Source organism: Ursus arctos, unplaced genomic scaffold, assembly GCF_023065955.2.
Source record: "Ursus arctos isolate Adak ecotype North America unplaced genomic scaffold, UrsArc2.0 scaffold_4, whole genome shotgun sequence".
Taxonomy (NCBI): domain Eukaryota; kingdom Metazoa; phylum Chordata; class Mammalia; order Carnivora; family Ursidae; genus Ursus; species Ursus arctos.
In genome coordinates, this window is record NW_026623056.1 from 863,805 (window position 1) to 935,893 (window position 72,089).

At 36.5% G+C, this 72,089-nt stretch overlaps 1 protein-coding gene and 2 pseudogenes across 1 annotated transcript; 2 read left to right on the plus strand and 1 right to left on the minus strand.

The window, feature by feature from the left end:
- Nucleotides 1-23,402: 23,402 nt before the first annotated feature.
- On the minus strand, nucleotides 23,403-24,342 carry LOC113249030 (olfactory receptor 4K13-like; annotated as a pseudogene).
- Nucleotides 24,343-42,545: 18,203 nt separating this feature from the next.
- On the plus strand, nucleotides 42,546-43,708 carry LOC113249585 (olfactory receptor 4K13-like; annotated as a pseudogene).
- A 13,747-nt stretch (nucleotides 43,709-57,455) lies between these two features.
- On the plus strand, nucleotides 57,456-58,394 carry LOC113249584 (olfactory receptor 4L1-like). Its single transcript, XM_026491051.3, has one exon. The coding sequence runs from the start codon at nucleotides 57,456-57,458 to the stop codon at nucleotides 58,392-58,394; it is 939 nt and encodes a 312-aa protein (XP_026346836.2).
- Nucleotides 58,395-72,089: the final 13,695 nt, after the last annotated feature.

A 72,089-nucleotide genomic window follows, 5' to 3' on the forward strand; every position in this document is an offset into this window, starting at 1 on the left:
GAAGATATTGTATAAACGTTTTTATAAAGATATTGAACAGAATTCTTCATGAGTGATTTCACAAAAGATGCAGAACTGTCCTTTGCATGAACTTGTATTATGTTGGCCCTTTACAAAATTGAAGACTATAACATGAAATAATCGTTTGGCAAGGCTTCTCACAGGGAGCTAAAGTTACACATTCCAGATCTGAAATATTCTAATGATGTGAACATGATAGAGTGATAGAATTAAAAAATCTAGAGGAATTCATGGTTATTGTATCTGTTTTAGTCCACTCAAATAGCACCAGTCTCCACCAGGTTTTTGTAAGGATAACAGGAACTCAGATTCTTTTGTTCATCTTGAAGTTTTCTAACTGGATTATATTAAAAGATTTAATTGCAGGACTTTTTAGGAAGAGGTGCTACCCCTCTTTAGAATGGGATTATGTATCTTACTGTTAAACACTGCTGTGGACAAGACGGAAATCTTCACAATTCAGGATCTCTTAAACCAGTTTAGTTAGATGACCCTGACACAAACTAGCATACATATTACAGACCACAACGGCCATTCTTTTATTGATATATTTATGTTCTATGGCCATGAGAATTTTCACATGTAAACCTAAAACATAACTGGCTTTCATTTAGTGTTTTCTAGAGATTTCCCAAATGGAAAACTTGGGAAACAAAAATAAAGAAATGTTTTAAATTAAAGATGCTCTGAAATCAGATACTGGTGATGGTTGACCAACTCTGTAAATATACTAAAAGCCATTGGATTGTACCCTGGAATTGAGTGGACTTTAAAGTATGTAAATGATATATCAATAAAACACTTTTGAAAATGGATGCTGAAATAAGTGGAATAAATGAACTTACATAGGGCTCTGATTTCAGAGAACACTATCATTTACTAAGGCATTTTAAAGATTGTTAAATGTTAAGTTTATAATCAGAAACAAGGAGGTTGATTTTGTATACCTACAAATGCTACTTAGGAAACAGATACAACAATGACAAAATTTGATTTTAACTGACAAGCTAATATTATTTCCTCCAACAATTTTAAAGTAAAAAATAATGGGATGAATTAGTCTCTGGTTGACCTCTATGTTTGGACATACATTCACCAGATGTCTATCAAAGGCTATTTACTAACCTGGCGTTAGATGGTCACTGCTGGTGCTGCTGACCCCTCAACTTGTATTTCAAATCTACTATCCTTCAATGGAACTTTCGAAGACATACAAATTTTTTATTCTATAGAGGATTTAATAATCTTTTTCTCTTCCTCCTCATCCTGGAAAATAATTACAGAAAAGCATCACTTTAAGAAGCTAGAGAAGTTCAGATTTGAGTCTTCTTTGGACCTTAGATATAAATATCTATATCCTCTCTCCCATCAAATAAAGAATTCCTTAAAGATGGGACATTGATAGCCAATTACCATAATGGAGCTTGGGAATATATTCAAGTGGAAATTTTTGCTAATAAGTCAGGTTAATTTCCCCGAGTGACAAAAGAAGAAAGATTTTAAAGACATCAGGTTCTATAAACACAGGTACAGTTATTTTAATAGTTTAAGCAGAATAATGTGTACCCTTATCCAGTTAATAGACTGTAAAATGTGCCTCTCCTTTAGATAATAAAATTAACAAGTTACATTTTAAAAATATACTGAAAATCTGCCAACCTTGCACATTATTTTATGTAACTTTGATCAAGCATAGTACTTTGGAACATCAGATTTATATGTGCCAAAATATTTGCTTTCTCCAGATTTATATGTTCATGAATAATGAAATCTCCTAGTATCTGGGTTACTTTGCACACCACTTATAATTGTCATCTCACCTACCTCCCCAAATCATTTGAGGTTAATTCAGGTTTCTTTTGCTGATGGTTGTATGCTGATTACAAAAATCTTAGAATTTTCCGATGAATGATAATCACATTTACAACAATTCACATGGCATTCAATTCCATATTAGGTGTATAAGTACAACCCAATTTATAAGGGATTTCACTGACAAGACAGCATCTAAGTATAGTAAAAAGTCTCATGTTTTATATTGGCTTAAATAATTGTATTTCTCTTAAAAGGAATCACAAAACTTTTCTAAGTTTTTTTCTCTTTTGAAAACACACAAAGAATAATTGCTGAATAAAAATTGTAGAAGTAACCTATATGCATCAATGTCATTTGTTTTTGATATACAGTCATTATGTGGATACCAACATACTAGGTAAAGCCAAGAATTGCTGAGAAGCTTCTGATAACCAACAGAGTCAATGTTTGATTTGGAGTTAGGAAAAGATTTCCTAAACATGATGATTAATATTATGTGTCAATCTGGGGGAATGTTGTTGAATGAAATTACCATTGAAATTGACGAACTCCGAGTAAAACAGGTTTCCCTCCAGGAGGTGGGTGGGCCTTACCCAATCAGTTGAAGGCCTGAATAGAAGAAAAAGACCAGCCTTCCCAAGCAAGACAGAACTCTAGGAGATTGTCTTTGAATTTCATCTGCACCATCAACCCTTCTGAAACTCTAGCTTTCCAGTCCACATCATAGATTTAGATTCTGAACTTGCTAGGCTCTTTAAAACATATAAGCCATTCCTTGTAATAAATCTCTCCCTCTTTCTCTCTCTCTCCATCTTTTTGTCTGTCACTCTGTCTCTGTCTCTGTCTCTCTCTCTTTATGTCTGTCTCTGTCTCTCTCTCCTTCCCTTTCTTTTACCCGAAATCCCTGACAGATACCGTAAATATAAAGTCAGTAATAGAAGAATTCAGAAAGCAAAATATACAAAAATATGTAAAATTTAAAAAAATCTTTGTATTTTAGGAAGCATCACAATAGAATTTAAATCGAAGTACAAACTTGTTAACTGTATTTCCAATCTTGTGACCCCAAAGTCACTACATAGAGTTGTGTAGACTTTAAGTATTGGCCAAAGGGTCTATGGAGGCTGACATCCAGCCTGTGCCCCACCCATCCAACAAACAATATGTCCTAACCAGGCCTGGGTTTGCCCCTTGGAAGCACTTTTTCCTAATCCACACAAAGTTCCAGTGTGGTTATTTTAGCCCTGATGACATAGCCCTAATATCCTTAACACAGAAGAAGTATTTATAAATCAGTAAGTGAGAGAAACTTGAAGAGAAAGAAGAGGAAAGAACTTAAGAAAATTAATTTTTAAAAGGAAGAGGTCTAATAGGCCAATAAACATTAAAAAGTTGACCTCACTAAACAAAACTTAACAAGGCATACTTTATTCACATTTCAGATTTGGAATCAATACATCAGACTCGTGGTCAGGTCTTATGAAAATGGATAATTTCATAATAAAAATAGCAATTTAAATTTAAATAACACTTGACATCTCTCTCTATGCCAGGACTATGTCAGGTTGAGTCTTTCTTTCTTTCTTTCTTTCTTTCTTTCTTTCTTTCTTTCTTTCTTTCTTTCAGATTTTATTTAATTATTTGACAGAGAGAGAGACAGCCAGCAAGAGAGGGAATACAAGCAGGGGGAGTGGGAGAGGAAGAAGCAGGCTCCCAGCGGTGGGGCCCAATGTGGGGTTCGATCTCAGGACCCCGGGATCATGCCCTGAGCCAAAGGCAGACGCTTAATGACTGAGCCACCCAGGCACCCCAGATTGATTCTTTCAATTAATCCTCACAACAGTCTAATAAGAGAAACACCATCATTACCAGTTTATAAATAAGGAGACTGAGGCTATGTGTTTGGACACACACACTGTCAGTGGCAGAGTCGATGTTCTAACCCAGGTGCATGGGCTCCAGAATCTATATTCTTAAGCTGTGGAATGCTGCTTCCCTCACTGTTAATAAGAATATGTATCAGGGGGCACCTGGGTGGCTCAGTTGGTTAAGTGTCAGACTCCTGGTTTTGGCTCAAGTCATGATCTCAGGGTCATGAGACCATGCCCCAAGTTGGGCTCTGCACTCAGCCAGGAGTCTGCTTGGGATTCTCTTTGCCGCTCTCCCCCTCACCCCTGCTCATGCTCTCTCTCCCTCTCAAACAAATAAAATAAATAAAATCTTTAAAAAAAAAGAATGTAAATCAGCATAAATTTTTGATAGACACTTTGCAAATATAAATCAGGCTCCTTGAAAACTGCCAATAGATCTTGACTTAGTATTTCTATGATAAAAGATGTCTATTAAGAGGTTTGGATTAATAAATAAAAAATTATAACAATTTAATTCTGCCACAATACTAAAAATGTGATAGAAAATAATGACAAGAAAAATAATATTTTCAACGCACATTTCAATATATTAAGAAAGGTCCATGGTGTTTTCTTTAAACAAAAAGGGGGGGGACACCAAGCTATACGTGTAGTGCCCATTCTCCGATGCACTGGTGAATGAAATCGACCATAATTGTCTTCCTCAGGGTACTTACATTTTCACAGAAAATGCAGACAACTGAACACAAACAAAATGGTAATTTATAATAAGTCTAAGGAAAAAAATCAAGCAGGGTAAGAGATAGTGGGAATGCCAGAGTTTTCATGTGAAATAGGATGTTAAGAATAGGTCTCGTTGAGAGGGTGACTTCTGACCAAAGACTTAGAGGAGGACATGGGAGCGTCCATGTGTACATCTGGGGAAAGCCAAACACGGAGAGAACAGCCAGTGCAGAGGCACTTAGGTGGCTGCTGCCTGACAATGTTCACGCAACTCCTGTGACTAAAGTGGAATAAGGTGGAAAGTGGTTGGGATGATAAGCGATTGTGGGTGGTGCATAAATCCTGTAGGGCCCTGTAGACACTACCAGCACATGGCCTTCCCTTCTGAGTGAGGTGCTGAGTGTGAGCTTGGAGTAGAGGTTAGGCGTTAGGACGGCCCTAACTGCTCCCGTTGGAAAAGGCAAGGATGGAGGCTAGGAGGCCAGGTAAGCAGCAAGTTCACTAATTCAGGCCAGCTGTGACGATGGCTCATTCCACAAATGTACCCTGGAAGACAGAAGTAGTCGGACTCCAGATATATTCTGAAACTGCAGCCAATAGGATTTCCTGAAGATTTTTTTTTCAAGTTTTTATTTAAATTCCAGTTACTTGGAGAGAGTCGCAGATGACAGAGGAGTAGGAGACCTTAATTTCGTCTGGTCCCAGGAAGAAGCTAGATAGCTATCAAACCATCTGAACATCTGCGAACTCAACTGGAGATCAGAGAAAATAGCTGCAACTCTAGGAATAGAAAAGCGACCACTTTCTGCAAGGTATTAGGTGTGGAGAAGTGAATCTGAGGAGATTCATGGGAAGACAGACCACAGCGGGAGGAAACTCCATCAGCCAGCTACCAGCAAGTGATGTAGCAGTGGAGCAAAAATCGGAACTTTTAGAAGTCTGCTCTGGTGAGGGACATTGCTCGGGCTGCTATGCGGGGGCAGAATCCTAGCTGCAACAGTGTAGTCTCAGGATCCTCGGGGACAGGAAGACTGGGGGTGCCTGAATGCAGCAGAGCTCTCAGGCATCAGAGCGGGAAAGCTGGCTGCGAAGAGTGAGCCTAGGAGTGGGCTCTTAGCTCAGTGTTGCCATAAACCAGGAACCACAGCACAGTCGGGCTCTCCGAGCAGGAGCCCCACAAACGGCAGAACTAGCAAGAACCCCCTTCTTTCCCTGTGAGGAGTAACTCAGGAGCACACCACAGGAGTCTGTTGGGTTTGGAGACTCGAAACGGGGTTGTGTGCCTGAGATAGAAATGCTCGGTCACAGACCAGGTGACCATGGAGCGTGGACAAAGACCAGGGAAACAGGAGTGATTAACTTCTTTTCCCTGAGGGTACACGAAGGAGTGCCCCCCACCCCAAGCTCTCAGCTCTGGGGACAGAGACCGGGAGGCCACCATTTTCATTCCCATCCTCTAAAGCGGCGTGAAAAGCCTTCAGGGAACAAAAGCCACATAGAACAAACTGGAACAGATTACTTAGCTTGGCCCCTGGTAAGGGCGGTGCCGCTCCGCTGGGGCCAAAGACACTGTAGAATCAATGCAACAGGCCCCTCCCCCAGAAGATGAGCCGGAGCATCCAGCCAAGGCCAAGTTTACCAATCAATGAGAACTGCAGAACTCTGGGGCTAGGGGAATACAGCACATGGAATTCATGGCTTTTTTCCCACGATTCTTTAGTCTTTCAACCTTAACTTTTTAAAAAAAAATTTTCTTTCCTTTTTCAACCAGTTTATTATTTTATCAACTCCTTTTAAAAATCTTTTTTATTTTTCATTTTTACAGTCACACTCTCTTCCTTCATTGTATTTAATCTTATTTTGTATATATATGAGTTTTTCTTTCTTTACAATTTTGGGATGCAGTTTCTACTTACAGACCAAAATACACCCAGAATCTAGTGCATAGCTCTGTTCTATTCACCTGTCTGATCATATTCTCTTTTTCATTTTTTTCTTTTTCTCTTCTTTTTTTAAATTTTATTTTTTAGTTTTTTGTATTATGATATGTTAGTCACCATCATTAGCTTTTGATGTAGTGATCAATGATTCATTGTTTGTGTATAACACCCAGTGCTCGATGCAATATGTGCCCTCCTTAACACCCTTCACTGGCCTAGCCCATCCTCCCACTGCCCTCCCATTGAAAAACCCTCACTTTTTTTCCCGGAGTCCATAGTCTCTTTTGGTTAATCTCTTCCTCTCTTCCCCCCCCTCCATTTTCCCTCCCTTCTCCTAATGATCTCCCTGCTATTCCTTATGTTCCACAAATAAGTGAAACCATATGAAAATTGTCTTTCTCTGCTTGACTTATTTCACTTAGCATAATCTCCTCCAGTTCCATCCATGCTGATGCAAATGTTGGGTAATCATTCTTTCTGATGGCTGAGTAATATTCCATTGTATATATGGGCCACATCTTCTTTATCCGTTCGTGTGTTGAAGGGCATCTCAGCTCCTTCCGCAGTTTGGCTATTGTGGACATTGCTGCTATGAACATTGGGGTGCATATTGCCCTCCTTTTCACTACATCTGTATCTTTGGGGTAAATACCTAGTAGTGAATTTGCTGGGTCATAGGGTAGCTTTATTTTTAACATTTGAGGAACCTCCACACTGTTTTCCAGAGTGGCTGTACCAACTTGCATTCCCACCAACAGTGTAAGAGGGTTCCCCTTTCTCCACATCGTCTCCAACATTTGTTGTTTCTTGCCTTGTCAATTTTTGCCATTCTAACTGGTATAAGGTGGTACCTCAATGTCTTTTTGATTCGAATTTCCCTGAACATTTTTTTCATGTGTCTGTTAGCCATTCGTACGTCTTCATTGGAAAAGTGTCTGTTCATATCTTCTGCCTATTTTTTATTTTATTATTTATCTCTTGGGTGTTGAGTTTGAGAAGTTCTTTGTAGATCTTGGGTACCAGGCTTTCATCTGTAGTGTCATTTGCAAATATCTTCTCCCATTCTGTGGGTTGCCTCTTTGTTTTGTTGACTGTTTCCTTGGCTGTGCAGAAGATTTTTATCTTGATGAAGTCCCAAAAGTTCATTTTTGTTTTTGTTTCCCTTGCCTTTGGAGACGTGTCTAGCGAGAAGTTGCTGTGGCCGATGTCGAAGAGGTTACTGCCTGTGTTCTCCTCTATGATTTTGATGGATTTCTGTCTCACATCGAGGTCTTTCATCCATTTAGAGTTTATCTTTGTGTATGGTGTGAGAGAATGGTAGAGTTTCATTCTTCTGTATATAGCTGTCCAATTTTCCCAGCACCATTTATTGAAGAGACTGTCTTTTTTCCATTGGATGTTTTTTTCCTACTCTGTCAAAGATCAGTTGACCATAAAGTTGAAAGTCCATTTCTGGAGTCTCTATTCTGTCCCACTGATATGTGTATTTTTGTGCCAGTACCATGCTGTCTTGGTGATCACAGCTTTGTAGTATAGCTTGAAATCAGGCAATGTGATGCCCCCAGCTTTGTTCCTTCTTTTTCAACATTTCCTTGGAAATTCAGGGTCTTTTCTGGTTCCACACAAATTTTAGGATTGTTTGTTCCAGCACTTTGAAAAATGGCAATTGGTACTTTGATTGGGATGGCATTGAAAGTATAGGTTATTCTGGGTAGCATAGACATTTTAACTATGTTTATTCTTCTGATCCATGAGTGTGGAATGTTTTTCCGTCTTTTTTTTTTTTTTTTTGTCTTCTTCACTGTCTTTCATCAGTGTTCTGTAGTTTCTAGAGTATAGATCTTTTACCTCTTTGGTTAGGTTTATTCTGAGATATCTTATGGTTTCTGGTGCTATTGTAAATGGAATCTATTCCCTAATTTCTCTTTCTTCAGTCTCATTGTTAGTCTATAGAAAAGCAACTGATTTCTGTGCATTGATTTTTATCCTGCCACATTACTGAATTGCTGTATGAGTTCTAGTAATTTGGGGGTGGAGTCTAGAAGCTGGTTCTTTGAAAGAATTAATAAGATTGATAGACCTCTGGCCAGACTTATCCAAAAGAAAAGAGAAAGGACCCAAATTAATAAAATTATGAATGGAAGGAGAGAGAATACCAAGGAAATAGAAACAATCATTAGAAACTATTATCAACAACTATATGCCAATAAATTAAGCAACCTGGAAGAAATGGATGCCTTCCTGGAAACGTATAAACTACCAAGACTGAAACAGGAAGAGATGGACAATTTAAATAGGCCAATATCCAGTAATGAGATTGAAGCAGTGATCAAAAACCTCCCAAAAAATCAAGAGTCCAGGGCCTGATGGAGTCCCTGGGGAATTTTGTCTGTTTGTTTGGGTTTTGTTTGTTTGTTTGTTTAAAGTCTTTTTTAGTTTTTTCTTTGTAGTTACATTCTATCCTTTCAATGTATTTAATTCCATTTTTGTATATATAAATTTTTCTTTCTTTACAATTTTGAGATCTGGTTTCTTCTGACAAAAATACACTCAAGAGATAGTGTATTGCTCTGTTTTGTTCACCTGTCTGTTTATGTCCCTTCCTTTTTTTTCTCTCTCTCTCTCTTCTGTTTTTTCTTATCTTTTATTTTGCATTTTTACAGTTACATTCTATCCTTTCATTGTATTTAACTTTATTTTTATACATATATAAGTTTTTCTTTCTTTACAATTTTGGGATCTAGTTTTCTAAAAAACAGACCAAAATACACACCGAATCCAGTGTATTATTCTATTCTGCTCACCTGTCTGATTATTTCCTTCTCTCTCTCTCTCTCTTTTTTTTTTCTTTTCCCCGGTTTTGGGTCTCATCTGATTTGTTTAGTGTATATTTCTCTGGGGTCGTTGTTGCCATTTTAGTATTTTGTTCTCTCATTTATCTATTTTTCCCTGTACAGAATGATAAGATGGAAAACCACCCCTCAAAAAAGAGAAGAAGAGGCAGTACTGACTGCCAGGGACTTAATCAGTATGGACATAAATAAGATGTTGGAACTAGAGTTCAGAATAATGATTATAAAATACTAGCTGGGCTTGAAAAAAGAAAACATAGAAGACACTAGAGAATCCATTTCTGGAGAAATAAAAGAACTAAAATCTACTGAGTTGAAATCAAAAAGCCTATTAATGAGATACAATAAAAAATGGAGGCTCTAACTGCTAGAAGAGAGAATTAGTAATATAGAAGACCAAATAATGGAGCATAAAGAAGCTGAGAAAAAGAGAGATAAACAATGACTGGATCACAAGGGAAGAATTCAAGAGATAAGTGATACCATAGGTGAAACAATATTAGAATAATTGGGGTCCCAGAAGAAGAGGAAAGAGAGAGAAAGGCAATAGGTATATTGGACCAAATTACAGCAAAGAACTTCCCTAACTTGGGGAGGTAAACAGGCATCAAAATCCAGGAAGAACAGAGAACCCCCTCTCAATATCAATAAATATAGGTCAACACCCTGACATATAATAGTGAAACTTAAAAACCTCAGAGACGAAGAGAAAATCCTGAAAGCAACTCGGGACAAGAGGTCAGTAACCTACAAGGGTAGAAACTTTAGATTGGCAGCAGACCTATCCACAGAGACCTGGAAGGTCTTGCATGACATAATGGAACAATTATAAATATTTATGTTCTGAACTTGGGAGCAGCCAATTATATAAACCAACTAATAAAATTAAGGAAACATTTTGATAATAACACAATAATAGTAGGGGACTTTAAGATAGCACTCAACAGCAATAGACAGATCATCCAAGCAGAAGAACAACAAGGAAACAGGGCCTTGAGTGACACAGTGGCCAGATGGACTTCACAGATATATAAAGAGCACTCCATCCTAAATCAGCAGAATACACATTCTTCTCAAGTGCACATGGAGCATTCTCCAGAATACTTCACATACTGGGTCACAAATCAGGTCTCAACCACTACCAAAATATTGGGATTATTCCATGCATATTTTCAGACCACAATGCCTTGAAACTGGAACTCAATCACATCAAGAAATTTGGAAGGAACTCAAATACTTGGAGGTTAAAAGCATCCTACTAAAGAATGAATAGGTCAACCAGGAAATCAAAGAAGAATTTAAAAAAATTAATGGAAACAAATGAATATGAAAACATAACTTTTCAAAATCTTTGGGATGCAGCAAAGGTGGTCCTAAGAGGGAAGTACATAGCAATAAAAGGCTTTCTCAAGAAACCAGAAAAGTCTCAAATACACAACCTAACCTTACAACCCAAAGAAGTATTAGAAAGGATAGTAAATAGAGCCTAAGCCAAGCAGGAGAAGAGAAATAATAAAGATTAGAGGAGAAATCAATGAAATAGAAACCAAAAGAACAGTAGAACAGATCAACAAAACTAGAAGCTGGTTCTTTAAAAGAATTAATAAAATCAATAAACCCCATGCTAGACTTCTCAAAAAGAAAAGAGAAAGGACCCAAATTAACAAAATCATGAATGAAAGAGAAGAGCTCATGACCAACACCAAAGAAAGACAACACCAAAGAAATACAATTATAAGAACATATTATGAACAACTATATGCCAACAAATTAGGCAATCTAGAAGAAATGGATGCATTCCTTGAAAGGTATAAACTACCAGAACTGAAACAGGAAGAAATGGAAAACCTGAAGAGGCCCATAACCAGCAAGGAAATTGAAGCAGTAATCAAAAATCTCTGAACAAACAAGAGTCCAGGGCCTGATGGCTTCCTAGGGGAATTCTACCAAATGTTTTAAGAACTAATACATATTCTTCTGAAGCTGTTTCAAAAAAATGGAAATAGAAGGGAAATTTCCAAACTTGCTCTATGAGGCCAGCACTACCTTGATCCCAAAGCCAGACAATGATCCCACCAAAAAGGAGAATCACAGACTGATATCCCTGATGATCATGGATGCCGACATTCTCATCAAGATACTAGCCAGTAGGATCCAACACTAAATTAAAAGGATTATTCACCATGACCAAGTGGGATTTATTCCTGGGCTGCAAGGGTGGTTCAACATTTGCAAATCAATCAATGTGGTACATTACATTAATAGCAGAAAGGACAAGAAATATAAAATCTTCTCAATTGATGCAGAAAAAGCATTTGACAAAGTACAGCATCCTTTCTTAATTAAAACTCTCCAAAGTGTAGGGGTAGAAGGAACATACCTCAATATCATAAAAGCCATCTATGAGAAGCCCACAGCAAAAATTATTCTCAATGGCGAAAAACTGAGAGCTTTTCCCATAAGATCAGGAACACAACAGGGATGCCCACTCTCACTAGTGGTTTTCAACATAATACTAGCAGTCCTAGCCTCAGCAATCAGACAAAAAAAGAAATAAAAGGTATTCAAATTGGCAAAAAAGAAATCAAACTCTCACTCTTCACAGATGACATGATACTGTATGTGGAAAACCCAAAGACTCCACCCCAAAATTGCTAGAACTCATACAGCAATTCAGCGAAGTGGCAGGATATAAAATCAATGCACAGAAATCAGTTGCATTTCTATACAATAACAATGAGACAGAAGAAAAAGAAATTAAGGAATCAATTCCATTTATAATTGCACCAAAAACCATAAGATACCTAGGAGTAAACCTAACCAAAAAGGTAAAGGATCTATACTCTAAAAACTATAGAACATTTATGAAAGAAATTGAGGAAGACATAAAGAAATGGAAAAACACTTCATACTCATGGACTGGAAGAATAAATATCTTTAAAATGTCTATGCTACCCAGAGAAATCTACACATTCAATGCAATCCCTATCAAAATATCATGGAGATTTTTTGCAGAGCTGGAACAAATAATCCTAAAATTTGTATAGAAGGAGAAAAGATCCCGAATAGTCAAAGGAAAGTTGAAAAAAAAAAAAAGTTGGTAACATCATAATGCCGGACTTCAAGCTCTATTACAAAGCTTTAGTCATCAAGACAGTATGGTACTGGCACAAAAACAGACACACAGATAAGTGAAACAGAATAGAGAAACCAGAAATGGACCCTCAACTCTGTGGTCAAGTAGTCTTCGACAGAGCAGGAAAGAATATCCAATGGAAAAAAGAAAGTCTCTTCAATAAATGGTGCTGGGAAAATTGGACAGCCACGTGTAGAAGAATAAAACTGGGCCATTTTCTTACACCATACACAAAAAAGAAAACTCAAAATGAATGAAAGGCCCAAATGTGAGACAGGAATCCATCAAAATCCTAGAGGAGAACAAAGACAGCAATGTCTATGACCTTGGCCTCAGCAACTTCTTGCTAGACACGTCTCCAAAGGCAAGGGAAACAAGCAAAAATGAACTCTTGGGACTTCATCAAGATAAAAACTTCTGCACAGCAAAGAAAACAGTCAACAAAAGTAAAAGGCAACTTACAGAATGGGAGAAGATATTTGCAAATGACAGATGAGATAAAGGGCTAGTATCCAAGATCTATAAAGATCTTATCAAACTCAACACCCAAAACACAAATAATCCAGTCAAGAAATGGGCAGAAGACAGGAGTACACATTTTTCCAATGAAGATATACAAATGGCCACCAGATATATGAAAAAGTACTCAACATCACTTGGCATCAGGGAAATACAAATCAAATCACAAGATATCATCTTACAGGAGTCAGAATGGCTAAAATTAACAAGTCAGGAAACAATAAATGTTGGTGAGGATGTGGAGAAAGGGGAACACTTTTACACTATTGGTGTGAATGCAAGCTGGTACGGCCACTCTGGAAAACAGAATGGAGGTTCCTCGAGAAGTTAAAAATAGAGCTACTCTATGACCCAGCAATTGCACTACTAGGTATTTACCTCAAAGATATAAATGTAATGATCCAAAGGGGCACCTGCACCCCAATGTTTATAGCAGCAATGTCCACAATAGCCAAACTATGGAAAGAGTTGAGATATCCATTGACAGATGAATGGATAAAGAAGATATGATACATACAATGGAATATTACTCAGCCATCAGAAAGGATGAATTCCTACCATTTACATCAACGTGGTTGGAACTGGAGGGTATTATGATGAGTGAAATAAGTCAGTCAGAGAAAGATAGTTATCATATGGTTTCATTCATATGTGGAATATAAGAAACAGTGCAGAGGATCATAGGATAAGCGAGAGAACTGAATAGGAAGTCATCAGAAAGGGAGGAAAAACCATGAGAGACTCTTAACTATAGGAAGCAAACTGAAGGTTGCTGGAGGGGAGGTGGGTGGGGGGATGGGGTGATTGGGTATGGGCATTAAGGAGGGTACGTGATGTGATGAGCACTGGGTGTTATATGCAACTGATGAATTATTGAAGTCTACATCTGAAAATAATGATATATATTGGCTAATTAAAAAAGAAGTTAGTTTTGTCTGTTGTATTAGTTTCCTAGGGCTACCATAACAAATTACAACAAATGATATAGTTTAAAACTACAAAAATGTATTAGTTCCCATTCTTTATGCAGAAGTATGAAATCAAGGTGTCAGCAGGGTATGCTCCCTCAGGAGGCTCTAGAGAAGAATCCTTCCTTGGCTTTTCTAGCTTCGGACAGCCCCAAAAGTTTCTTGGTTTTTCCTGCATAACTCTAAACTCTGCCTAGCTGTGTATTCACGTGGCTTTTACTCTGTGTATCTGTATATTCTTTCCTGTCTCTTATGGGCACTCTCACTGAATTTAGGGACCACCCTCATTCAGCCAAATCTCATTTAGATCCTTACCTTAATTAGCACTGCAAATACCCTCACCAAGTAAAATCACATTCTGAAGTTTCAAGTAGATATAAAATTTGGGGGACACTATTCTACACACAATGAAGCAGACTCTTGTTTCCTGGGCTGTTTTGGAGGCATAGCAGAGCTATCATTGTATTAATTGCTTTGTTAACTTAACATCACCTTCTGTTTTGTTCCCTACCTAATTACGGTTTATGCACCTCTTAACCTCATGCACCATCAATCAATAACTCTGCCTTTCTTACCCCTATTCTCTGTTTACTCATGATTGTAGAAACTAAGTGGGGACCAGTCAGTAACATTTGTCTTGACATATGTGATCATACCAGGTCCTAAATAGTGACTCCTTGTCCAGAAGAATGCTTACTTCTAGATTGTTTTAAGCACTTCCCTCTACACTGCCCCAACCCACCCCCTTCAAGGTTTCAATAAACCCATTACCCTCCTCTCATGTATATAAGCTGTTCCTAGGCTCAACAGGGCAAGTCAGCTTTGGGAAGGATCCCCGGCCTTCTCATTGGGCTGCCCTTCTGATAATAAAGCTGTCTTTGCTTCAGAATCTAGGTCTCAAACATTGGTGCCTTGGGTGCATGGACAAGTTTTGAGTTCCCTAACAAATTTGGTGAGCCAGCCAGGAGGCTTGTGCCTGTGGCAGGTCAGTCTTGGCCACAAGGATAACTTCATGGGAATTTTCCACAGGTGCGTGGATCACCACTGAATCCAAGAAAATTCCCCTGGCTGCCCTCCAGACTTACACTGGCCTCTTCTCAAGGCCATGCCTCAGTTGAAGGAACAACTCCTTCCATGAGCTCTGGAAGAACTTCTCTTGTTGAGGGTGAGTTTGTGCGCACACAATCAGCAACTACATTTCCTCTCTTAGGACTCTTTCCTAAGAAGACCTTTAAAGAAAGGCCCTCACATTTTGCAAGACAAAACAGTCATACAACCATCCTGAATTTCTTTTGTTGATGGATCATTTGCTTTTGTTTTCCTCCCAGGGCACTCATATTGTTAGTCCTGTCTGTCTTGTCTGTCTGTCTTACCTGTATATGGGAAACACCAATTCAATCTAGAATGTAGTGCTTTGGGTTACATTATGCAAATCTGATCTTCTTTTAGTTATGCTGCTAAGAACAAAAAGAAAAGAATGATATTCTTTTGTGATGTAGCTTGGCCACAATACAAGTGGAACAGTGCTTTTGCAAAAGTAGCACTACTTCTCCAGAAACAATTCAAAGTCCTTCGACCTCTCTGGGAACAACTTATCGAAATCATTCCCCATTCCTAAGACTGAAGAAAGAAAAGGGAGGAGAACAGAGGCCTTTTAAAAGTACAAACAGCTAGAAAAACACCCTTGCTCAAAATCTACCCACAGGGTGCCTGGGTAGCTCAGTCAGTTAAGCATCCAACTGTTAATCTCAGGTCAGGTCATGGGTTCAAGCTCTCCTTAAAAAAAAAAATCTAGCTCACAATTTCCATAAGGTTATTTGTCAATGATAAATACAAATCTGTACTGTAAAGTCTTTTGTTTATGTCTCCTCATATGGCATTATCTACATCTGGATGGTATTATCATGTTAATTATAAAAGAGTCTTATTTAGTTGAAGACAAGCACTTATAAGAATAGGGCATCCTAACACTCAGAGGTAGGAACTAATTCAAATGCTTCTCTCGTTCATATAATCTGTGATAATCTCTGTTAAATTAAAGCTTGAGTTTGTTGGTTTAATGAAAACAGACGTGTCTTTTAGAGTCACAGTTTTTATGAGTCTTATTTGAAACTACTCTTTCTGTACTGCTTGCTCTTCCAGATTTAAGAAAACTTTTCTCCTAAGAGATCTATGACTTACAGAGATTCGAATAAAATACACCTTTGTGAACAAATTGATTTTTTCTCCCTACCTGAACCCTCCAGAAACCAGAAACTCACAGTCAGTGTTCTTTCTTTTTGGAGCATTATAGTTACTCCCAGAAATTCAATAAGAGCTGTTCTCCTTCTAACAGAACATCGTTGGAAATGCTGGTTATTTTATGAAGGCTTTGGCTGGAATGCCGTATTTTAGAAAGACATGCATAAACTCAGATATGACCAGACAGCTTTAAGGAACCAAGGTTGATTTTATAATGCCAGTGAAGCCCCTTGGAAATGTGAGCCTGGTGTCTTGCTTCTGGAATCTCCAGGAGCCTTACTAGGAGAGTAGAGAATGTTATCGGCTGGTCGGTGCAGGAACCTCAGGGTATTTGGGGGACCTCGAAAAGAGACAAAATAACCCATGTCTACAGGTATCACACACAAATCTAATGGCAAGTATTTGGCTTGGCTTCTGGCCTCAAAGACCATTAAAAGTTCAATCTGAAATTCCTTCTGAATAGATCCAGCAAAGCAGATTTAAAAGAACCTACGTGGCTGATCACTATTGTGTTTATGTAAACCATTAGGCCAAGTCTGTTAAAACTGGATTTATTTTGCAAACAAATTAGTCTTAATATGGCTACCTTCAATAAAAATGAGGGTAAATTTAGAGAGAAAAAAATATATTTCAATAACACCCCTTCATGGATGTTAAATTCTAATTCTGGTTGTCTTTGCATATTTGTTGTGTACCTAAACCACTGGCCATATCCTAAATTCTCCTGGTTTCTTCGAATATCTGTCTGTGACTCTCCCAACTAAGGTTTCCCATTTTTTCCCCATTCTTTTGACTTGAACTAACCGGGCTTCATCTACTGGCTCCAAGCAATCCTGCCAGGCCGGACGCATCAGAGCCACCAGAGTAGGTGCCAAATGTGACCCCAATCAAGATATAAATGCAGGGGGACTCCCCAGACTTCAAAATACCAAGATCTATCCTGGTAGGAGTAAAAACAGGAGTACCTAGACAAAGGATTCTAAATAAGGTACGACAAGTTAGATGCTTCAAGAAGACCCCTCATCTTTTCTTGAATGATTCCTTCAAGCTTATCATCAATACGCTGACATTGATCCTGAAGCACCAGAAACTTAAACGAGATAAATACGACTTTTGTTAGCAAAGTGCCCCAGAGAGTCAAAGGAAATTACAAAAAGCAGAGGTAGCTTTAGGGATGGCTACTTGGGCATTGGTAGGAAATGCTTTTAAGGTTTCTAATAAATGGGGTCAAGTCCAGAAAACAGAGAAACCAACCAACAAACAAAAATAGCAAAGCATGCTACTCTGCTAGCTGCTGCCGCCTCAGGAAGACACAAGAAACAGTCTCCCGGAGACACAGTAACATCAAAAGCAAGGTCCAAGCCCTGTGCTCAGACACTCCAGAATAATTCTGAGGGCAGGTTTCCCGCTTCCACTTCCCTGGCTATCGCTCTTCGCCCCTGATTAGCAGGAAGCAGCTAGAGCAGTCATTATCCCTATTCCCCACGTTTGAGGAACCATAAAATAAGAATGGGGATTTGAGGCAGGCGCTTGGTTCCTGGACCTGTTTTGAAAGCATAAGCAGAACAATAGTTGCATTATTAACCTGGCTCCATGGCCTGTTTTGTTCCCTACTTAATTACAGTTTATGCGCCTCTTATCAACATGCACAATCAATCATTAGTTTTGTCTTTTTTTTTTTCACCACTACTCCCTGTTTACCCACTGATTATAGAAACTTATGGGGGCTGAAAAGTATCATTTGTCTTGACATATCTGATCATACCAGGTTTCCCAATAATGCCACGTTGTCCAGAAGAATGTCTACCTCCAGATTGTTTCAAGGACACCCCACCAAGTTTTCAAGAAACCCATTACCCAGATGACTAGATTAAGAAGATGTGGTCTATATATACAATGGAATATTACTCAGCTATCAAAAAGGATGATTTCTCAACATTTGCTGCAACATGGACGGGACTGGAGGAGATTATGCTAAGTGAAATAAGTCAAGCAGAGAAAGACAATTATCATATGGTTTCACTCATTTATGGAACATAAGAAGTAGGAAGATCAGTAGGAGAAGAAAGGGAAGAAGAAAAGGGGGGTTAAACAGAAGGGGGAATGAACTACGAGAGACTATGGACTCTGGGAAACAAACTGAGGGCTTCAGAGGGGAGGGGGTGGGGGATTGGGATAGGCCGGTGATGGGTATTAAGGAGGGCACGTATTGCATGGTGCACTGGGTGTTATATGCAAGTAAATCATGGAACTTTACATCAAGAACCAGGGATGTACTGTATGGTGACTAACATAATATAATAAAAAAATATTATTATAAAAAAAAGAAAGAAAGAAAAGAAACCCATTACCCTCCTCTCATGTATGTAAGCTATGACTAGGCCAAACAGGGCAAGACAGCTTTGAGAATGATTCCCTGCCTTCTCCTTGGGCTGCCTTTTCAAAATAAAGCTTCCTTTGCTTCAAAAACAGTGTTTCAGAATTTGGCTTACTGAACATCGGGTGCAAGGATGAGTTTGAATTTGGTAAAGACTTCACTTCTATTTAATCTTTCTATGGGTAGAAATATAGACCATTTACTATTTTGGTTTATCTTTTTCAATCAACACTACTTATAAATTTCATCCTCTTTATTATATGTAGTCATTTTAATTTTTATTTTTAAAAAAAATTTTAAAGATTTTATTTATTTGACAGAGAGAGACACAGCAAGAGAGGGAACACAAGCAAGGGGGTGGCAGAGAGAGAAGCAGGCTTCACACTGAGCAGGGAGCCCGATGCGTGGCTTGATCCCCAGGACCCCGGGATCATGGCCTGAGCTGAAGGCAGATGCTTAACAACTGAGCCACCCAGGTGCACCATATGTAGTCATTTTTAAAACCCAATTCCTTTGAGTAACTCTTAGAGTTGAAAGTTTCTACATCACTTTTCTTTGACTCAAGTGCATGAGAGCAATAAATTAGCCTTTGCGTTATCTTCCATGGAGTCAGCTTCCCAGCCCTCTGTTATATTTTAAACAATTTCTGGATTTGGAAAGGACGTAATTTACAAATGTGTTTCCAGAATTTGGTTAATACTGTTAGAGGTAGCATTGAGTTATAAAGACGTTCGTGGCTTCTAAAAACAGACTAGTTGGAATCTGTTCCTTTCCCTTCTAGCTGTTAAGTATGTTATCAAAGCCTTCTGCCTCCGTTCCCTCATACAGAAAATGAGGATGAAAACAGCACCTCGCTCATAAGACTGAGTAACTCAAAGACTTCCCTAGACAGCCTAATTATTTACTTAATTCATTTTTCAAATACTGTCTTTTAGATACAGACATTGCTTCTGGCCACTCTCTCTTTAGTAGCCTCAAACAAGTCCTAATTTCCCTTAGGCACACCAACCTATCTGACCACTTCTGCTCAAAGTAAAATCAGTTGGCAGAACAATTCTGAGCAAAGGGTTCAGCCTTGAAAATTAAAATGATGAGAAGTAATATGTATGTTTTTAGTTCCTCTTGAAATTTGGAAGGATCATCCATATTTTCAGGGAAGTTAAAGACTTAGTTTTCTAAATCTATGGCAGGTAATAGATTTAAAAATAATGAACAATGCTTCTGACATACAGATGATTTCTAGGTGCTAGTCTGCCTTGCCTTTTACAGACTACTCTAACTCCTAATGGTGACTTAATGAGTTGTGAAATCCCCCGGAATTCTGGACTTAGCAGATGGGTACTAGAGGATGGGAGGCCCTTAAAATAACATTAAAATTTGTCTGTGAAAATGCCTACTTTGGGTAATGGTGAGATGGTAATCAGCTCTTTGGAAGGCATTGGCTGCATATCCATTGCCAACCATTCTTACAAACCTTCCTTCCTAATTCCTGGTTTTCGTTAAAACATGAAAGAGAAACACAGGAGATTGCCACCACTAGGTGGCAGGCAAGCTTCTTGTAAACTTCTTCCAGGATTTGCTCAGTTTTAACACCAACTTTAGATTCATTTTCTTAGATTTCTTCCACAGTTATAAAAGATTTCTCTACCCTTTGGAAATGTTCATAATAGCTCCGATGAAATTAGCAAATATTTCCATGTCAAATAAGCCAAGTGGGATTTGTGGTTGTTAGCCTCCCAAATATGTGTCATAGTTATAAAAATGTGTAAAATACTCACCATATTGTAGAAACATATTAAAATCAGTAATTCTCCTTCTTAGAGTACAGATGTGTCAGACCTTTTGTGACATACATCTATTTTGTTCTTTAGCATTCAGGACAAATTTCAAAATGGTATCAAGTCCTAGACATGTCATGGGCTAAAATATGAAATAAGATGTTGAAAAATAGCAGGAGTACATAAGATTATCATAGCTGAAACATATTCTAAGCCCAAAAAATTGACTAAAAATTTCAATGAATTAGAGTGCTCAGATCAACGACTAATTTCAAGTAAATATATACATAAATATACCTTTCCTTCATTCCAGAAATATCAAAATGTTATGAGCAAAAATGACCTCACAAAGATTAAAATAAAATTAAATAATTCATAAGTTTAATAGTTTCAGTATTTTTTGAGGAAAGTTTTAAAACATTACTGGGGGACACAAAAGAAGGCATGAATAAGTGCAGAAATAAACCACATTCTAGGATTAAAAAGACCAATATTGTCAATATCATATTTCTGCCAAAATCAATGTATAAAATTAATGCCTATATAATTACTTAGTATTCATGTCATTTGATAAAAACATTCCAGTTAATATCAATGAATAACTGAACTGGTTCAAGACAATTTGTGGAAGAATAGCAATGAGGATACTTAATAGATCTTAAAATGTAACATAGATTTATAATGATAAACACAACTTGCTATTGCATGAATCTCAAAGGCTTTATGCTGAGTGAAAGAAGCCATAGGCTACTTATTCTGCACAGCAAAGAAAACAATAAACAAGCTAAAGGACAACTTACAGAACGGGAGAGGATATTTGCAAATGACATAACTTATAAAGAGTTAGTATCCAAAATATATAAAGAACTTACACAATTCAACAACAAAAATCCCCAAATAATCTAATTACAAAATGGCAGAATAGACATTTTTCCAAAGAAGACATCCAGGTGGCAACAGACTCATGAAAAGATGATCGATATCACGCATCATCAGGGGAATGCAAATCAAAACTACAGAGATCCCACCTCACACCTGTCGGAATGGCTACAATTAACAATACAAGAAATAATAGGTGCAGGCGAGGATGTAGAGAAAGGAGAATCCTCTTGCACTGTTGGTGGGAATGCAAACTGGTGCATCCACTCTAGAAAGCAGTATGGAGGTTCTTCAAATAATTAAAAATAGAACTGCCCTATGATCCAGCAATTGCACTACTAGGTATTTACCCAAAGAATAAAAAAATAGTTAATCACTATATATATGTAGATATATATATATATATATATATATATATATATATATATATATATCTCTACAATAGCCAAATTATGGAAACAGCCCAAGTGTCCAATGACTGATGAATGAATAGGAAGAAGGAGAATATATGTTTGTGCGAGTGTGTGTGTGTGTGTGTGTGTGTATATACACACACACACAATTTATATATATATGAATATTAGCCATAAAAAAGAATGACTTCTCACCATTTGCAATGACATGGATGGAGATAGAGTATTATGCTAAGCAAACTAAGTCAGTCAGAGAAAGACAAATACCATTATTTCACTCATTGTGAAATTTAAGAAACAAAACAAATGGCAAAGGGAAAAAAAAAAGAGAAAGAGAGGCAAACAAAGAAACAGATTCGTTTCTATAGAGAACTAACTGATGGTTAGCAGGGGGAGGTTGGGGGGTGGGTTAAAGAGTGATAGGGATTACGGAGGGCCCTTGCTGTGATGAGTACTGGGTGTTATATGGAAGTGTTGAATCACTGTTTTACACCTGAAACTAATATTACACTATATGTTAACTAACTAGAATTTAAATAAAAACTTTTTTAAAAGGTTACGTACTATATGATTCTACTTATGTGGCAGCCTAGGAAAGGCAAACTAGGTATAAAAAAAGATCACTTTTTTCAGAGCCAGAAGATAGGAGAGAGAGAGAGGTGGACCACAAAGGAACACAGAGGAATTTGAGGGTTGATGAAATTCTACTATATTCTCATTATGACAGTTACACGATTGTGCATTTTTCAAGACTCACAGAATCCTACACTAAAGACAGTGATTCTTGGGGCACCAGTGTGGCTCAGTAGTGAAATGTCCGACTCTTGATTTCAGCTCAGGTCATGATCTCAAGGTCGTGAGATCGAGCCTGCATCAGGCTTGCACTGGATGTGGAGCCTGCTTAAAGATTCTCTCTCCCTCTCCCTCTGCCCCTCCCCAACTGTGCACACCCGAGTTCTCTCTTCCTCAAAAAAATAATATAAATAAATAATAAAGAGAGTGATTATTTTCTATTTGTAAACTGTATTTTAAAAATGAAAATAAAGCTTGATACTGCTACCAAGAATTGACTGTAGATTTTCAGGAGTATCAATCACCTCTTACCCGCTGTGCGCTCTGAATCAATTTACCCATGGATTCAGAAAAAAGGAAGAGACAAATATTAGTGTTATTACTGATAAAGTTGTGTTGGACTTTTAACCATGTAACATAGTACTGTCCATGGCACAACATGTTTGCAAATTTAGTTCACTCTTTCCATCCAAGGACTCTAAGCTTCCTGAAACCCTGGATATACCTCCTGGCACACTGTGGGCTCACAAAATATGTGAAGCTTGGTTGGAGGCACTGTATCTGGGGCATAGAGTATCTAAAAGTTAATACACATTAACTAGGGATTATCTACAAAATGTACTTTTCTAGCAGCAAACAGTAACTCAGCGAAATGGCTATGTGAGGCATCATCTGTGTGCATTTTCTACATATAGATTCCCAATAATAACTACAAATATAATAGCAGCACTAATAACTACAAGCATAATAGAAGTAGTAAGAATAACTGTAAAGATAAAAACATGCCAAAATTTAAAAAAAAAACACATAAAGAAGTTTTGTAGATAAACTAAGTAGATGAAGAGAATTTATTCATTTTTTCAAATTTGCATGAGAAGGACTAGTGAAGAGAGGATTTAAATGCATGTCTTCCAGACTGTACATGTCATGTGTTTAACCACTGACAGTGATAAAAAAAGGGGGGGGGTTTCTCTTTAACAGTTAACACCTACTGGTTCCTTTTACAGAACGTGAAATAGCTTCAAAGTTTGCTCCTTAAAATGTCCACACAAGAGATGATTTCTTCAGAAGCATCTTCTACAAAGTGTGTTTTGAATTTATATGTCGAGTCCTTATCTTCTTCATGGCTGCTTTTACTTCTTGATTCCTTAATGTATAAATAATAGGATTTAAGAGAGGTGTGAAAATCGTATAAAACACAGAAAGAATTTTATCTACAGAATATCGGCTGAAGAGCCATATAGATAAAGACACATGGGACAAAGGACAGAGTCACAACAGTGATGTGTGCTGACAGAGTGGAGAAGGCCTTGGCCGAACCACTGGCAGTACGTACGGTGCCTGACTGAGTATATGATGACCGTGTAGGAGACAAGCAAGAGGAGGAAGCAGACCAGAGACAGGAGGCCACTGTCAGCAATGACCAGCAGCTGTAGCAGGTAGGTGTCCTTGCAGGCAAGTCTGATCACAAGGGGAAGGTCACAAAAAAAACTGTCCACCACACTGGGACCACAGAAAGGCAAGTTCAACATGAAAGCCATCTGACTAGACGAGTGCACAAATCCAACCGCATAGGAGGATAACAGCAGCCGAACGAGCACTCATGGGCTCATGACGGTCATGTAATGGAGGGTTTGCATATGGCAACATACCTGTCTATTGCCATGGCTACAAGCAACATCATCTCACTCCCACCTAGGAGGTGCATTAAGAACATCTGAGAATAGCATCCCCACCAAGAGATGGTCTTCTGTTTTCGGTGGAAATCCACAATCATCTTAGGGGTAGTAAAAAAAGCCAGGCTCATATCAATACAGGAGAGATTGATAAGCAGAAAATACATTGGTGTGTGAAGGCATGAGTCGAAGGTCACAGTGACCAAGATGAGGAGTTTTCCTAACACAATCCCGGCATAGACTACAGAGAATCCTAGCAAGAAGAGAACCTGAAGATTCTGAGATTTGGGAAGTCCCAGCAAAATGAACTCAGACACCACCGAATGGCTTGCCCTTTCCATGTTGTCAACTTTATCCCATCATAATCAAAATGAGTGAGACTCGTGGGAAGGAAAGTTGTGGTTACAGAAAGGGTGATTCATGTCGGTGTCTAATTTTGATACTTAGACTGGGCACCTGAACTTAAAGCACACCCCAGTTTTGGGGGGTGATTTTGTTAGCCAGTGATTTCTGAAATGGCCCAGAGAAGTGTACCAATAGCAAGGAGAATTCAGAATATATGTTTCTGAAAGACAAAAATAAAAAACAGCACATGAAATCACCACTGTATTGTGAACTTGGAATCCGAAGACCTCAATACAACACCTAGCCGAGCTACTCACTAGGGGCAACATAGGACAAGTATCTCCTTTCCAGGGTTTAGTTTTCTCCTCTGTAAAAGAAACTAAAAACAATCAGACAACACGATATTGAATGCCTCTTTGTGTTATAAAGACGTTCATAAATATGATAATGATCATGGTGGGTTCTACATTCATAGGATACTACTGAGTTTCTTATTCTGGAAATGATAAATGTAGAAAATACAGCAGGGATTCTAAAGACCCGTATTTTGAAAGAAATTCTGGTAAAAAATTATTAATTAAACCTTAAATTAAGTCTTACTTGTAAGTTTTTGGGTCCTGAGAAATGTACCTCTCCTCTTTCCTGCTCCATTCCTGCATGAAACCCTCATAGCTCATGCTAGTATCAGTGATGGTCATTACACATTTTGTAAGAGTTAAACCATGTAATTATATATGTGCCATATATTATTATATATATTAACCATGTATAAATTATTCACTCAACATTTAACATCATTCACATCAAATGTCTCTTCTAGGATTTTATTTTATTTTATTAAAGATTTTATTTATTTATTTATTTGACAGAGAGAGAGACAGCCAGCAAGAGAGGGAACACAGGCAGGGGGAGTGGGAGAGGAAGAAGCAGGCTTCCAGCGGAAAAGCCTGACGTGGGGCTCGATCCCAGAACTCCAGGATCACGCCCTGAGCCTAAGGCAGACACTTAAGGACTGAGCCACCCAGGCACCCCTCTTCTAGGAAATACCATGGATGCAGAAAGTCCATAGTCAAATGGAACTGAATTTATTTCATTTTCAGTTTGTATTCATTCATTCACTTGTTTATTGCTATAAAAAGGATTACTGTTTGGACTGTGCATTTTTATTCATCATAAGCTTCAAAATGACAAAATGAGGTGGCTTGAAGTAACTGATTTATGTGGGTAATAGAAATACAGTTCTTTCAGTAACTGATTTATGTGGGTAATAGAAATACAGTTCTTTCAGTACATGCGTCTAAATTTATGCTATAACATTCCCATCAGCCCATTCTTATAACAGCACTGGTTTTACTGGTTTTGCTCTAAAAAAAATATTTTCATCATTAATGGTCTCTCAATTATCTAGATTCTTATAAAGCTCCTTCAAAAAATAAAGTATAGCCTTCCTTTTGTGCCATGATTACTTACCAGAGTGGAGAAAATACTTTCAGGGGAATGTGCCTCATGTGAATCCCCAGAATAGCCTTGCATGTCCTTATCTTGTACTCACATCTATTTCCTGCAATTTACATTCCCAATCATCAGAGACAGAAGGAAGAGGCATCATGATGCTGTACACTCTGTTTCTCTGAGACAATCCCATGGGTACATTTATCCAACAGAAGATCTATTTTTCCCCATGTACACATATCCTCTAGCTGATTTCCTACTCTGAGAACCTTGGATTGATGCAAAGTGCTAAGTCTTATTTAGTATGTTAAGTTATTCTCTTCTGTGTCTAGAATGGTTATATCTCCTTTCAGGTTTATAGCTAATCCTTTAAAGATCCATACTAATGCTTTTTTGAAACCTCATTTTTGAAACTGTATATAAAGACAACAGTACAACCTTCAAATATACATGAAGTAGTTTATACACATATGGCATCTGGAATACTCCATGACTACTCAAATATCAATTGAAGGAGTGAATGAATGAATGAAATGTATAATGAATATTCAGGATCTAGATTAAAGTCAGTATTAAAGCAAAAGCCCATGTAAATTAGGAACTTTAAGTACATTTTTTAAAAAGTGCCAAATTGAATATTGAGGCACTTTTAAACAGAAACAGAATAACTATTCTAAAAAAAAATGTTAGAAGTATGTATTTTTCCCTAATTTACTTTAGAAAAAGATCAAAGTAGCTTTTACTAATGGAAAAGAAGACATGCCACACATAGTAGAAGGATAACTCTTAACAGTTTGTTTCCTGGATAGCCTTTGAGAAAAGTAATATACACGTTAGCACAGTGTGTGTGTTCTGTGTGTGTGTGTGTGTGTGTGTGTGTGTGTGTCTGTGTGTGGTGTGGGTATTAGTATATATTTACATTTATATGCTTTTTATTGAGACTATTGTATTAGTGTTCAATACTATTTATTGAGAGAATAGTGTTCATATGCATATTTTCCTTGACCTTGTCAATACATTAAAAATATATTCATATGAGCACATGAAAATCTACATTTTACAACTGTATAGAATTCAATAGACCGGTGATGGGTAGTAAGGAGGGCACGTATTGCATGGTGCACTGGGTGTTATACACAACTAATGAATCATCGAGCCTTACATTGGAAACCGGGGAGGTACTGTATGGTGACTAACATAATATAATAAAAAATCATTAAAAAAAAAAAAGAATTCAATTTTGTTGATGATGCACAATGTAATTACCCACAAATACAGTTTACTTTAAGGAACTGAACATTACTCATAAAATTGTTTTCATCCTATTATTGTCTTATTTAAAAACCTACAATTACATAACTCCATTATCAATCCCCAAGCTCACCAAGGCCTTCACAATCAGCCTCTCATCCACTCTAAATATCCAGTACTGTTTTCTAATAGTGCAAAAATACAACTTCTGCTTTGGTAAAAACAAAGTCATAGTTTTCTGCATTCCCCATCAATTTTTTCCTATCTATACATGTTTTCTTCTTCTTAGGTAGATTAATTCCTCTGTCCATATAACCATATTCTTAGGGACACCTTGAGGCTTCTCTTCTATGTAATAAAACTTTCCTAGTACAAAACCCATAACAATTTCCACTGTACTTATGGTCCACTTCATGTGCTCTACCATTTACGTCTTCTCCAGGTATACCATGTGCATTAGGTATTAATATTCTGAAACTGAAGGAATACTAGAACAAGAGCTAGGCAAATCTGTTCTAATCCAAGTTCTCTCACTTCTAGTGTTGTGATTCTTCTTTCCCCAGATCATTTTTAAGCTCCTTGAAATAGACAAATTACCCATATTCTCCATAATACGTGTTATAAAGGCCATCAATAGAGATGGTGATGAAGTAAGTGAAAACGGACAATTATTTAACAAGAAAAACTGAAGACTTATGTCTCATCCATCAGCCCATTTTGTTGAGATTCTCAACCAGTGACCCCTTGCTTATTTGGGTAGTCTGGACAATATTTTTCCCTTTCTTTCAATGGGTTAGCCTCACACAATTTTCCCAAGTTTATATAATCTAATCATGAATTAAGAGCTTCAAAAATATTGATGCTATTATTGGACTCTGCTCAACTTCTAGAAATCTTAAATATGTAAAATACTTAACTTGTAGGCTCATACACACTCCTCTCATCACTATTTATAATTAAAAAATATTGAAACTCTCTAAATAGCTAATTTATTTAGTCCCTATGTTAAAAACCTGCTATGCATCATTACGCAATACAAGGAGGATATTTATGGGCTAATTTTAATCAATTAAAAGGAAAGGTTAATTGATCTATGTAGAACATTTTAAGTGATATATATTAATGAGGCAGGAAAATGTTCATAATGTATTGTTAAATAGATATAACCTAAATATAAAATTATTTACAAAGAATGATTAGACTTATTTTTTTTTAAATGGTGAAAGGATGCAAAGTAAGAAAAAAGAAAAAAGAAGGCACTTCAAAGGAACACACTTAAGTAATAAAGATTTAATTGCACTTTTTTTCTACTTTTATCTTTCAATTTTCATTATTGTCTATTACTTCAATAATGGAAAAGAGAAATGTTCACAGAATAATGGAGCTAAGTACTATTAGACCTACTACTAAACCGAACAAAATCTATTAAAAAGCAAACAGGTTGCTTTAAAAAAAACCCGACAGTGATGCGGACATGTCAAAGGGACACAGGAGCCAACTGAAAGAGCTCCCAAGGGTCAAAGCTGGAACAATTTGAGTAACCAAATAAATAAATAAAGTAGTTTTGGATTATAACCCAGAGTGTAAAATAAAAATTCATGAATCTACACTGGTATAAATAAATAATTCAACAAATAAATAAATGGAGAAAAGACAATTTTCCCATGCAGAAGAATTCCAAATAATTTATGTAAATACTTCACATTCAAAGAGGTGAAGCATAGTACCCCACTGCATAAGTGGTCAGTGTGCATAATGACTTCCTTCCAAAGAGGACGGTATGAGAAAGCTAGAGAAAAGGTAACTTTAGAGTGAAGAAACCTGACAAAGACTGCCTCAGCCAGGCTGATAAAAGTCAACGTTAGCAACAGTGATTAGTCTCCTTGACATTATGTATCCTTGATAGGATAAAACGGCACTTACCTCTGTGGACTTCCTCCCCCAACTCTGTAATCCCAGAATAATCATTAGGAAACATCAGACACATTCCAATGCAGGGGCATCTTGTAAGATTCACAACCAGTAACACTCAAAACCCTTATGGTTTTATTTCATCAAAAATGACAGTTTGAGAAACTGTTACAGCCAAGAGGAGCCTAAGGAGACATGAGGACTAAATCTAATGTGGTATCCTGGATAGGATCCTGGAACAGAAAAAGGACATTAGGTAAAAACTAAGGAAATCAGAATAAAATGTGGACTTTAGTTAATAATAATGTATCAATATAAATACATTAGTTGTGACAAATGCACCATGATAGAGGAAACTGGATGCAAGGTATATGGGAACTCAATGTACTATCTATGAAATTTTCCTGTAAATCCAAAAGTTTGTTAACAACAGAAGGGTAAAAAAAAAAAAACGAAAAAGAAGAAAGAAAGAAAGAGAAGAAAGAAAGAAAGAAAGAAAGAAAGAAAGAAAGAAAGAGAAAGAAAAAGAAAGAAAAACTTTTTGGAATAATGCACTAGTGATATGTAACTGTGGAATAGATAGTTTTATTCAAAGTCAAATAATTTTTCCACTTTTTATGTTTTGTTTCTGTTTTCGTAGTTTAACTTGAACTAATCTATAATTTTCCATTAAAGCACATTTTCTTTTTTTTTATTTAAAGATGTTATTTATTTATTTGAGAGAGACAGCATGAATGGGAGGAGGGGCAAAGGGAGAGGGAGAAGCGGGCTCCCAGATGAGCAAGGGGCAAGAGACAAAAGAGAGAAAGTTTATGTTTTCAAAGCAGTCATTTTGGTTATCTGACCAGAATCATCCTTTCCCACAGAAACAAAGTTCCTTAGCCTTCTTCTTACTGTAAACAATTTTCTGGCTATTCTAAAATGGCTGAAGAGAAAGATATATAAACAGAGAAATCACATTTTAATTCTAATGTATAGACTCACGTGCAGTTAAACTGAGTAGAAGTAGAAAATTACTCACAGGAGACCATCTACATCAAATTATGAAGAGAAAAGACAGACTGTGATTGATCTACTAATTGCCTGATCTACAGAGAGCAGGCTGTCCAATTACTTGAGAATATAGGAGTGATTTATTTTATTAAAATGTATTTTTTAAAGGTATTTGTAACCTTAACACAGAATAATATGAAATAGAAGCAATTATGGCTTAGATCAGATTTGCCAAACACCATGCTCCTGTCCATATGATAGTAGTCAACTTAGCTGACTTTTATTTCTCTGCTTGTTGACCAGAACTAGATAAATTGAAGTATTAGGTCTGGTAGGTTTACAAGCACAAGGAATAACACATTTCTTTGAAAACAAAGGCAAAATTTCATTCAGCCCCTTACTTCCTGAGGAAGCATTGTTTGGCATGGATTGGCAATGCTCTCAAATATTTATTGGTAATGATATTAACATCATGAAGTTTGACGTTTGAACTCTTTAGCAGATGTAAAATAAAATCACTTGAAGTACATCAAAGTATACTCAATTATTTAATTTGCCCCACATTGTCACACTTAAAATTAGAATATGCTGTGTGTCTGTATGACTAGAATGATAATGTTTTCTAGAATTCTCTAACGTTGTCATAGTGTTCATCTCCTAAAGGACTTTCAAGCTTTGATTCTACCTACGAACAATGGGGTTAAAAGCCACTATCTAGAAATGTTTCTATACCATTTTAATGTATGTTAAAGTTCCCCTATGACTTACCAGTTCTACAGTGGTTCAGAACATTGCTTGAGTCAGACACATTGAAACCCAGAGAGCTTCCCTTTCCAAAAATAATGGTATTTCCCTAAAATAATGACATATATGAATATTTTCCCTAAAAAGAGTCATATATATTGAGAGAGTGGTGATAAAGGAGTGACATATTTTGAGACCTAACAATACCCAACTGATGATCAAATACCAATGGGAATTATTAAAGAAGCCATGTTGTCTTCCCTGAGTTACAACAGAGAAAACTTTTTCTGGCATTGAATTGATATGTTTTATCAAGGAAATAAAAAACCACGATCAGGTCTGGAGTGCTCTAATATGAAAACCTACTTGAAGAATACTTAAAAGGATCAATAACAAACACATAACTACCATTTACTGTATACTAACCTTAGGTCTGGCACTATTGTAAGCATAACTGGGGCTATCGAAACAGAAGACATAAAAATATAAAGCTGGGGAATTGTAGTCCCACCATTTCCTTATTCCCCCCTCAGTTTTAGGAAATGTTTCCTGTGGAGTATCCCCTGTCTTTCCTCCGTATCCAGTTGAAAAATACATTTACCATACTACCAGCCAGACCTTCATGCCTCTCCACTCCTGTTTGAAGTAACTCTGAATTGCCTGTTTCCATTTTCAGTGACACCGCTGCTCCAATGGTAATAGGACAAGTGATGTAGGGCAGCCTGAGTGGGCAACCAGTTGGTTGGGGGCCAACTCGTGATTTTGCCTCTTGATTTCGGCTCTGGTCATGGTCTTGGGTCATGGGATCAAGTCCTGCCAACTGGCTCCACACTCAGAGCACAAGTCAGCTTGAGGTTCTGTCTCTTCCTCTGCCCCTCCCCCCACTCACAAAATCTCTCTCGCTCTCTCTCTCTAAATAGATAAATATAATCTTTTTTTTTAAGATTTTATTTATTTATTTGACAGAGAGAGACAGCCAGCAAGAGAGGGAACATGAGCAGGGGGGGTGGGAGAGGAAGAAGCAGGCTCCAGTGGAGGACCTGATGTGGGGCTCGATCCCAGGATGCTGGGATCACGCCCTGAGCTGAAGGCAGATGCTTAACGACTGTAAATAGATAAATAAAATCTTTAAAAAATAAAAAAGAAATGTGATATAGCCACGTAATCCAATGTTTCTTGGGTCCTTCTTGTAGATTAGTAATAGTCAAGTGCCTTTCTTGATCAGAGGAATTGCTCCATATGAAATACACTGATAGACTCTCCAATATTATAAACCTTCCATTGTATTCTTGGTGGCTGCTTCTGTAAGGCTATTATGGAACCATGTATCACAGCTCTTCACTCAGGAAATGAGTGGGTGAGCACTGGCATGCTGCTGGGGCCAACTGCTCTGTCCCAGGGAACCCTGAGGGGGCTGCACAAATTGAGAGCATATCTCCTGGCTGGGTTTGCCAACACTTGCCAAACAAACCCAGATAAATTCATGGCAAGAGAAGCCAATAACTCAAGAGACAAGGGTTTGGAAAAGAGGGAAAAATTTAGTTCGGTTGCCTGAGGCTGGGTGAGGTGGTAATCTCCAGCCTTACAATAGACCTCTCTGCCTGAAAGATGGACACCTAGAGTTTTCTAGGAGATGTTTAGGGGAGTACCTGCAAGAGAGCAGGCAAGGAGCACATGATCACGGAGGGAGTCAGTATGTGTTTAGTCTCTGATCATGCCAGGGAAGAGGACCTGTGGGGGGCGGTCTTCTACTCATTCCATTGCTATGAGATAGGGCTTTTTTTTTTTTAAGATTTTATTTATTTATTCGACAGAGATAGAGACAGCCAGCGAGAGAGGGAACACAAGCAGGGGGAGTGGGAGAGGAAGAAGCAGGCTCATAGCGGAGGAGCCTGATGTGGGGCTTGATCCCACAACACCGGGATCACGCCCTGAGCTGAAGGCAGACGCTTAACCGCTGTGCCAACCCAGGCGCCCCAAGATAGGGTTTTTTTGGTCTGGAGGTTGGAATGGTTCAGTCATTGTCAATGCCTCAAGGTAGTGCAATAAGAGATAACTGTTGGGGTCTAGAGTTGAGCAAGAAGGCTTGCTAATGAGAATTAGCAAATCCTAGCACTGAATAGGTGTCAGTTCCATTGAATTCCCATTTTTAGACCATTGGGGCTTCTAGAAGGAGTCCAGTATAACCCATTGCTGTTTCTGTGCAGGCCCTCATCTTCAGAGAAATCTGCTTACAATCATAGTCAGAAGATTTATCCCTATGGACACTAAGTTAAGTCCAGTGTTCGGACTAATGGCTTCAGTGGGTGAGAGGTATGCCCACATTTTCTCTGTTTGTATGTTTCCATGTCATTTTATTTCCTTATTCCCAATAGCTGGTTCAGGAATCCCGAAAGCATCTGACAAAAACCTTAGCATTCCAATCTCCTGCTTTAGTACCACCTTTTTTGGGTGGTTTCTACATGACTTGTCTTAATCTTCCTCGAGTTCCCATAAATGTGTGCATGACTGAATGCTTGATGTGAGAGTGGTTTTATTTTCCAATTACCTATGGCCAATTTACTTGCCTTAAATTTACTTTATTTAAATTTACTTTACTTAAATTATCACATTCCAGTACCTTTAAATAATATTATACCATTTCACATATGGCATACCGAACTTCTCTACCCTCTTAACTCCTTTGTACTATATTGTCATGTCATACTTTTATTTGTACATATTATAAATGTAATAAATTATCATTACAGCTTCATTTAACATTTCTGCTGGACATGAAGTATTTAATCTTATTTGCTCAAAATGTCTTTATTTCAACTTTAAGTTTAAGATAATTTTGGTATAGAACTCTACTTTGAGAACGTTCTTTTCGTATTTTAAAGATAGGGTGCATAGTTTCTGAAAAAAAGTCTAGAATTGTCAATTTATTTTTCTTCTGTATATAATCTATCTTTTTCCCTCTAACAGATGTTAAGATGTTACAAATTGCTCATTTTCAGCATTTATTATATTTCTTGAAGTGATTTTTTTCTTTTTTCCTGACGCATTCAAACCTAATTTTTTCTGTGAATTTGTACTTTTCATTAGAATTTTTTGAACATTATTTCTTCAAATATTTTTTCTGTCATCCCTGAATCTAGTACCGTATGTGTTAGATCATTTGATAATTTTTATAGGACACTGAGGTTCTGTTAATTTTTCCACAATTTTTTTTGGCTTTTGCTTTAGCTTTAGCTTAAATGGCTTCTATTTTCTATCTAGGGATTTTTGTTGTTGATACTCTTTTGTGTTTGAAATGGAATTTCTCAGTTTCTTTCTTTCTTTTTTTAAAGATTTTATTTATTTATTTATTTGACAGAGAGAGAGAGACATCCAGCTAGAGAGGGAACACAAGCAGGGGGAGTGAGAGAGGGAGAAGCAGGCTCCAGTGGAGCAGGGAGCCTGATGTGGGGCTCAGTTCCAGGACCCTGGGATCACACCCTGAGCTGAAGGCAGATGCTTAATGACTGAGCCACCCAGATGCCCCTCTCAGTTTCTGTATCATATTTTACAGCCCTAAAATTTCCATTTGACTCTTTTTTAATATCTTTTCTTTCATATTTATGTTTTCCTATAATTTCCTGATTATTTAATAAGATCTGTTTTTAGAATCTTTAAAATTTCATCATCTAAGTGTTTTTTTAATATGGTTTTCCTGGCTATTTTTTTCTCTTGGTTATCTGAACTGTTCCTGCAATTTTTATTAATATTTTATATTTGAAATTTTACATTTAAATTTTTATACTTAATAATTACATATGTATGTTTGTATTTATTATTACTCAAATTGGATATATCAGTGGTTCTCAACGAAGGGGATTTGGTAATATCTGGGGATATTTTGAGGTGTCCCATGTGAGGACTACTACTACTGGCATGTAATGGATAGAGGCCAGGAATGCACCTAAATATCAACGCTTGAGGCAGTCTCCCACAAAAGAGAATCATCGAGGCTAAAATGTCAATAATGCCAAGATTGAGAAACCCTACCATATATTAGGAATATTACATTATTGCATTTTTTTGTATATTTTCAAAATAACAACATTGTTGGAAATATGTATTTGAAATGTTTTCTCTGGGATAAGTCACCTTTTAATTTTCTTTTTTTTAAGTTTTTATTTAAATTCCAATTAGTTAACATACAGTGTAATATTAGTTTCAGGTATACAATATAGTGATTCAACACTTCCATACAACACCTATTGGTCATCACAACAAGAGCCCTCCTTAATCCCCATCATCTATTTCACCCATCCCCCCACCCACCTCTCCTCTGGTGACTATCAGTTTGTTCTCTATGATTCAGAGTTTCTTGGTTTGTCTCTCTCTCTTGGCAAGTACTCATAAGCTTTAGACACAAAGAGGTAAGTAGATACTTCACAATAGGAAATATTCAAAAAGTTAATAACCATATGAAAAGATATGTTACATCATGAATAATCAGGGAAATAATAATTAAGCCACAATGAGGATTCCAATGTATCTTTAAAAATTGCTAAAGTTAAAAAGGCTTCAGAATACCAAAGTCTTGTAAGAATGTAGAACAACCAGAACTCTTCACATTGCTGGTGGGAGTGGAAATCAGTACAACCACATTGCACCTCTCTAACACTTTCCAAAAGACATGCCTACCCTATGATCCAGTAATTCTACTCCAAAGTATACCTCTAAGACAAATGAGTGATTATGCCCATAAGAAATATGCAAGAATGACTACAGAAGCTTTGGAAATAATACAGGAACCCCATTAATAAATATGTTATTTTCTTAAGTGTCTGAGCTACAATTGTATGAAGTCATCAATGGGTGAAGTATTCAATTCAGAGATGACAAAAATAAAGTAGTTTTAGATATAGTTGACCAAGCTGTTCCCTGAAATAATAGCAAAATTAGACAAAGTAGTTGGTTGTATAGGGCATAGGCCATTTGTTGACTTCATAAACACAGGAAGTCCGATGTGAGAAAGAAGAAATTAGTCGGCTATTGCTGATTAAGAGATCAAATAAAGAAGCAAATTGCTTTCATTTTAACCATGAAGTACTCTGGCACAATGCAGTACCAACAGAGCTAACAAACCCAAAAGGAACTAATTATAGAGGAAAATTATAAAGATATCAGAGAGATGTGACTCTTAGGAACCAGTTATTTCCATTAAATGGTACTCTTCACCTTTATTCAGATGATACGATTAATGAAAGAGATTTTTATTCAGATGATAGGATCAGTGAAAGAGATTTTTGTGACCGTCAAAGTTTTATAAGAAGTTTTCTATTTATCTCATGTTTCTAAATTCTTCTTACTTTGGACTTCGGAAAATTCAAAGTTATACACATTTTAAAGAGACACTCAGTTTGTATGGCTGTGTCTGCTCATAGAAATATGGTTATATTATTTGGTTGATAATGCCTTCTTTCTGTCTCTTTTTTATGTTCAATTAATCAACATATAGTACATCATTAGTTTTTCATAAAGTTTTCAACGATTCATTAGTTGTGTATAATACCCCGTGCTCATCACAACATATGCCCTCCTTAAGACCCATCACCTAGTTATCCCATCCCCCACACCCCCACCCTTCTGTAAACCTCAGTTTGTTTCTGGGAGTCCAGAGTCTCTCATGGTTTTTCTCCCTCTCTGATTTATTCCCATTCAGTTTTCTGTCTCTTTTTTATGGGGACAAGCTATACACTAATGAGAGATGCTGAATAATCTGGCTTGCCAAATGTATGGCTTTAATTGCTGAGGGAATTCATTTACAGGATGCAAGGTTTTCCCAGAGTCATTATTGACAAAGTTCTCATGTTGTTTTCTGTGATTTCAAAATAAAAGGGAGTTCTCCTTCATTAGAGTGGGGACACACAAAAGGAACATGGAAGAAAAGTGGGGGCAAGTGAAAGAACTCCTGAGTCTCAGTGACTTTCAGTCACAACTCCCAAAGAAAGAATAAGGTACGGAGAAGAAAAGTTGAAGGTTTCCATTTCACTGAATAAATTGTTTACTTAAAAAACTTCCAATTTCAAATGTAGAACATGTTTAATACATAATGGTTGTGATAAATCAGGAAATCTAGAAAAATATATACCAGATATATAATTATACCACCCAAAGTAAAGCACAAAAACACTTTGATGTGTGTGACCTTGAGGTATATTTTATTGAAATTAAATTCTTTTTCATATATTCAACCATTATTTATATATTTTCTTAAACTTTTTAAAAAGATTTTATTTGTTTATTTGACAGAGAGAGAGACAGCCAGTGAGAGAGGGAACACAAGCAGGGGAAGTGGGAGAGGGAGAAGCAGGCTCCCAGCAGAGGAGCCTGATGTGGGGCTCGATCCCAGAATGCCGGGATCACGCCCTGAGCTGAAGGCAGACGCTCAACAACTGAGCCACCCAGGTACCCCTTCTTAAACATTTTGTATTTTACCTTAGCTTATTTTTATATAGGGCTCTTGAAATTTTCCATATCAACTTATAAGAATTTGATATTAAGGACATATATATTTGGTTGGCTACTTTTCTCCAGTTGCCTCTTAGAATTTTTAATATGTTTTTGAGGTAATAGAGAGCTTGCTCATCTTCACTGAATAAAATCTATTAACCTTAACTTCTGTGGTTTCTGCCTTTGTCGTGACCATAACCCAATATTATAAAATACAACAAAGTATGTTATTCACTTACATATTTCTCTCTCTCCTTTATTGCTTGAACTATTATTTATATATTTAAAGTTTTAAAATTCATTTTTATTTAAGACTGTGTAGCTCATCCAGCCTATTTATTCCTGAGTAACTGACTTTATCCTAAACAATGTATATTTATAGGACTCTTTTACTAAAATCTCAGGTTTCTTACATCTGTTTATTAATCTACCTATTCTTTGGAAGGTGAAGTATCATTTCATTAACTTTCTAACACATTTTAAAATCAATAGATTTGTCTATTTTTCTTTTCAAGAACTGTCCTGGAAATTCTCAGAGGACACTGTGGAAGGGCTGGTGGAAAAAGAGGGCAGAAGACATCTTCTCCCCTTTATCGGTGAGTTGCTTTGTCACAAGTGGATATAGGACATAAAATGTATTTCCAGTCCTGGCTATCTGTAATAGATTGCCAAATCCATAATATCACCTTTAGTGCTGCTGTGACTATAAACGTTTTAGGTAGTAGATGATAAACCAGCATAGCCTGTTACTATCACAAGCTGCAAGTTACACATTATTTTTTAAGGTCCTTTACAGCTATATGTAACATAAATGATTTTCTGATTTGAAGCCCCTAAATACCAACTATATTTTGGGGAACATTTATCCAGGGCTAGAATCTAATTCAACTTTATGAAATTTTACAGAACTTGACTTATAAAAATTGGACTCTGCATTAACCCTATAAGCTAATATACCCAGAGGTAAGCACTCTTGATACATTAATGCATCTATGTTTCTCTGAGATTTCTATGAAATTTGTGCATGGGTATGTAATTTTCCATAAAATGTTATAATAATCTATTTAAAATATGACATTTTAAAATTTAATAATACATCTTACAAATATCTCCATATGAGCACATATAAATTTCCATTTTAAATCATTTCATTAATGATGGGCTTTGGAGGAGTTTTCCAATTTTTGGTTATTAAAGACAATAGTACCAAGAGCACTCGACTATTTTTCTTTGAAAACTTACGCTATAAATCACAGAACTGAAGGTTCTTTTTTTTTAGATTTTATTTATTTATTTGAGAGAGAGAGAGAGAAAGAGCACAAGTAGATAGAGCAGCAGGCAGAAGGAGAGGGAGAAGCAGGCTCCCCGCTGAGCAGAGAGCCTGATGTGGGGCTTGATTCCAGGACTCTGGGATCATGACTTGAGCCGAAGGCAGTCGCTTCACTAACTGAGCCACCCAGGCACCCTCTGAAGCCTCTTTTTTTAAAATATTGCAAAACCTAAATAAAAAAAGTGCCAAATTTCCTCCAAAAAATATTGTGCCAAAATACAAACTACCATTCTTACCAAAATTGAATTTATTGTTTTAATGTGATGGATAAAATCATGTACTTTGTTATTTTTACCTGCATTTCTTTAATGATGAATAGGGTTGAATACTTATGTGTTTAAAGATGTTTGTAGTTCTACTTCTGTGAATTGCCAACCCAAATGATTTCTCCACTTTTCCACGTTTTCTTAACCTTTTCTTACTAATTACACATAACAGCTCTTTGTTTCATTTGTTGAAAATATATTCTCATCTCTTATTTTATGTTTACTCTTTTTACTTTTTCACTTTCAGAACATCAACTCTGAGTCTTTACTTGATGGATTCTAATTTTTACATATCAAAAATGTTTTGTCAGCATCATTATATTAAAATTTTTACCTGTGTTTGCTTTTATTCATTTTGTAGTTTTATTTGTACAAAGATAAATCTTTTACATCTCTGAAGTTGATTTTCAAGTGAAAAATGAGGCTGGGAATCTGATCTCCTCAGCCCTGATCACAAATTTTTGCCCCATTATCATTTACTGAATATTTTCCTTATTGACTCAAAATTCTACTTCCGTTATATATCACAGTTAAATATGAGTATATATGTAGGTCTGGACAATACTTTCTATTATATGTTGCTTTTCTCCTCTGTTGGGTCCTCATTCTTTGAAATGCAGTAGCCCTATAAAGCTGTGGAGTAAGTAGTGCATGAAGGCAAACAGCACTATGTCACTTGCAGAGTCACATGTCGAAAAGGCAGGATTTGGTAGGAAAACGCACAAGTAAAACTTTAGCAAGGTTCTTCTCTTCTTCCATCATTTCATGGAGAAGCATACAGTGGCTGAGTCACGGCTGCATGCAGTCTTATAATGTGTTCTGGGAAGGTGATCTCGCCTGCTCCCCCATCCACCTTTCAAGCAGGCAAACCACAAAACAAACTCAGAAGGAAAAATTAAAATGTCAAACTCTAGAAGTTAAGCGATATGAATTTTGAAGTTAGCTTTTTTGGAGACTATAATAAAGCCAACTGCTGGCATTTATTGATATTGTAGAATCTGCTCTCAGGAAGAGCCTCTTTTCTAAGAAGGACCACCAGCACCCATTATCTTATTTCAGTGCAATTCTCCTGGCTCAACAGGGAACAGTTCTGCTTGTCTCACCACACATGTGTTTTACTATGTGGCTTATGGCTGTCATCATCAAGTAGAGCTTTTCTGATATTTTCCATTAAATTGGTTTATTTTTAGGTTCTTGAGCCAACATCAAACTCTCTTATTATATAGCTTTATAGTAGATTTTGATATATTTTGGTATAAATCCTCTAGTTTTGTTCTTCAAAATTATATTGGCTTGTCTTGGCCTTTTGCCTTTTTTTTTTTAAAAGATTTTATTTATTTATTCAACAGAGATAGAGACAGCCAGTGAGAGAGGGAACACAAGCAGGGAGAGTGGGAGAGGAAGAAGCAGGCTCATAGCAGAGGAGCCTGATGTGGGGCTCGATCCCTTAACGCCGGGATCACGCCCTGAGCTGAAGGCAGACGCTTAACCGCTGTGCCACCCAGGCACCCCTACCTTTTGCCTTTTGATATACATTTTAGAATAAACTTGATGATTTCCCAAAGTCACTAGGATTCACACAGGGAGTAGGTTGAATATATACATCAGTTTAAAGAAAACTGACGTATTTACAATTCATGAACCTAATATATCTCTCCATTTATTAGATGTCTATTTTGTTGTCATTTTAAAATTATTTGTTGTTTATATCTTTAATATCATTAATTAGAGATTTCCTACTATTGAATCATTTTTGCATTCCTACAGTAATAGCGGTTAGAATGAGAGCTAACAAAACACCAAGATTTGTAAGGAAGTGGTTGTGTAAATTTGTACAACCCTTTGTTGAGAATTTGACATTATTAGGTTAGTTGAAAATGACTTGGTAATTCTACTTCTGGTTATATAATCTTCAAAAATCCTTTCACATGTAAATAAACTTGTAGATATACATTAAATGCACCATTAAAAAAAAAACCTGGAGTATACTTGACACATAATAGTATATTAGTTTCAGGTATTCAACATAGTGATTCCACAAATCTATACATCATGCTATGCTCACCTCAGGCATAGCTACCATCTGGAAGCGTACAACCCTATTACCACACCATTGACTATAGGCCCTGTAGTATACCTTTTATTTCCCCATGACTTATTCATTCCATAACTGGAATCCCAGTTGTGTCCCCCACTCCCCTTCACTCATTTTGCTCACCCTCCCCCCCAACACCCTCAACCATCAGAGTGCTCTTTTATATGTGGAATCTAAAAAACAAAACAAATCAATAAAGAAACAAAAAGCAGAATCCAACCTACAAATACAGAGAACAAACATTTTTATAATAGCAATTCCTCAGTAAAAATAAAATTTTTTTGCAGAATTTTGTTGATAGGATATCATTCATTCATTTTTTATAAGCCACACACAAAATCGTAAGATGATGAGTGAAATTTACCTATGCCAGGTTTTGTTTTATTTAAAATTGTGAAGCAAATGATGAAAATACAAATATTTATTAATTCTAAATAATAGTATGAATATATCAATTATTTTATTCTTATACTTCTCCAATTCTTAAAACATTTCAAAATATTTTAAAACTACATTGTATCTATTTTTATGAATGAGGTCTTCAGTCAGATATAAGCTCTTTTGTGTTTTTTTTCTAATTCTTTCATTTTTTTCAGATGTCACATTTTTTTAAGCCTCAAAAATTTTGTTCTGCTACTGCTATCTCTTCCTTGATACTTTGCTTCAGAATTTCTGGCTGGGAACATTCATGCTTAAATGGACGTCATTCCACATGGGTCTGCTTTAGTCATCTAGAAGCACATGGATCTGTTCCCTATAGATCCCCCTTTGTTTATCAGAACTCTACAATTATACTCTCTTATAAGTGATATGGATGTTATACCAAATCCACTAGGATGTTAGCCGCCTGACAAAGAAAGTAACTTAAGCAAGGCAGTAGGAAGCCAGCAGCAAGCATCCATTTATGCCATACCTTAACACTGTACCTTCCTATCTACTAAATTCATAGGCCTGGGGGTAGAGACTTTACCCCCAGGCAAAGTCAGAGCTCATGGGAGAAGACCAAAATATCTGAGCCTTTCTTCCACCTTATGGAAAAGGAAGTTGAGAAGCCATTTCAATTTGGGCCAGTCATATATTTAAGTGTCTCAAAACTCATAGTGTTTATTATCACTGCTCATCTGACTTTGAGCAGCCACTAGAGAACTGATTCTTAGGTTCTCCATGTTCTATATTCCATCTACTTAATTTCATTTTTCTTGGTCCTGCTTTTCAGTTAGAAAACTACTTCGGCCTCTCCTTCACTGAAATGCAGTGTAGAAATAGATTTCAGGATGGAAGGATCCTCTTCTTTGCCCATGGACAACCAATAAATCTATACCTTATCCTCAAAAGAGGTGGCAAAGAACTTCTCAATTCTTTCACCTATTCAGATACTCACTCTTTTCAAGATGAGTGCAGATATGAGTTAAGTAGTGCCAACTATAATTTTCTTCAAATGTCTTAGTTTATGGCAGAAATTCCTCATAAGTTTTGCTAAGAAATTCTGTCTATTCTTTTTTCAAAAAATTTTGGGTTCAATGTTATTCAACACTTTTGATTCTTTTTGCAAATTTCAGTGGATTTTAGGGAGCAAAGTTAAGTGTATATGTATTTTATCTCTCAACTTTATTCATAGATTTTAACCTATTTTGATTTTGTTTTAGGTAACATTTGCCAACAGTCAAACAAATGGAGAAACAAAATCACTCCATGGTGTCTGAGTTTATTTTACTGGGCCTCACAGAGCTTCGTGAGTTACAGATTTGCTTTTTCTTGTTTTTTTTTTTTTTTTTTTTCCGTTATCTACATAGCCATTGTATTAGGTAATCTCCTTATTATCTTTATAGTAAAATTGGACCCTCACTTACACTCTCCCATGTACTTCTTACCGGCCAACCTCTCCTTTATTGATATGACCCTGGCCTCCTTTGCTACTCCTAAAATGATCTGTGACCTAATTAGTGAATATAAGGCTATCTCCTATGAAGGGTGCATGGCCCAGATGTTCTTTCTTCACCTTTTAGGTGGAAGTGAGATGATGTTGCTTGTAGTCAGGCAATTGATAGATTCATTGCCATATGCAAACCCCTCCGTTACAAAGCTATCATGAGCCATCATGTTTGCATAGGGCTTGCACTTCTGTCGTGGACCACTGGTTTTGTGCACACGATGAGCCAAATGGTGTTCACAGTAACTTTACCATTCTGTGGCCCCAATGTTGTGGATAGCTTTTTTTGTGATCTGCCTCAGGTCATCAGACTTGCTTGTACTGACACATCTTGGAACTATTAGTCATTGCATTCAGTGGTCTACTGTCTTTGTTCTTTTTTTTTTTTAAGATTTTTTATTTATTTATTTGACAGAGATAGAGAGAGCCAGCAAGAGAGGGAACACAGGCAGGGGGAGTGGGAGAGGAAGAAGCAGGCTCATAGCGGAAGAGCCTGATGTGGGGCTCGATCCCACAACACCGGGATCACGCCCTGAGCCAAAGACAGACGCTTAACCGCTGTGCCACCCAGGCGCCCCTACTTTCTTTGTTCTGTTTCATCTTTCTGTTCATCTCCTATAGCATCATTCTGATTACTGTCCGGCATCGCTCCTCCCATGGGTCTTCCAAGGCTTTGTCCACTCTTTCAGCCCACATTACAGTGGTGGTACTGTTCTTTGGACCTTGCATCTTTATCTATATATGGCCATTCAACAGGGTATCCATAGATAAGATCCTCTCTGTGTTTTACACAATTTTCACTCCCCTTTTAAATCCAATCATCTATACATTCAGAAACAAAGACATGAGGAAAGCAATAAGAAAAATAAAGACCAAGCAAGTGAGTTCCAGATCAACCTTTTAAATGAAACATTATAATCATCATTGTTGCCATTATCATCATCATCCAAAGACACCGAGGTATTCAATTTTGTATCAACCCTAAGTAACATTTTTGGGAAATGGTAATCCTTCCCTACACAAGTATATATCTGCAATAAAACACTCTGAATCATGCATCCAAATACAAACCATTCCAATATAATCCCACTCATACATGTTGTAATTTTCAGTTTTTTATAAACTAAATGAGATTCTAAATAAGTATTTACTGAGTTCTAACCATGGATGAGGCACTTTGCATATGTTTTCTCTTAACTTCACAACAATGAAAATAGAGCATATTATTAGCATATTTTCAGTAGAAAACTGAGAATTATAAAATTCAATGAACTTGCCACAGAAATTGCAAGTACTAGACTGAGAATTAGATCCTCCCTCTAACTTCAAAATCTATGCTTTTTAATAGATTGATTTTCTATCTAAATTTTAGTAACATTCATAAATCTGTTTCCTGTCCCCTCCTTTACGTGTTTTCAATAAATAACTCTTTCCAACAAGAGGATAAAACAATTTCCCATTGATCTGAAGGTCGAAGTCACCAGCCATTTCAGTCTCTTTATACCTCCGATTTAATAGAAGAACTTATTAAGCCCGCTGAAAAGACTGATCCCAATTATCAAGGTATACTAGGATTAATGTTACTCAGTAGGGTAGGGAAATCATGTATGAGACTCAAGTGATTCTCTTTGGTGCCTCATAATATTTGTATATCAAGTAATAAAAGCAAATGAAAATGTTTTCCACAGCAGCTGCATCAGTTTACATTCCCAAGAACAGTGCACAGGGATAACATTAATGGTGACTAGGGGTGACTACATGTATTGTGTGAGCACTGAGTAATGTGTAGAATTGCTGAATCAATATATTGTATACCTGAAACTAATATAATATTCTATGTTTATTGTATTTCAATAAAAAAGTAAGTGAGAAGGGCATGAGTCAATAAAATTTTAAATTTAATTCACTCCACCAAGTAAAGAATCATTGTTGGAGATATTACATGAAGACAAGAGAAGAAAGCAATTGGAAGTAAAAGAAAACAACCAAGGACAACTGGGTGTCATGACCCATTGGTAGGAAAATGATGATTATAGTAACTAAGAATATTTTCCTCCTTAGTTGTGTATTATGTCAATTGTGTATTTATGTCATTTATTAAGAAATTTCAAATTCCTTTTTTTTCTTTTATTTTTCCTCACCAAGAAGATGTTGGTGATTAATTTTACCATTTAGTCTCTAGGTTACAGAATATTCCTGTGGGATTATGACTAAACTAGAGGAGATCCCAACACTACACTGAGATGGATATAGTAATTTATGAGAATATTTAGTGTTACGCTTGGAGAAAAAGGGGAGAATGTCTTAATCTGTATGTAGGATAAATGAATCTTTAGGTTGAAGTGACTGTCATTGATTGGAAGTTTAAATAAAGGTGGAGTGATGTGCATGGATGCTGGGCAACCAAATGGCAAGATGCTTCTGATTATTTCTCTTATGACTCTCAGTCCCTTATTAGCTCCTCTATAGTCCTCTCTCTAGAGGAGATAGCTACAAGCCTGAAAATTACATTTCCTGAACTCCCTTGCAAACTTAATCCCTATAGGGTTCTATCAATGGGAGATATTAACATGATATGGGACAGCAAGAAAAAGGGAGAAGCTTTACATTCCTCTGCTTTGGGCTCAGGCGGCAGCAGTATTGGGCAACTGTGGACTCCAGAATTATTTTAGGGGGCTCAGCAGCATCAGCAAGGTTGAAGGATCCAAGGCTCCTAAAGCTTCAAGTGCATAGCTCTTATCTTCTTACTCAGTGATAGGATAAAGGTTCCAACATCATTAATGGTGACACTGATCCGGCAGCATTTATGGATTCTGATTAATGTCTCTTCCTTTTTTGCTCATCCAGCCTTTGAGGTGGTAGGTGTTTATACTTACCCTCATTTTCTCTTTTCTGTTCCTCATTTCTGAGCTGCAAACTTTTATTTTCAACTTTCTACTGAACCATGCCCTGTGTATCTCGAAAATATCTCAAGCCCAAAACATGATAACTAAATAAGTTACCTAACCTCCCAAACCTATTATTTTTCCTGCATTCCCTGTTTGAATTAATAAGATCTCAATCAGATTAATGCTCCAATCTAGAAGCCAAAATTTACATCCTATTACATATATATTGGTGCACTTAATGGTGTCATCATTCTTTTGAGGCTCTGTTCACTTTTCCTCATTTTCTCATTACATCTGTTCTTGAGATTGCATAACTGCTACAGATATATCTTCAAGTCACTGGCTCTTTCTTCTGACTGCTCACATCAACTGGTGAGCTCCTTTAGTGACTTCTACATTTGAAGGAGTTATTGTACTTTTCAACTCCAGAATCTCCACTTTAAAAAAATAATTTCTCTCTACCTGATGAGATATTGTCATACCTTCCTCTTCTTCTTTCGGCATGCTTTCCTTTAGTTCTCTGGATATATTTATAATAGTTACTTTGAGGTTTTTTTTTCTGCTAAGTGCAACATTGGAGTCCCCACAAAAGCAGTTTCTATTGACCTTTATTTCATGTATGGGGCATAGTTTTGTGTTTCTTCATATGTCTCATCAGTTTTGGCTAAAACAGGACATTTTTTATTTATTTCTTATTTTAAAAATATTTTACTTATTTATTTTTGAGAGAGAGAGAGCGAAAGAGAGAGAATGCAAAAGCAGGGTGTAGCGGCAAAGGGAGAGGGAGAAGCAAATTCCCTACTGAGCAGGGAGCCCTACATGGTACTCAATCTCAGGACCCTGAGATTATGACCTGAGCTGAAGGCAGAAGCTTAACCGACTGAGCCACCCAGGCGCTCCCAAACTGGCCATTTTTTATAATGTATTGTAGAAACTCTGGTTATTGAACCCTCTCCTCTTCATATTGATGTTATAGGAACTGTTTGATTGGTTGGTTGTTTAGTACCTTGGCTGAATTAACTCTAAAGTGTACTGTCCCTGCAGTATGTAGCCTATGATGTCCTTGCTCAGATTTTTTTGTCTTGTTTTTAATCTTCAGCTTGGTTACCTTTGGGACATCATAAGCCACTTATTGGTTGGTGGTTTAGCTTAAGTCTCCTGGGCCAGGTAGAATTTTATCCTTAACTAGTAGACATGTGTATGGCTTAGAAGCTGCTATCACAGTTCAGAGTTTACACTTTTGCCCCACATTTATTCAGGGACTAATAGCTGGATGCTCTGCCTCCAGTGTTTCTTTTCTTTCTTTCTTTTTTTTTTTAAAGATTTTATTTATTTATTTATTTATTTATTTATTTATTTATTTGACAGAGAGAGACAGCCAGCGAGAAAGGGAACACAAGCAGGGGGAGTGGGAGAGGAAGAAGCAGGCTCCCAGCGGAAGAGCCTGATGTGGGACTCGATCCCAGAATGCTGGGATCACGCCCTGAGCCTAAGGCAGACGCTTAACGACTGCGCTACCCAGGCGCCCCCTCCAGTGTTTCCTAAGAGGTGCACAGACTTCAGCACTCACACTGTCTTCCAGACTAACAGGAATTCATGTGACTTTTTTTTTAAAGCTTGGCTTCCTAGGAGTTGCTCTTGGTTTGGTGTTACTCATTTTTCAGACAGTATTTAGTCAGAGGTTGTCCTTAATCTTTTTGTGTCACTGAGGCTTCCACCCTTTGTTGATAAAACTATGTGTGGCTTGGAGAATCTTTTCATTTCTGCTCCATGCCTTTGTTTGGTTTCTTCTAAGTGGGTACAGCCACTGAATGCACACAGCCTCCCTTTTCCCCAGGGTTGACTGTGATCCCAGTAGGGTTTCTCTTGTGCCTGTCACTGTTTTTATCTTTTAAACTGCAGTTTGCTATGCAATTTGGTTTCTTGATACCAGTATAATGATGCTGTGAGTGCTTTCTTAACTGCTCTTCACAAAGAGCTCCACTGTTTCTGACATTGCATTGTTACATGGAACTCTCCAAGTTCTGTTCCAAATAAAGCCAGGCCCCCTGAGATAGGGCTATGGAGTTTTTCATCCTTACAGTATGCCTGTCCTTCTGTGCAGAGCCTGAGTACCACTGCACAAGAGCTGAGGACAGGGACAGCAGCCCATTTCTCCTTAACTGACATCCTCCTGTGTGAGTGGGCACTAGGAGAACAAAGGTTCTGGTCATCTCAACTTGCCGCTTCTGGCATGAACTTCCACATTGAGTAAGCTGGAGGATAGGGGTGCTAAGTGGGGCCCTGGTGTTCTTATCCTGCCATGTCTAGAATAGAGTTGTTGTTGTTGTTTTTATTATTTATTGCTGTGCTAAGAATATTTTTTAAATGATTGCTATTTTTATATTCTATTTACTTTTTAAAAGATTTTATTTATTTATTTGAGAGAGAGCATGCACAAGAAGGAGGGAGGGGCAAAGGGAGAGGTAGAAGCAGACTCCCTGCTGAGTAGGGAGCCTGACGTGGAACTTGATCCCAGGACCCTGGGATCATGACCTGACCCGAAGGCAGATGCTTAACCAACTGAGCCACCCAGGTTCCCCCTGTGCTCAGAATATTTAACATGAGAACAACCCTCTTACAATTTTTTAAGTGCACAATATAGTATTGTTACCTTTAGGGACACTGTTGTACAGCAGAAATTCCAGAAAAGCTGAAATTGTATACCCATTGAAGAGCAACTCCCCACTTACTCCTCTGTCCAGCCTCTGACCACCATCATTCTACTTTCTGTTTATATGAGTTTGACTTCTTTAAATACCTTATATAGGTGGAACCTCTGTTCTACAAGTAGGTGTGGAAAGGGGAAAGATAACCTCATTTCCTTGGTATTCACCTGGAATAGAACATGTTTAACACTTAAGTCCTTACCACTCTAGGGTAAAACCTAAGAACACAATGCTAGACTGGATCATGCAGAGAGGGAATCCCTATTTTCTTCACCACACCTGCCTAGATTAGAGTACCCAGAGTAGAGCGGAAAAGCGCTTCTACAATATGGAGTTCCAAAAGGAGACATGGGGTGTGGGGAGGCTTAAATGCTAGACTGCTATTCTTAAGACTTAGTAGGTGTTCTAAATGGTCATTTCTCTATTTTCTATATGATTTGGACAATTTCTGGAGACTGTACATTATCGTTCTCTATAAGTTTCACGAGTGAAGTATCTGTTTTGTTGGAGAGAAAGTCCACTAGGCTCCTCACTCTGCCAGTCCAAAAGTTCCTACCTTATTTGATTCTGACATAGAACATCTTCAGACAGTATTATGGAACTCACCACTTACTCTGTTCAATGTGTCATCATTTGTGCACACTCTGTTACCAAATTTTCCTAATTCTACCTGATAATTTAATCAGAGCCTCTTCTCCATTACCCTCCACAGCCTTAGGTCAGATTTCATCATTTTTTTACCTAGATTATTAAAATAACACAGTAATTACTTCACAGTGCTACTACCATCACCATGTGAAAACTCAATTCTTTTCAGTCTCTATTTTACCATTTCAAGTGCTCCTCACTCATTACAGAATATATTCCAAACTACTTTGATTGATATTTAAGACCCTTTGAAGTTCTTTTTTTTTTTTTTAAAGATTTTATTTATTTATTCGACAGAGATAGAGACAGCCAGCGAGAGAGGGAACACAAGCAGGGGGAGTGGGAGAGGAAGAAGCAGGCTCACAGCAGAAGAACCTGATGTGGGGCTCGATCCCAGATCGCCAGGATCACGCCCTGAGCCGAAGGCAGACGCCCAACTGCTGTGCCACCCAGGCGCCCCTGAAGTTCTTATTCTAACCTAACTTTCTGTCCTCCTCGAAAACTCTCCCTTCTTCACCACCCAAGCTATCACATATTTCAAACATACCAGCTATTTTCTGTTCACTCAATATGTCAGAATACTCTATGCTTCCATATCTCCCTACATATAATTATCTCTGCCTAGAATTTTCTTCTTGCTTCTCTCTGCAGCCAATCAATGTCTACCATTAAACACAAAAGTTGCCTTTTGGGGGAAAGATAGCCTCTTTTAGGAGACATTTTCAAACTCCATAAAACAAGGTTTGCCTTTCGCATACCTGTATCATCATACTTAGCGATGGGTTCTTTGGGGTCAGCACTGAATAGTAAGATTCTGAGATCCTTGAGGACAGTTTCCTGACGTACAGTATGGGCCCAAGAAAGTTTGAGACTTGCTGATTTCAATACTTATTTCAAGGCCTCACTTTAGCCACTTGAAAACTGGTCATAAAGAGTTTCCTTATATCTTAAGAGCAATATCTGCACTATAAGAACTTATAGTGCTGGAAAATAAATTTAAAGTTAAAACACCAAAATTTTGTCCCCAGAATTTTTTTTAGAGGAAATCAAAGGGCAGTATATTCAACACTCGAGAGTTAAAGGATATTAGAGAACAGAAAGCAAATTCACTCAAGAAATTGGCCAAAAGTAAAAAAAATTAAATCAAGGGCAAATGCTAAATACAATCCCTACCACCAAGGAATATACAGCAATGCAATAGAAATTGGGACTATTAAACATTTGAGGACAGGAAAGGAATATTTGAGGAATCACAGAATTTTACCCTGGCCAGTAATAGAGGATGAATATTCATTCAAGAAGTAAAGAACTATTACTGTAGAAAGTATGGGACCTGGTGGAGTATTAAATTGGGTCAATATCCATTGTTGAACCACAAGAGAAGATTGAATTAAACAGTCGTTACAATTTATTTAAACCCATTGTCCCAAAGGAGGGTGAATATCTTTTAAGCTGACCATAACCAATTCATCAAGTATAGAGAAAAAATGTGAATATCTATTTATGTGTCTAAACTTGAAAAGATAAGTAAACTTCACTAATATTTAATATTCAGGTAATTTTTGCTACTCAAAATTAATCTGTATAATACCTAGTCACATTACTTACGATACTTAAGTTTGTCTGAAAAGGTATGAGTTAACAAAAGACAGATGGATTTAGAGGAGTTCTCTTTGCAGTTATTTGCTTTGAACACATTTCTATATATTATAGCTTAGGTGTGCCAAAATTGGGAGAAAGGGATACTGAAAGATTACGTTATTTTATTTTAATTTGATTTGTTCTCCAAAACTTCATGAGGAGCTCAAATAAATTTGTGTCAATAAGCCTTGCGCTGAAGATAATTCTAGTTATTAAAACTCATAAATGATTATAAAATGATAGGGTTGACAATTTTACCATAATATGAACTCTTTGTCAGCTAAATCACAAAGTAAAAGAACAAGAAGCTATGAGAACTGACAATAAGCTGGCTAAAAACATTCCAAATTATTAAGAAACATTATTTTACAATATGGATTTACTTCCATTATTATTAACAATGAACTCAACAATCTATACTGTACCTTGATAAATTAGCTAGTGATCATGATACGCAAAACATTTAAAAAGGAAATACAAAATACATAAAACTCTACAAAATTTTTGCAGTATTAACACTCTCCAGCTAATAAATGAAGGGTTTAAATTTTTCACTAAAGGTGTTCTTGAATGTTTCTTACTAATAGCAAAAGGATAAAAGCCACATTCTACTGAAAAATACTTTTGTTTTCAGCCACTGTAAAAATGACTTACATAAGCAATATGACAATAAATAAAATGCATTTCTTATCAGCAAACAATATTGTATAGTACACAGAAAACTACTACTGATTTCAAGTTAAATGATTTGTGGTAGAATCAGATTTGTCTTATGGGAAGGAGTTTTGTGTTATACAAAAGTATGGATGATTTTAACATCTGTATCTAATAATCTTTCATCAACTGTAATGATTCCTATAATAAACACGATGTCTATGACAAAAACCACATTAAGCCATGGGTTAAGTGGTGAATTTGACTGGAATTAAATAAGAACTTGCATATAAGTGACAGCAATATCAGCCAATTTGAAAGTTATTCATGACAACCTTTGTTGGCAAGTTATTATTGAAGCCTATGGTACAAAGTACATCAAGGTCATCAATTATGATTAATTTTGTAAAAGCAATATCTCTAAAACAAGAATTTATATTAATATTTTATAGTAAAAGGGGCAATGATTATGAAACTATTTTGTGCCATATAGATATTCTTTGGAAATCACATAAATAATTAAATTTTAATAAGTATAAAACAGTTGTATCATCAATGTATCATTTCAAATTTTAAATTACTTAGCATAATTTATTTTAACTTTGTCTTTTAAAATTTCTACTTCCTGACTATATTAATGTTGAACATAATATATGCTGTCAGTAGTAAATTTATAACATATAGAGATCTATTTTTATGTTGAGGATGTTATGCTTAGAGAAGTCTGGAGATTATTCATCTAAAAAATTACCCAAAGTTGTTAGAAGGAAGGTAAGAGGTTAGCTTGGAGTGATATGAGGGAAAACAAGCATCCATTAATTCAAAGATGTCTAAAATTCCTATAGCACAACCGATCAACCAACACTCTCATGCCCACTGTAATCAAGCCAATGCTCAGAGAGAACCACAGCATGTTGCAGGGCCAGAAATTAAGTGCAAACATCTCTCCTGGTCCTGCTAGGGCAGCAGCCTCTGTGCTCTAACAACTCCCAGTGAAATATGGAATCCCAGAGGTCCAACACATCTGCCTCCAAAGTGATTCACATCTTTATAAAGAAGATACTATATACATTCATATACAGAGCATCGCAGAGAGTGAAAAGCAGATTTATAATTTTGATTATCCCCTTGAACATACTGTTCTTCATACTGTGTCTTTAGAACAGGTAAGTGGAAACATCATCGAGAGCTAATTCATTAGAGATTTAATATACTGAAGATGGTATTTTAATCAATTTTGTATTGACTGGAAGGAAAAACTGTGGCTTTTGAGATATCAAATTCTCTCTCACTGGAGATCACATTCACAGTGACCGATGGCCAAGAATTTTTATACAAAGTTAAAGAATATATGCTCTCAGCATGATATTGACAAGTAAAACTTGGCAGTAGATGGTTAGTGATTAAAGATGATGAAAATTAAGAAAAGCAAATTGTGAGCCTCCAGTTAACTCATACTAGCATTGAAAACAATGTAATAGTGAGAAACTCATTTTTTTCTTTTAATCATTTCAGGTGCTGAAAGGACATGTAAATAGGCACATCATAATGAGAGCTGGAGAAGGAGCAGGCGAGGGAAAATTAATGACCAGAACTAGATAGGCAGAAAATCTCTATAAAACTGACCGTTACACCACAAATACAAGTGAAATCTTAAAGAAATAAAAAGGGAGAAGTCCTAGGACACCTGGATGGCTAAATTGGTTAAGCATCTGACCCTTGATTTCAGCTCAAGATCTCCAGGTTGTGAGATCGAGCCCCACATTAAGCCCTACATATGGTTCTGTGTTAGGTAGGGAGTCTGCTTTGGATTCTCCCTCTGCCCCCCACTCCCCGGCTCTCTTTCTCTCTCTCAAATAAGTAAATAAATAAATACTCATTTTTTTTAAATGGGAGAACTCCCTACAAAATGTTCATATGCAAGGGAATGAATGAAAATGTGAGTAATTAAGGAAACTCAATTATGAGTACTTAAAATAGTATGGAAAATATCAACAAACTTCCTCAACAAAAACAGAGAATGGCACGCTTCCAAATATATAAGATAGTCAAAAATATAAATCAAATAGGGTACATTAATAAATTTAAACTTGGGGCACCTGGGTGGCTCAGTTGGTTAAGCGTCTGCCTTCGGCTCAGGTCATGATCCTGGAGTCCTGGGACTGTGATCTGTGGGGGGCCTGTTTCTCCCTCTCCCTGTGCCTCCTGTTCCCCCTGCTTGTCCTCACTTTCTCTCTGTCAAATAAATAAATAAAATCTTAAAAAAAAAAGAAATTGAAACCTAAGTTGGATCAGATATGCAGTATATCATCAACTACCTCATAGTGAAATATATTTGAGTAAAAGCAGCTGGTTAGTACTAGAAAACTGTTAAAAAAACTAACATATTAATAATAATTTTAATTTAAGAATAAAAGCAAAAAAATGTATAATAGTTTGAGTTTCATTCAGTACAATTCATATACTCTGAAATTTACCAATTTTAAATACACACTTCAATGATTATTATTATAGTCTCATAGTCATGCATCCATCATCAAAATCTTATTATAGATCATTTCATCACCACAGAGAGAAAACTGTCCACTTACACTCACTCCCCAGCTCAAGGTAATCCCTAATGTACATTCTGTTTCTATAGATTTGTGTTCACCAGACATTTCATAAAAACAAAATAATACATGTGGCCTTTTGAGTCCTGCTTCTTACTTAGCATAATGTTTTTGAGATCCTTTAGTACTTTAGCATAAGTATAAATAGATTTTGAAAAACATAGAATCAGTCAAAATTGAAATATTTCTTTTTACTTAAAGTGCTGACAATGAAAGAAAAAGTATTTACTTGACTCAATTATATATATATATATATATATATATATATATATATATATATATATATATATATATTTAAATTCCATTTAGTTAACATACAGTGTAATATTAGTCTCAGGTGTAAATATAGCAACTCAACACTTCCACACAACATCAGGTACTCATCAAGACCAGTGCATGCCTTAATCCCCATCACCAATTTGACCCATCCCCCCACGGCCCTCCCCTCTGGTAACCCTCAGTTCGTTATAGTTAAGTGATTCAGTTATTTTTAGATTAAGTAATATATATTGTATACACATGAGCAAGAGCAGAAATGCTCATATCTACCTACTTAATAAAACAAGTCTTGGCTTGTTCCTTTCCTAATGGGGATTTATATGGAAAATTCTCTGGATTGTAATTTGCATTTACATGAATGATTCAGATTCAGCACATGCCATCTCCCTACTCATTCTGTGCCTGGCCAGAAGCTTACACATACACTATCTCACCTAATACCACATTTCTTTAAGGTGGTCCTACATCTAAGATATGGGAAATTTACTTAATTATGTTGACCTAGACTTTTCATTTGCTAAGTAAGATATAAGAAATAAATGACTACAAAGTCCCTTCTAGTCTAATATAGAATTATTTTTCCTCCAATTTCCTCAAAAGCACATCATAAATTGAGTAAAAGTAATTATAACAAAATGTGCAATTGCTTATTGAAGAGGAAGAAAATTTTCTTCATTAATAAAATTTCTGTCTAAACTATATCATTTCTTTCCTTTCATTTATATTGCTTTTATTCACTCATAAGAACAGATATATCAAGTGTAGAACTAAAGAAATAGTTTTAGAAACTTGCTTGGGAAAGGAAAGAGAGGAATAAGAGAAACATGCTGGGGAAGCTATCGACATAAATGAATGCCAGCTTTCCCTCTAAGTTAAAATGAAAGGGCGAAATAAAGCTGTAATGTAGGCTTTATTCATATTAATTGCATTATGCTTAACTCTATTCATTTTGTATCCAAGTTTTTCTGTTGTCATTGTATCACGGGACATGAAATTCCATGTAGCAAATGTATTCATTCCCAAATTATAGCTAGCATATTCATTTCATCTAATAATCATCAAGAATTTCATTTCTACACAGTGCATCTAATTATCAAAATTACCGTCATGAATGTCTCCAAAGCACAATTCCTGCTCACTCACACAATAATGATGAAACACAGCCCTTCGAAGAGGGTGTGGTGGGTGGCTGTCCTGTGTGTGTTCTTCTAGACCTACTGTCTTCATTCAACTTCCACTCTCTACTCTTGAGGTTGACTGACAAGAACATCACTTTCATCTTTATTTTCCTTAATTTGTACAAATTATCCAGTTCTTAAAAATATCTAAGATAGGAAAGCAATCAAGGGAATTAAGGCTGGATAATGGTGGTAGGACATGTTGACAAGGGCCTGAGTAGAAATAAAAACAAGGAGAAAGTCACAGGTCATTGGAGAAAAGAGAACAGACACTTCCTATGCACCTTCCGATCTGCATTTGGTCCCTTTTCTAAATGTACCACTCCTCCTACGCACTGCTCTTAACTTTTCTTCCCATAAACCATCACACATGCTCTAAGCTTTGCCCTTTTTGTGTACTGGCCATGAGGATTATGTTTACTTTTTAAGTGTTGTGAAGACAACAACAAGTGAGCCTGAAGCCATAGCTGAAAGTGTCACTTGGAATTGGTCTACATTTTTTAAAAATTCTTACGATATGTCACATACACCATGTACTCACTTAAATGTCTTTATTTGGTTTATTGCTATTTTTTGTCTGATAGTTATGTGTCTCTAGATTGTCTCTAGAGGTGAAGCAGGGATTCCTTCTGTCTAAGAAAATACAGTATAATTAACTGTAACATAGAAGGATTCCAACATACCTGTTGAAGCATATCTCCTAAGGAATTCACATGGAACATATGAATTCAATCAATACTTGATAACTTAACCATAAATACATATTCTTTTAATTTTGGAGGCAATATGCATATTAGTATGGACCCAAATCATGACCATACTGACAGGGTTTGAGTATCAGCTTTGACCCTTGTTAGCTGCATTCCTATAAGTCATTAAAGATTTCTGTACTATAGCTCCCTTATATGCAAAATGAGGATAATAATAATAATACTCCCCTCATGGGACTGTTATGAGCACTGAATGCGTCAATGTATGTGAAACACTTAGGACAGAGTTTAGCACATAGTAATCACTTAATAGTTATTGCTCATTTCATCACTCTAGATCCTATGAACAACATCTAAAAAGCCAAGTAAAGACACTTTAGTATAATATGTTACAACCAACGTAAAATCTATGTTAGTGTTCAATCATTTCACTGTTTACTTCTTAACCACCACAAACATACATTTACACACAAGGCACACACTTCTCACTGTGAACAATAGTAATATAGGAATTGAGAAAATAAGTTCATAAAGATCTGAGGATGAGTCCATTTTTGTAAAATTCTCAGAACACTATACAACAGAAACTAAAAAGCAAATTATTTTTAATGAATTAAAAGACTTTCTTCATGTACAAATCAGCCCCTACATCATGTGTATGTGTATGCGCATGTGCATTTCCTTTATCTTAGAAACACTGAATGATCCATAAATGACTTCAGTGAGCAATTTCCTAAACTTCCAAATTCTATATTCCTTATATATTGTTGTAACATGATCTCAAGAGGTGACAGTAATTGTGATAATAAAAGGCAAAAAATACTAATGTAACTACTTACCTAATTTTTCTAAGTGAGCAAATTAGTGACAGTCAAGATGAATTGATAAAAGAATATCATTTGATAGAATAAAACAATAGAAAATAAAACCTCCACTCCATCAAATGCTTTTTAATTAATGCAGGACTATAAGAATATTGTTTCAAAGTGATGTGACCCACAAAATAATTTCAAATTATAGATGGTGATGCCAATATATTTAAAATGATATATTCTCACATCACCAGCTATTATCATCAAATAGAAATAGGAAAACATCAGTGCTCATTGTGGATTTATTATTATTTTTCATTCTTTTTTTTCCTTAAGTGGAGCCTAATGTGGGGATTGAACTCACAACCCTGAGATCAAGACCTGAACTGAGATCAAGACCTGAACTGAGATCAAGACCTGAGCTGAAATCCAGAGTTGGACACTTAACCAACTGAGCCACCCAGACACCCTTTTATTTTCTTGGTATAAAAGAACTTCTGGAGCCTTTCTGAATCAAGTAAATGGATCTTAAAAATGGATCTGTAGTGACTGAGTTTATTTTACTAGGATTTTCTGGACAATGGGAACTTCAGATTTTCTTCTTTGTAACATTCTCCTTAATCTACAGTGCTACTGTGTTGGGAAATACTCTCATTATGGTCACAGTGACATTAAGTTCCACTCTTCATTCTCCCATGTACTTCCTCCTGAGAAACCTCTCCTTTCTGGATATGTGTCTCTCCACTGTCACCACGCCCAAAATGATCACAGACTTACTCAACGAACACAAGACCATCTCCATTTGGGGCTGCATGACCCAGATGTTCTTTATGCACTTCTTTGGGGGTGCTGAGGTGACTCTTTTGATAGCCATGGCCTTTGACAGGTATGTAGCCATATGCAAACCCCTGCACTACAGGACAATCATGAGCCACAGGCTGCTGAGTGGGTTTGTGATACTTTCATGGACAATTGGGTTTGTACACACCATGAGCCAGATGGTATTGACAGTAAACTTGCCTTTCTGTGGCCCCAATGTCATGGACAATATATTTTGTGACCTTCCCCTTGTGATTAAGCTTGCTTGTGTGGACACATACACCCTGGAATTCTTTGTCATTGCTGACAGTGGGATGCTCTCATTCATCTGTTTCATCCTCCTGCTTGTCTCCTACACTGTCATCCTGATCACTGTACAACAAAGACCATCTGGAGGGCTCTCCAAGGCTCTGTCCATACTGTCTGCACACATCATTGTGGTCACTCTGTTCTTTGGACCTTGTATCTTTATCTATGTCTGGCCATTCAATAGTTTCGCAGGCAATAAAGTCCTTGCTGTGTTTTACACTGTTATCACACCCTTACTGAATCCTATTATTTACACCCTGAGAAATCAGAAAATGCAAGGGGCCATGAGCAAATTACAGTTCCAACATGTTATCTCTACACAGAACTTCTAGATTTGAGCAATATATAATCAACACAACTTTCAAACACCGTGCTAACAGAAGTTAAATAGATTATATATAATATATGCTTTCACTCTTGTGTTAGAGTGACCAGGGTAGAACCATTGTGCAGAAAACCACAAAATATTTTAATTTACATTTACTGCTGCTAAAACACATAATGATAATGAGTGACCTATAGCAAAGTAGACATTTGAAATCACTGAGCACTTTTTGATAGATATTTGATACATATTTATTAGTGAAGAAATAAGTATTTAAAAATATGGTAGATACTAATAGGGGTAATTTTAATAGATATAATATGTTAATGACATTCATAGATTTATACTATCTTTAAATGAAGTACCAGTACAAATAATGAGTGAAATAACGTGAACAATGAGAAAGAAATGATTCTCTTGATCTAATGAGACAAAAAATAAGAATAAATAATTAAATTTGACAGTAGAGTGAATATAAAATGCTAGAGAGAATGTTAAGGTACCAAAGGGAAGGAACCAATGCAAGAATAACTTCAGTAGAACTAAAAAAAGTAGCCTTGAAACCAAATGCTCCAAGAAATATCATAAATATGCCCAGTTGCCTTTCAAACCTCAATAAATGAAAGTAGAAGCATATTTCTTGATTTTAGGTACTATACCATATAACTTTTTTCTTTCCAAGTGCTTTACATAAAATACACTTGAATTTGCTTCTCACAAGCTTGTAATCCTTATTTTAATTATCAGCTAAATCTGATTTGGTTGTGAGTGTTAAGGAGGGAGGGGTTCATGCTAAATTGGGAATCCCACACTCATTGATGGTAACTTAAATATTCTCTCCTAATTCAAGACACCAAAATTTCTTCTTTCCTCTAGGCAACAGCCTTCTAACTCTTTCTTCAGCACTGTATAAGTTCTTTCCTCCATTGAATGCATTCTCTACAAGCATCTACAGTGATATGATTAAAATGCAATTCTCAATGTTTTTTTCCTGGCTAAAACTATTTTGTGGCATTAAGATGCAGGCTCATATCCTTCACTGGCCATCAAAACCCATCCTTCCTCTGGAATTTAGCCCTAATATACTTTTTTTTTTCATAATGTTACATCACATTGACTTTCTTTCAAATTATCCGGAGTATCAGGCATCTTAATTTAGGACTATTTCCAGGCTGTTCCCTTCACACAGAATGACCTTTCTTCACTTCTACACCCAGCTAACTTCCTCCTAGAGTATAGAACCTGGACAAAATACTATATTAAAAAATATATATTTTTAAAGATTTATTTATTTGAGGGAGTGAGGGGCAGAGGGAGAGGAAGAGAGAGAATCTCAAGCAGACTCCCTGCTGAGCGTAGAGCCCAATGCAGGGCTCAAACCCATGACTCTAAGATCATGACCTGAGCCAAATCAAGAGTCGGAAGCTTAATGACAGAGCTACCCATGCGCCCCTCACAACATTACATTTTAGAACACTTTTCCTCTATGTTCTTGGCCAGTTTAGATTTCTTTATTTTACTCACTTATAGCATGCTGCAATTTCCAGCCTTTGCATAAATTATTGCAATAATTATTTATATACTTACAGGTTAATGTCAGCTTTTTCTTCAAGCTATAAATTCCATGTATCTCCAGTATCTAGCTACATATTGGCACCCAGCAGTTCACACATATTTACTGATTGAAGAAATAAAAATGAAATAACTATATTCTAGCAGAATATTATTGAATTTAACCTACAACTAAGGAATATGTGCACTTTACTGTGAAATATTACCTGTTAAAAATTAGAATACATAAGGGCATATATTGCTCATATAATTTAGCAATTGAATTACAGAGATGACTGCCTTTTAATTAACAAAAAGGAACAAAAACCATATAATTCCATTCATATGTGGAATTGATGAAACAAAACAGATGAACATAGGGGAAGAAAAAAAAGGGGGAGGGAAGCAAACCAGAAGATACTCCTAACCATAGAAAATAAACTGAGAGCTGATAAAGGAGGTGGGTGAGATATGGGCTAAATGGGTGATGGATATTAAGGAGGGCACTGGGTGTTTATGTAAGTGATGAATCACTAAATTCTATACCTGAAACCAATTTCACCATTTTTGTTAGCTAACTAGAATTTAAATAAAAACTTGAAAAGAAAAGAAATATAAGGAAAAGGAATATGGAATACATGAAAAATTTCATATTCAATCCTAACTCAGTAAACTTAAAATTTCAGTCTTATATTTTATTATACCCTATATCAAATAAATCAAAACCATTTAGAAGGGAAAATACACATCCAGTGGTAGATGGGATTACATTGCATGTGATAAAACATTACATAAGATTTTTGTGTCTGTAGTATAGTACACTCAAAATCTTGAACCCCTCTGGTTAAAAAACATCTAAGACTGCTAGAGTCATCTAAAATAAACATTAAAATCAATTAATCATTTTAAACAAAGGTAAACAAATCCCATTTAAGGTCCAGTATGAAGCTTCAGCTCCATTTCAGGAAGGTAAACCAGCACTGAACCAGTGCCCACGCTAAGAACATCTACAGAGTACTGTTGCCCACAGATCCTACAAATTTGGGAGAGGACTGTGTTTTGGGCTTTGTGCCCTAACAGGGATGGAGACCGACAGGAGGCCATGCTGTGTGCATAGATTCTGAGGAAAAAAAAAAAAAGGAGGAGAGAGAGAGAAAGAGGAAGAGAGAGAGATTATTAGAAGAAAGCCTGCCTAGCAGAAGCAGACAGCATGAAAAAAAATGTTATCCAAACTTCATTCTGGATGTAAATGAAAACAAATGGGTCCTTCACAAAGGCTGGGCTTGTCATCATGTCCTTTGTATGTTCCCGCACATCAGTGTGAGAATTTTCTTTTTAACTTGCTACTTGAGGGTATATGCTCAGGCATTTGGCAGAAGTAAACACAAATACTCAGTGAAAAACAAATGTTCCTTGAAAACAAGTTATACCGAACTCTCAGAGAAAGGTTTTACAAATAAAAACTCACAATCAAAAATCACGAGACCAACAAAAACATCCCAACAAATATGACAGTTGGGAGAAAGTGAAAAGACAATGCACGAAATGGAAGAAAAAAATATTTATAAGTCATGGATCCGATAAGGGACATGGGTCCAGAATATATACAGAACTATTACAATTCCAGAATTGAAAGACAAAAAATTAGAAAATGGGCAAAGTATCTAAGCAAATAAGTCTTCAGAGAAAATATACAAATGGGCAATAAGCACTAGGAAAATGTGCTCAACATCATTAGTTATTAGGGCTATACAAATGAAAATCACAGTAAGATACCACTTCGTATCCACTAGGATGGCTATCATCAAAAAAGACAGATGAGAACACAGAGCAGTTGGAACCCTGATACATTGCTGGTGGAATATAAAAATGGTGCAACCATTTTGGAGAAAATTCTAGCAGTTCTTCGAAGTGTTACGCATATGGTTACCATGTGTCTTATCAATTTCACTCCAAATATGTATGCAACAGAAATGAAAACACACGCCCACACAAAAGACTGAACACAAATGGTTACAGCAGCTTTATTCACAAGAGTAAAAAGTTTTCAAAAACCTAACATTCATCAATTGATGAATGGATAAACCAAAGGTGGTGTATCTATAGCATGGAATATTATTTGGCAATAAAAAGGAATCGAGCACTGACAGATGCTATAACATGCATGACTCTTGAAAAATTAGGTAACGTAATAGAAAGGAGGCACCAAAAAACTACATATTGTATGAGTCCATTTGTATAAAATGTCCACAATAAGCAAATCTTTAGAGGTACAAAGTAGATTAATGGTTACCTAGTTGTGGTGGGAGGGGAATAAGGATGTGGCCTTTTGTGATTGGCTTCTCTCCTTTAGCCTAATGTTTTCAAGACTCAACCACATGGCAGCATGCATCAATACTTAATGCTAGGAGCCACATCAGAAACATGGCAGAATAGGAAATCCCCCCTTACCCCCACAAACACACAAATTCATCCACAATTCATGGGAAAATTCCTTTTGAGAAAAATAAAAAACTAATTGAAAGTCTCCTGCACCCCCAGAGAATGCAAAACCAGGCCCACTGAAGCATTTAAGGAGATTTAGGACACCCCCTCAACTGGAGACCTGCCCAGATTTTAGAGTCCTAGATTTTTCCCTCCAGTGCCTTGACCTTACCATAACACACATGACTTGCCTGAGTGTTTATATTTTGTTGGAGCTGTGTAATTCTGTGAGATCTTCCATCTATTCCTATCTATGGTACTTCTACTACAGGAGATAGGGACATCTGTGTAAACTATAAAAGAGTTCTTTAGGTCCCTACACTTAGCCTACACCTGCTTGTTATGCAGTCTTTTGTTTCTTATTCCAAGGCATCCATACAACTTAGCAATAAGCAAACTTCACTATTTATAAGAATTTTTCTCCCCTTATCTTTCAAATAATTGGATCATTCACTTACAATAGCATTCCTTTTCCCCAAGATGTTTCCCAGGTCACCACCACGGAAATCTTTAGGGTTTTTGTTTTTTGTTTTTAAGCAGGTTCAACTCCCAACATGGGGCTTGAACTCATGACCCTAAGATCAAGAGTCACATGCTCCACTGACTGAGCCAGTGAAGCACCCCACCACCACTGAAGTCTTAAGCAATCAGGCATTTATATTATGGCAGGACTTGTCTGTGTCCCATCTACCACTTGTAATGGAGTCCTCGTCCCACACCAGGTGGTGAGTAAACCAACCACAATCCCCATTTATCACCTGTTTTCTCAGATCACTCCCAGGACCACTTATGTTAGTTTACGTCATCTAAGAAGGAGACACGTAGACAGGATTAGAGTATATTCACGGTGGAATACTATTCAGTAATAAAATTTTAAAAACATTTTTTAAACTAGCACATACAACAACATAGATCCATCTCTATAACATTTTATTAGAAGACACTCAAAACAAAAGAGTACATATTGTGAGATTTTATTTAAATAAAATTTAAAACTAGACAAAACTGATATTTAGTGATAGAAATGAGAATAGTCATTAGCCCTGATGGTTAATATTTACTGAGAAGGGGCCCAAGGGAAATTTTTGTGTGATAAATGTTTTGTAATTTGGTAAGTGTAGTAGTTTCATAGATGCATGCATAGGAAAAAATTTCAATCTATACATTTAAGATAAGTTAATCTTAATATCTATACGATATTTCTCATATCATAAAGAGAATTGAAAACAGGTTAGCAAAAAAAAAAAAAAAGAACAACAAAAGCAATAAATAAAGTGGTTTAAAGTAGGATTTGGGATGGTATCCTTTCAACAGTACAGGCAATAAAAGAAAATGTTTTGATACATTGTGGAAATAAAATTAATTATTTTAGAGCAATATTTTGCTTTGTTTCTTTACCAGAAACCTGTTTTTTTCTCCCTTGAGGGGTCTCTAGCCAGCTGTAAGTTCTTATAGCCAATGTCTAATTACATGCTCCAAGGTAAAAGTAGGCCTGGGGGAAAGGAATTCTAGGTTGGCTGGGCTTAATAGATATCTTGCTATTTGTTTGTTTTTTTTAAATTTCAAATTTGTCTTTTGAATTTTTGTAGCTTCATGTATTTCTAATTTTACCTCATGTGTTAAAATTAAACTAGCAGTACACTACAATTAATAATATCTTCTGATTTGTATGTTCCTTCTGGCAAAATAATCTGATTTACTAGTAAATTATTTATTACCTAATCTTTTTTTCCCTGGCACTAACACCTCAACAGGCAATCACATTTTACCAATTAAAATGTAATTTAGAACATCTGACTTTTAGTCTACATTTTTATAAGTGTATATATCAACTTCTCAGTTCAAACTGAGAAACACAGTCATTGAAGTTATACATCATTTCACACGATTAGATAGAGCTTTAGTCTTCTCATTGCAAGGTAATGTGTCAAAATTTTGAGGAAAATAGATTCCTGTCACAATTTCATTATAAAGAAAAATGGATGACTAATATGAAGACTCTCAGAGGTTCTATTCATCTAAAAATATTCCAATTTTAAATTGAGAAGTCAGTTTGCCTCTCAACGTGCAATGTGGAATGCAAAGGTTCTTCCTTTTATATTGAATTATCTCCTATGATTATGTGTTTCTTTCCTTAAAAGTAATGTGGCTTTTGTTTTAAGAACTTGAAGGCTGATTTTGAGTTATGATTTCTGAATTTTGAATTAACTCCTCTTTGCCTAGAAATGATAAAACAATTGACCATAGGATCAAACACCATCTAATAACAGATGTAGTGAAGAGAAGGGCCATATGCACCCCAATGTTCATAGCAGCATTGTCCACAATAGCTGAATTGTGGAAGGAGCTGAGATGCCCTTCAACAGATGACTGGATTAAGAAGATGTGGTCCATATATACAATGGAATATTACTCAGCCATCAGAAAGAACAATTACCCAACATTTGCAGCAACATGGACGGGACTGGAGGAGATTATGCTAAGTGAAATAAGTCAAGCAGAGAAAGACAATTATCATATGGTTTCACTCATTTATAGAACATAAGAAATAGCAGGGAGATCGGTAGGAGAAGGAAGGGAAGAACGAAGGGGGGATAAACAGAAGGGGGAATGAACCACGAGAGACTATGGACTCTGGGAAACAAATTGAAGGCTTCAGAGGTGAGGGGCTGGGGGAATGGGATAGGCCAGTGATGGGTATTAAGGAGGGCACGTATTGCATGGAGCACTGGGTGTTATACACAAATAATGAATCATGGAATGCTACATCAAAAACTAAGAATGTAGTGTATGGTGACTAACATAATAAAAAATTATTATTAAAAATTCATCTAATAAAAAGGAAAGAAGAAAAGAAATAGAGAAAGAGTGAAAGAAAGAAGAAAAAAATATATGTATACATAAATAATAAAATGATGGTATCTCTCTTTGTCCTGTTACCTTAACATCAAATCTCTGTATTGAAGCAAGCTCGACTTCTACTTATTTTGTCACCCTATATTTCATATAACTCGGGTTAAAGTTACTAGAAAGAGACCACTGTCTGATATGATCTTCAAAAGCAGTGTACTGCTATTACACAGGGATATTTTTTTAAAAATTTTCATTGTGGACTATACAAGAACAAACATAATTGTAGAGTTATGAAGTATTACTAAGTTCAAAATAACATAGATTTCATCATAAAATAGATGAAAGAGAAGAAAACTTCTGGAATGGGAGAAAGTAGTAAGCAAGCCTGAATCATGGGGACATGGCTGGACCAGAAGCATTGATAAGGCAGGGTAGTTTAGGGGAAATAGGTATCAGAGAACAACTTCACAGCTATTCCTGTAATTGGTACTGCTGCCTCCAACTCAGCCACTAGACCTGCCAGTGAAACAGCAAATTTAACCACACAACTCACCTGTCTCCTCTGTCACCTCTTTAAATCTTTTTGGATTTCTTCTCTCTCTCTCTTTTTCTCTTTTTTTTCCCCCAAGCTATTGATTTCTTCTGCTTTCAATATCAGCAATTTATGATTAAAGAAAAAAAGACTGTAAGTCACAGACTGTGTTACACTATCAAGACCTATCTATGACTTGCCTAAAATATTAAAATCTCATTGTTACCTAGTCATCCCTTCTTTGCTAACCTGAATATAAAAGATAGACTGTTTGTTATTACATCTTGTAAAAATGGAGATCATTAATTTTTCAAAATTGAGAAACTGTTTTTCTAAATTTCAAACTAAAATAACTCATTTTAGTAAAGTTGAAAACATGAAAAAATGTAAAGAAGAAAATAAAACCATCCTAGAGAAAGGGGTTTTTCATTATTAAGAAAAAACAAATTTCTTCTTAAGAAATCCAGTAGCAATCTAGTTGGTCACTCATGCATTGCTCCAGATACATTGGAGGATGGAAAAGAGAAGCACCTTGCATATCATGGTGACTTGTTTGGTGAAGTGTCTTCAGAATAAATATGGAATATGGAAAATGTATAAATTTCCTTAAAGATATGGCTCAAGAATATTGTAAACAAAATGTTGACAGCACTAGATGATTATTTTAACTGTGTGTGATAAAGTACAGGAAGACAGAGAGATCCTAAGAAGAAATACTTATATCAGTTTTCAAAAGATTTTAGAGAAAATATGGAAAGCCCAGGACAGCCTCTCCACCTGGCAAAAACAGAAAAAAAAAAACTTCATGAAAGAAATAAGAATAAAGAATAAATCAATAATGTGGCTCTCAGATCCTTTGATAAGCCTTCAGAAACACTAGAGACAGTGCCTCATAGAATCTTAGCTGGAAAATAGGATCTCCAAGGATCTTACAGGTTTTGTCCACATTAGCTAAGAACACTTAGAGTAGAAAAACATCTATCTCAGAAAAAATTATGGATGTGGCTTTTGGAGCATGAAGTATACACAAAAATGATTCCTAAGATATGCACAAGGCTTTAAAGAGAAATATTCTGGCAAAGCAAAACCGAAATTGGGACTAAAAAGGTCAGAGAGTGCAAAATAGAGTCCTCTTGGCAAAAGGCTTGAAAGGACACTATAAGGAAGATGACATCCAAGTAGCAAACATTTGACATGTTGCTCACTATCATTCCCCATCAAAGATATGTCAATCAAAACTACAAGGAGATGCTACTACACACTAACTTGAACTGCTAAATTTAGAAGACTAAAAATACAAATTGTTGTGAAGATAAAAAAACAGTTGTTTCTCTCATATATCGACAGTAGGAGTGTAAAATATTATAGCCACTATAGAAAGTGGGGTCTTTTCTCAAGCATTAAAAATATCCTGACCCTATGTTCCAGCAACCCAACCCCTAAGTGTGCGCACAAGAGAAATGAGAGCAAATGTCCAGGAAAGATTCATCCCAAGAATGCTCTTGCTAGCTTTATGTATGTTTCTCCCAAATTCAGGGAAAAAAGACTTCCTCAGTTGTTATATATTTAGAAAATGGAATACTTACCAGCAATAAATGTGGATTGATCTCAAAAGAAATGTCTTGAATTTAAAAAACCAGACACAAAATGATACATATTCTATCATCCCATTTACATTATTTTCAAAAACACATAAAACTAACTCATGTTGATAAAAATAAGAATTCTGGTTATTTCAGGGGACGTCATTGGCTGAAAGGATCTCAAGGGAAACTTCAGATGTGTTAGAAAGACTCTATATCTTATTCTTTGTCATTGTCAGAAGTCACATACATGCTCAAAAATTCATCTAACTGTATACAGAAGGTTTGTTCATTTTATTGTACATAAATTACAATTCAGTAAACTAGAGAAAAAAACAGCATGCACATGTGCGCACACACTAATATTGTTCCCCTATTTATATTTCTGAGAATTTTTCCTTTATGTATTCCCAAAAATGACACGTTTAGGTTTAATTATTACAGAACACATTGGGATTGCCAAAAAATTATCAATAGCTTATATTTTCCTCATTAGGGGAAAAAGTAAAGTTTTATATTAATGAACTGAATAATAAGCAGCCATATAAAGAGTCAGGAAACTCTTAAGCATTAACATGAAAAATTCCCCAAGATATACTTTAAGTGAAAAGTAAGGTACAAGATATTGTGTGATATGTTTCGAATATATGTTCAAAAGAGGAAAAAAAAAAGAATGCACATAAATATTACTTACACAGTCACAATTTTGAAAATTTACACAAGAAATTGATCGTTTCCTCACTTGTAGTGTGGGTTATGGATGGGGGACTGAGATGGGAAGATTTCTCAGTGAACGTATTTTTTTTTTTAAAAAAACATGTGTAACTATACATATTTCCTTTGCAAAAAATAAATGTATGGTTAAAACAGCATGTTTTTTCCTATTACTAAACTCATCTTGTCTGAGTCACTTCCATGTTGTTAAATTGCAATGTTATGTATGATTAATCCATCTAAATTCTTGAGTTATTTCTGATTCCTCTTTTCAGATATCATGTCTATTGACAAGTCTAAATGACCCTACCTTACAAATATAAGCCGAGTTCTCTTTATTCCTTCTGTTACCTACTTCCTTCTTCCATCCTCCGCCAGGCTAAGTCCCCAAACTGTGCTATGGAGAGTACTGCAAAATCTTCAAACCGTTCTCCTTGCGATTACACTTGCCTCCTTCAAATCTGTCATCCGCGGTAGCCAGAGTGGCCTTGAGATTACAAAAGGCCTATTGTAATTACACAGATAGAATAATGACTAAATGCCACAGCCTGGGCAACTGCTGCCTACCCCTCAGACATGACCTTATGTTTTTCTCTCATTTGACCATCACTTAGTCACCACTATGGTCTCTTTTTTGTTCCTCAATTCACCAACTTTTTTGCCTTCATGGTCTTTGTTCTTGCTCTTCCCATTCATTGCCTGTTATGCCCTTCTCTCAGACCTCCTCAGAGCTAGGTTGAGCTAGTTATTCAGCTTCAATGTCACCTCCCCAAAAAAGACTTTTCTAACACCTACTGAAAGAACACCCTACTTGTCTGCATTCATTCTACGACATATTACTCTCTTATATTCTTTCGTTTTAGACATTTTTATTTTTTTAATTTTTTTAATGTTTTTTTATTATGTTTGTCACCATACAGTACATCCCTGGTTTCTTATGCAAAGTTCGATGATTCATTAGTTGTGTATAACACCCAGTGCACCATGCAGTACGTGCCCTCCTTACTACCCATCACCAGCCTATCCCATTCCCCCACCCCCTCCCCTCTGAAGCCCTCAGTTTGTTTCTCAGAGTCCATAGTCTCTCATGCTTCATTTTGACATTTTTAAATTTAAATTCAATTAGCAAACATATAGAACATCATTAGTTTTTGATGTAGTGTTCAATGATTCATGAGTTGCGTGTAACACCCAGGGCTCATCACATCATGTGCCCTCCTTAATGTCCACCACCCACTTACCCCATCGCCCCCCCCTCCTTTCTGCAACCCTCAGGTTTTTTCCTGGGGACCAGAGTCTCTCATGGTTTGTCTCCCTCTCTGATTTCTTCCCATTCAGTTTTCCCTCCCTTCCCCTATCATCCTCTAGTTGTTTCTTACATTCCACACATTTTTTTTTAAAGATTTTATTTATTTATTTGACAGAGATAGAGACAGCCAGGGAGAGAGGGAACACAAGCAGGGGGAGTGGGAGAGGAAGAAGCAGGCTCATAGCGGAGGAGCCTGATGTGGGGCTCGATCCCATAACACCGGGATCACACCCTGAGCCGAAGGCAGACGCTTAACCGCTGTGCCACCCAGGCGCCCCACATTCCACACATTTTTTAAACCTATCTTCTTTGCTCTTTGACTGACTCCCTCCACTGAAATGTTAAATCCCTGACACCAAGGCCCTTCTGTACCAGAACCACTGCTGAAGTGCGGACCCACCCATGCAATAAGCCTACCACATGATAGATATTCAAACATTTTGTAAAAGAAAGAAATGCCTTTCCACGGTTTCTGATTGGGAAATATCTGAGGAATCCGTGAGAGTTTCCCAAGAACAGCCATCCTGGATGGAGCCAGAACTGCAATCTTGTCTTCTGAACTCCAGTCTTGTATTTTTATCACTGCTGGATGCCTTGTGTAGTAAACTACTACTTCAGGTCATCCTGAGATGCATCTCTTAAAACACATAAATGGACACACACACACATACACACACACACACACACACACACACACGTCTTTCTTTTGATACTAAAAAATTGCCAGAGATGAAAAAGCTTTCTCAGCTGAGAGAAGAGGCCTACTGTAGACTAGTTATTAGACTACTGTAGACTATTGCCATATTACTTTCAATTACTTCTAAAGCATTGTGGTAAATTCTGAGAAGTGAGACCCTAGGAAGTCTGTAATTAGATGAAACCACAACAACAACAAAAAAAGAAAAACAAAAGACTTTGTATTTCCAAAGATCTCTCCTTCCTCCACCCTCTACTTCCCTACTCCCCCGAACCCCCACCCCTGTTTTGGTATCTGCACATGTGGCTTTGTGGTATAGCATGTCTGTAGGCATGGTTTCTCTGCCCCTTCATCTCTTCTCCCTGTTTTTTTTTCCATATGGGTCTTGTCGTTTCTTTCCTTCTCTTCCTCTCTCTTTTCCAATTATCTTTTATTTCTAGCTTTCTAACCTTTCAATAAGCAAAATTATTTATTTGCAGCACAAATTTAATAGGAAAAAACTGCAAACAACATTATCTCCATCTCTTTATCTCTTTTCTCCACTTTTCATCATCTCCCACGGCACCTCTGGCTGAACTGGACATAAATTTGAATGGAATTATACTTGACTGCATATTGTATTTATTTTATAAAAGTTTGTTGCTAATTTTAATATGACTCAGATTTATCACATCTTCCCTTTTAATGTATAACAAAAAAATAAAACAAATGGATTTTTGTATGATTAAATTTTTTTCTTTATGTAATATTCTTTAGTTGAAAAAGACAAAGACCTTCATTTGCTATGGCAGAACATAGGAACTACCTATTCAACAAAGTGAATAACTATAAATATCAAAATCACAATAGAGTAATTCTTCTTTGGGAGGGCATATTCCTAAAAGAACTAGTGTACAGGGGCACCTGGGTGGCTCAGTAGGTTAAGCATCTGCCTTCAGCTCAGGTCATGACACTGGAGCCCCACGATGGAGCCCAGTGATGGAGCTCAGCGTGGGTGGGGTTCCATGCTCTGTAGGGAGTCTGTTTCTCCCTCTCCTACTCCCCCTCCCCCTGCTCCTGCGCTCTCTCGCTCGTGGTCTCTCAAATAAATAAAATCATTAAATTAAAAAAAAAAACCTAGTGTATAAGACACCATCAAGTTCTCTTAATTAAGCAGAATTATTCCTGAAAAAATCTTTTTTGAACATAATATACTCTCTACCTAACTTTTTTGCAAAATATGCAGATACTAACACACTTAACCATTGACTTAGTGTCACTACTAATCTCTTAGACACAATTGCCTTCTCATCACTTACATGAATTATATAAAAAGATCTAAAATAACCTCCCCAGGCTCACTACTTTCATTATGCTTAATAAACATGTGTGCCGTTCCATTATCACTGTCACTGTTTAAACGTCAAATTTAAAATGCTGACATGATCCAGTGGGGTCTTAGCTGGCACATGTTTTGAATATTTTTAATCCTTAAAATGTTTTTGTCTTTTTCTTCTTGTAATTATACTTGACATTCTAATAATTCCCATTGGAAACACTCTGCATGCTTAAGGTAGCTGTAAAACCCCACAACATATTCCCTACTGCATCACAAATTAGAAAGCAGATTTCAGAATTTACGATGTCCCACCATGAGGACATATATTTGATGAAAAATTCAGAAATGATCAGGTAATCTCCTTTTCATTAGAAAGAAGAGGATAGTCCCTTGTTTGAGAGTAGCAGTGGAGTCCTAATGAGGTGAAATTTTTGTTCATTCTTCATATTTAAAAGAAATTGAAGAATTTAAAAGAATTTAAAAGAATTTAAAGAATTTAAAAGAAATTGAAGAATAGAAAGAAAGCATACTATTTGTCTGAGACATTAAAATGCATGAGAATGGAGTAATTCTGCAGAAACAGGAAAAGGGTAAGTTCTAAATTCAGACATATAGCTTTTTCTACTTCGTCCGTCAAATATACATCATGCACTTCCTCCTG

Excerpts from the sequence above, each read along its gene's own strand:
- LOC113249584 (XM_026491051.3), top strand. The coding sequence starts at position 57,456 with ATGGATCTTAAAAATGGATCTGTAGTGACTGAGTTTATTTTACTAGGA.